Source organism: Salvelinus alpinus, chromosome 9 (assembly GCF_045679555.1).
Source record: "Salvelinus alpinus chromosome 9, SLU_Salpinus.1, whole genome shotgun sequence".
Classification (NCBI taxonomy): Eukaryota; Metazoa; Chordata; class Actinopteri; order Salmoniformes; family Salmonidae; genus Salvelinus; species Salvelinus alpinus.
Window position 1 is genome coordinate 83,639,135 of NC_092094.1, and position 72,089 is coordinate 83,711,223.

The 72,089-nt window shown below is 42.0% G+C and overlaps 2 protein-coding genes across 4 annotated transcripts; one reads left to right on the forward strand and one right to left on the reverse strand.

Moving 5' to 3' along the window:
- Window positions 1–7,595: 7,595 nt before the first annotated feature.
- Window positions 7,596–15,960, reverse strand: exd1 (exonuclease 3'-5' domain containing 1). 2 transcript variants are annotated; one of them, XM_071327506.1, is made up of 11 exons: window positions 15,680–15,960; window positions 11,194–11,262; window positions 11,041–11,071; window positions 10,785–10,864; window positions 10,581–10,648; window positions 10,290–10,376; window positions 10,066–10,170; window positions 9,900–9,980; window positions 9,621–9,764; window positions 9,262–9,402; window positions 7,596–9,029 (listed from the first exon to the last, which is right to left on the reverse strand). In XM_071327506.1, the coding sequence occupies exons 1-11, from the start codon at window positions 15,807–15,809 to the stop codon at window positions 8,319–8,321; spliced, it is 1,647 nt and encodes a 548-aa protein (XP_071183607.1). In that variant the 5' UTR covers window positions 15,810–15,960; the 3' UTR covers window positions 7,596–8,318. The 2 variants fall into 2 exon arrangements, with proteins under 2 accessions (XP_071183607.1, XP_071183606.1); XM_071327505.1 differs by having other exon boundaries at window positions 9,262–9,453.
- Window positions 15,961–32,955: 16,995 nt separating this feature from the next.
- On the forward strand, window positions 32,956–55,772 carry LOC139530803 (RAS guanyl-releasing protein 1-like). Of its 2 annotated transcripts, none has more exons than XM_071327508.1 (17): window positions 32,956–33,173; window positions 34,388–34,554; window positions 40,074–40,179; window positions 41,793–41,855; window positions 43,139–43,270; window positions 43,438–43,591; window positions 43,765–43,938; window positions 50,314–50,430; window positions 50,532–50,807; window positions 50,900–50,980; window positions 51,298–51,402; window positions 51,657–51,766; window positions 52,203–52,347; window positions 52,613–52,649; window positions 53,181–53,303; window positions 54,300–54,679; window positions 54,822–55,772. In XM_071327508.1, the coding sequence occupies exons 1-17, from the start codon at window positions 33,031–33,033 to the stop codon at window positions 54,960–54,962; spliced, it is 2,454 nt and encodes an 817-aa protein (XP_071183609.1). In that variant the 5' UTR covers window positions 32,956–33,030; the 3' UTR covers window positions 54,963–55,772. The 2 variants fall into 2 exon arrangements, with proteins under 2 accessions (XP_071183609.1, XP_071183608.1); XM_071327507.1 differs by having other exon boundaries at window positions 32,957–33,173; window positions 53,181–53,315.
- The last annotated feature ends 16,317 nt before the right edge of the window (window positions 55,773–72,089 follow it).

Here is a 72,089-nt window from a genome sequence, read left to right on the forward strand (position 1 = left end):
TTTGTTGCGTGTTTGTGCATCACAATGACAAGGAAAATATTATTTTACAGCAACTACAGAAGCTCAAGAAACTATCCCTAATCAATTACATTTGTTAAGTGTCAACTAACACCAATAAGGCTCTATCAAAATGACTGATTTAGTGTTTTCCGCTGAACCATTAGACCATATTAGGCTACTCTGTACAAATACTTTCATCCTGCCAATCTTTAATCGTAAAAGGATCATTTTCCATTCTTTCATTTCTCTCTAATGAAACAGTAGGTTGTAATGCTAGTGTTAAAACAGATGGCATTCCTTTCTGTATCACATTTGATTTCCCATTTAGAGCTTTTGTTAAGAATTCCTAACAAACAAGAGCATCTAAAATGTATTTGAATTAAACGTAATTGAATTGAATCATAAGTACATGTATGTTCATTAAGTTCAGCTGTATGTGATGTGACTGATAGAGCATAACTTATTGTCATGTCTTAGCACCAGACTGTCTAGGAACAAATTCATGCGGTGTGAAGAATACTGTATGGTGACATTTTTCATTACTGCTGAATGTCAGCAAGGCTTAAAGTGGCATTTACAATGTCCCACATGAGATCAATCAAATTTGCCCTTTTAATTGCCAAACTTAATCCACCACTAATCCAATAAAATTCCCAAAACAAGTAGAGAGAATGGTGAGTAGGTTTGGAGACAAAGCCTGGTGGAGGGACTGGAGGAGTTTGAGTTTGGTGTGCCTGGCATTGGCACCTCCCAGATAGTCTGCAGGTTGGCCCTGACAACATGGCATCATCCTGCCAAGCAGGCTGTCAGTGTGCCAGGAACAGAGCACAGCTGCCAGGCCAAACCAGCAGGCACTAATTCAGCCAGCCACAGGGAGCCTTCTTCCGCCCCAAGCCTTCCCTGTGGCTATAATCAACCCTCCCCCACAATCTCCCACCTTTTTTTTAATCAAAAACATTTGTGGCAGATGATGGTGCCAATATACAGATGACTAATTATCAGAAATTCTGGTGAATAAACACATTTTCTTCTGTTGACCAGCACCGCCCTTTCCTCAAAACCGCTAAGCCTATGAGACTCCCAAAGCCAGCAAGGCAAGAAACCTCACTGAGTAATGTGCCTTTGCATCTTCATTGATGTTTAGAAAAATTCTGCACGGGAACATTCTATTGTGTGCTGTCAGTGTCTGCTGTACAATTGGAGATACAGTAGATCTCTTATCTGTGGAACATAAAGTAGAGGTTCCATTCATTATCATGGATCTCTTTGACACATGTTCATATTTGTGAATAATTAATGTCCTATTTGTTTTGTCATTATCCCCCTGGTTTAGAACAAGGCTTTGAACCAAAGGGACTGCAATGAGGCCAGTTAGTCAGCAGTTGGTAAACTCAAGTCCAAAATGCATCGGAAACGTTCTGTTGACATCCCACTGTGTCCCTGGCCTCTACCCTGGGCTCAGGTTGGGATGGGAAGGCTACCACTTGTCCTCCAGTGCTGGGCGTAGAGTTTCCTGGTGCCATGCCATGGGGTCCATCATCAAGATCAAGTGAAATGCTCCAGCCCTACATAGCAGACAGGCTGACAGACGTGGTTGGTTCTTCTCACTAAGGCAAGAGCCACCTCTCCCCATGTACATACAGGTAACTGCCAAAATAAAGGAAACACCAGCATAAAGTGATAAAATGTCTTTATACCACACTGGGCCACCACAAGCCATCAGAACAGCTTCCGTGCGTCTTGGTATAGAATCTACAAGTGTCTGGAACTCTATTGGAGGGATGCGACACCATTCTTCCACGAGAAATACCATAATTTGTTGTTTTGTTGATGGTGGTAGAGAACGCTGGCTCAAGCACCGCTCCAGAATCTCCCATAAGTGTTCAATTGGGTTGGGGGGTTACTAAGCTATATGGAATTTTAAGAAGGTCATAACCAATCAATCAAATGTATTTATAAAGCCCTTCTTACATCAGCTGATGTCAAAGTGATGTACAGAAACCCAGCCTAAAACCCCAAACAGCAAGCAATGCAGGTGTAGAAGCACGGTGGCTAGGAAAAACTCCCTAGAAAGGCCGGATCCTAGGAAGAAATCTAGAGAGGAACCAGGCTATGAGGGGTGGCCAGTCCTCTTCTGGCTGTGCCAGGTGGGGATTATAACAGAACATGGCCATTGTCATACCAAGGATCATTTAGCTATTTCATTTAGAATTTTAAGACCCCTTGAAGTATCAAAAAAATATATAAAAACATATTGATGAAACATTTTTGGGGGGTCTTACTGCTATTAGCCCATACAAACACATTGAATAACAGAGTCCCAAAAACAAATAAAATTCAAGTTTTTTCTGAAGTGTCTCTCCTATATCTGAGAGAGATATGAAAGAACATGTATTTAAACCCATATTTTTGGCATTGAACAGTCTCCATATATGCCAGGGGTGGGCAATTCCAGTCCTCGAGGGCCTGATTGGTGTCACAGTTTTGCCCCAGCCCCAGCTAACACACCTGACTCCAATAATCACCTAATCATGATCGTCAGATCAGAATGCAATTTGATTAATCAGCTGTGTTTCCTAGGGATGGAGAAAAAGTGTGATACCAATCAGGCCCTCGAAGACTGGAGTTGCCAACCCCTGATATATACAGTACCAGCCAAAGGTTTGGACACACTTACTCATTCAAGGGTTTTTCTTTATTTTAACTATGTTCTACATTGTAGAATAATAGTGAAGACATCAAAACTATTAAATAACACATATCGAATCATGTAGTAACCAAAAAAGTGTTAAACATATCTAAATATATTTAATATTTTAGATTCTTCAAAGGCACACCTGTTAATTGAAATACATTCCAGGTGACTACCTCATGAAGCTGGTTGAGAGAATGCCAATTGTGCAAAGCTGTCATCAAGGCAAAGGGTAGCTACTTTGAAGAATCACAAATATAAAATATTTTGATTTGTTTAACACTTTTTTTGGTTACTACATGATTCCATACGTGTCATATCATAGTCTGATGTCTTCACTATTATTCTACAATGTAGAAAATAGTAAAAATAAAGAAAAAACCTAGAATGAGTAGGTAGGTCCAAACTTTTGACTGGTACTGTACTTCCATTCATATTTTCAACTGGTCCCGGGGGACAGGTGTGCCAGTTGAGTCTTGTGAGGCCTGTGGGCATCCTAGAGCAAATGTTTGTGAGAGTCTCACCTTTGCACAGAGGGGTCATTTTAGCGTGTAGTCCAAACGGTTCGGACGCTACAGACAGAAGTTGGCAGATCAGCTGTACCGACTTCAGACGAGTCTCCTGACACTTGTGGAGGTCGTAGAGCAAAACGGAGAACACCATCATGTTTGTAGGCCAAAGCGTTCAGACGCTATAGACGGTTTTGTGAGAAGACAGATTTGTAGTGATGTCTCATGGACTGAAACACCACTAGATCTGTTATCTTTCACTGGAGATGCAGAAGTGCGACATAGGCGGATATGGAAGATTGAGACACAACCGATGCAACAAAACATATCTCTAGCTTAAACTGACAGATTTCTATTGGGATTTTTTGTATTATACTAATTAGATTTTCATGGGGGCACAGACATCAACCTTAGGGGGTTAAAGGCCTGGGTGCGAAACAGTCCATTTGATGCCAGTTGTACAGATTGGCACAGGGGTATTTGAGTACTATTCCGCAGGCCTGCCCTCTGCCCGGCTACACACGGCTCATCTGCTCACTCAATCTGTTCCCACTGTCGATGATTCAGTCTGCTCTGGCTGAAGGTCACAATATGGCACGGGCTTCTGGTGAAAAGTCCGCCAAAGGCCCCAGACAGCTTAGTCTCCAGCCTGCTGCCTCCCTGTGTACAGGAGAGGGAGATCACTGCAGAGAAGCCTGTGCAGATATTACACATTCAAGGCCTTAGGCATGATGTACAATCAGCATTTAGTATAGGGCCTTTAAACTCAAAGGCCCTTACATCTGAAGGCTGATAATTAGGTTTGGTCACAGCTCTCCTCATGTCCTGGTGGAGCCTGACTAGTGACCACAGGGATACCTCAGCTAATCTTCAGTAGAGCATACTGAAATATTAATGCAGTGTTTTCATTTTTGCCCTACCTGAGTGGCCATCTGAGAAGATTGGCTGTTCTCACATTAACTATTCATTCCTCTGTTGAATATGACCAGTGCTGCACAATGGGAGCTAATTGTGTAACTCTAGAGAGAAAAGGGGAGCAGAAGAGAGGGACTATATATGTAGGATGAATGAAAGGGATCTTACGATAACGGAGTAGTGTATTATACAAGCAGATGGAAGGTGTGAAATACTGTAGAAGCTGATGATTGATGATGTGTTTTTCCCTGTGGACAAGGATAATAAAGTACAGATTATTAGTTCTATTGTTTCCACATTTGACCAGAAGTGGCAGCTAATGCGCAACCCGCCTACCTGCCTCAGTGCTCAGGTAAGACTGACTAATCAAAACTCCCCAACACTACAGGGCATTTAAATCACCCACCTCTGACTGACTCTGCTACTCAGGCAAAACCACAGACACCCAGGGGAGAGATGATGGCTACCAACAGCAAAGCTCTCGCTGACACCTTATGCCAGTCATCACATCTAACGGCAGAGAAGTGTTCACTTGTGGAGCCACAACCACCCAGGCCTGATGATCAAGACATGTCGGGGGGGGGGGGGGGGGGGATGTGAAGAGTGCACACACACAGGGGGAGATGATCAAGTCAATGACCCGGACACCGCTCTCTGCTCCTCTCTCCTTTCTGCTCAATCTGCTTAATGACCGGCAAGCTGTGGGCAAGATAAGCGCTTGCCCAGACAACTCAAGTGTGAATATTAATGATGGTTTTGGCCAAGATGTGCTGGAGCAAACCAACAAACTGAATGATAGTTGCAGACAGAAAAGGAGAGGATGGGACAATTCATCCCCCCCTCTATGGTTAATAATTCATGAAGTCCTATTAATTATGAACCAATCTGTAACCTAACAATAGTCAAGAGGGATGGTGATTGCCTAGGAACATTGACCCATTTTAAATACAACACCTCATTGTTTCTGGTATTGAGACCCCCCCCCCAGGACAGTGGTAATATGGTAGAAAGTAGTGGGTTACAGTTGTTTTGGGTCCTGTGACAAAGGGGATACAAGCCCCGGCAATGAATAATGCTGTTGAGTGTGTCGTGTCATGATGCCTCTGTGACCAGAGGCATTCATCCAAGTCGGTGAATACAATAGTAAATGTCTGTAGTGGATGTGTTCTTAGGGAAATATTGTATACCAATAATAGTCCTACAAGTGTAGATAGAATAGTGAGATGGAGGAGCAGACATTGATCCTGTTGAATATATAATCAGTTCCCATGTAATTAAGATGAGTGGTTTTGAAGGTTGGGTATTAAGTTTATAGTACGGATAAAGCATCCAGTAAATGAATGAAGGAGTTTGTATTAATTGTATTGTTGTTTATTTAACTGTGGAAGGAATTGTGTCGGATGCACATGTTGACACCATGAGCAAACAGTAGAGCTCCACGTTCCTCCGGAGAAGAGCCACAACATGGAAACAGTTTCTAGTAACCAATGAACACAGCTGGAATTTCTGAAGATTGTGTTTATGTCTGTGTCCTACCTTTCCGACACTAAAAATAACCATGCACCTCCTGCTGCGATGTTCAAGGTGTAGTCGACTGTCCTTCTGGTAGGAAGCCATGAATATCGTGTGACTAGCGCCCTGTTCCTTCCTCTCAGGCCTGAGAAACAGGAAGTGGAGCTCATAATGCATTATTGTGACAGACAGGAAATGCAGTGTCCTCTAAAATAAGGGTCCCTCTCTACCCGTCAATGACCGGTCCCAGCTGTCTACAGCCCTGTGGTAGACCTCCCTCTTCCTGCACCCCTTTCTTCACGTCAGCAAAACACAGAGACAGCCTAGTGAACAACTAGAACCAGAGTGTTTAGTCAGACCCTGAAAATCGACATCCCCTTCATCATATATTAAAGAAAATGGATAAACAATGGGAACGTTGACTGTTTTATGACCAAAGGCAATGACAGACTGGTCCTGCGCAGTTTCAGTAACTGGAAGAGTATGGCACACAATGGACTGGGCCATGTGATTTCTGCCAACCATACACAGTACACTTCATATGTACTGACTGACACAGCCCAACAGTGAAGAGAACCTCGTGAAAACCTTAATGCAGGAGGGCTCTTACAGCCACTGGTCAATGTTTCAAGACTAAATTGATTGGAATTCTATTTTCAGTCACATTACTGGAAACAAGATGACTTTCAGTTTGAAATCTAAAAGAAGCTCAGAAGCGCTAAAGGCCTAGGAGATGAAGCATAGAAGCGCTAAAGGCCTAGGAGATGAAGCATAGAAGCGCTAAAGGCCTAGGAGATGAAGCATAGAAGCGCTAAAGGCCTAGGAGATGAAGCATAGAAGCGCTAAAGGCCTAGGAGATGAAGCATAGAAGCGCTAAAGGCCTAGGAGATGAAGCATAGAAGCGCTAAAGGCCTAGGAGATGAAGCATAGAAGCGCTAAAGGCCTAGGAGATGAAGCATAGAAGCGCTAAAGGCCTAGGAGATGAAGCATAGAAGCGCTAAAGGCCTAGGAGATGAAGCATAGAAGCGCTAAAGGCCTAGGAGATGAAGCATAGAAGCGCTAAAGGCCTAGGAGGCTAGGAGATTAAGTATAGAGTAATCCATGATCTCACCATATGTCTGGTGCAGAGGGACAAAAGAGAGCCATGAAAAAAAACTAGTTTTGATCAGTCATGGAATTTGCTGAAAACAAACTGGCTCCTATTTAAAAAGTCAACGCTGCCATTTTGGTGCAGGTTCAGCCAAGTAGCGCAAAACTACTGCGAGTCAGAACTACACGATATATCGGCAAAAATAATATCCCGACATGTAACTGTATCAATCCGCCCGCCATTCACTACTATCGATCCAGTCCCTAGCAGAAGCTGAGGAGGCGCCAGTTGCTAAGAGAGATGGGTCTTTGTGCTCTGCTCCCTCCTAGTTAATTAAAAGACTACTTTATCTGTTTCATGCCTTCAATGTGGGTACCTGGCATGAGCCCAAGCTGCTATACGTAGATAACCATGGCAATAAGACGTGATTAATGTGGGCACCATTTGTACCGCGCGCCCTGCTGCGGTTTAAACACATTGTTTTTGTCTTAATATCCTGTTGATCCCAAACTGCACCTCTGAAAATGAATTCAAAGTGGCTCTTTGTGGAACACGTGTGTAATATCCGCATTGCAGTATCCTAATTCAGGAAGCCCATAGATTAAGAAAGACATGGCTTTGTTTTCCTGTGTAAAACATGGCAGGTGTTGGGTACTTATGATCGTCAGCATCTGAACTTCTTGAGTGATTAGTGCTGCAGACAGGCAATATCAATTTCATGTCAACATCCTGCATTTATTCTGTGCCAGCTCTAATGGTTTTGCAGTCATCTGTAATCAAAGCAACCTTCCAGAAACAATGTTTTTCTTTCATTAACAGCATATCCATCAATGCTTTCCTGCGTTCCACCTCAATTAACAGCAACCATGAAGCCAAAATTAGTAAATTGATCATCCTAAGCTATATTGGGTACTTTATTCTGTGTTAGCGTTTGTTTTACACAGATTTTTCATGTCCTCAACATTTGGACTTGATGTGCTTCATTTGGCTGAACTATAATTCTGCTGGTGCTGCACAGATCATCCAGGTGCGGGCTGGTATGAATTGATACACTATGTTCTGTATTGTTATCAAAGGAATTAGTTGGACATTATCAGGCTGTAGCCTGGCAGAATATTCCCTGTACGCCAAGGACCTCATTACCAAGTGAAATGACTGCACTTAACACAGATTCAGAATGTACCATTACTCATGCAAATCAGGCCAGAAAGAGAGAAAGACAGAATCACAATAAATCAGAGTATTGAACTGGTGTTCATTTAACTTTGTAAAGGAACAAGTGCTGAACAGCAATTTAAGTCTATTTTAAGCTTCTATTTTTAAATTAACAAATGTACAGGTTAACCAGATATCATGGGACACAATTCTAAATATCACTCATCCAATTATGATTTGATATCGTACGTATTGTACATTTGAAATAGAAAAGCAGTTAACTACAACAATATAGTTTCACCCCCAAACATTGGTGCAATTTATATTGCAAACAGAATTGACAATTTACCGCCACCTAGTGGTCGTCATAGAATAAAAATGTACAAAAGTAATTTTGAACCAACCAATCCCAATTATAGGTGGTGATTGAGATGAATCCTAATCATCATCTCTTTCTAAATGAACTGAAGGAGAGACTGAGAGGAGAGGTCAGACCTTGGGGTTTCTGTATGAGGCCTCTCCCAGCACCAGGGATGTTTTCAGATGGCTGTACTGGGCTGGGTATTGGACCTGGGGGGACAGGCACCTCCACCCTCCCCACTGGGGCCTGGGTCTTCAGGGCTCCGGGGCTCTCCTTGGGGACCTGGGCTGCTGGTATCGGGAGAGCCAGGCCTCTTCCCAGGGAGGGGAACACAGGGAGAATGGGTGGCGTTGGGTCTTTCAACAGGGACCTCCCTCTGCCTGCCATTGTGTCCATCACTATCTCCAAGAGTCCTGTTGCTCCTGATGGAGCCACTGAGCTGACGACTCCAGACGGCTGTTTCCTGTAGCTCTGCTGGGCCTCTTGTGTCAGGGCACTGGTCATAGCGTCGGGGTCGGAGGCCCCCAGGGTACTGCTGGGACGGGGTTTCTCTGCTGGGCCCTGTCCTGGTGCTGGGACTACAGGCACCACTTCTGTGGGGACAGGAGGGTCTGGTTGTCTTTGGGTGGCTGTGTCCTGGCCCTGCCCATTCTGTGATGGGGGTAGGGGTCTGGGGTTGGAGCGCTCCAGCAGGCCCTGCTCAGTGACAGGGTAGCGGTCGACGGCCCACTTCTGGCGCTTCTGACGCGTGTGCTCCAACTCCCGCAGCTCCCTGGGCAGCTCCAGAACACTGCTCTGTAGACAGACACACAGCTGCCCATGAGCTTCTATATCATCTCAACACAACACAGACATTTATATCTCAGACAATTACAGCCATGGAGATCTATTCATTTTTACGTCACTAAATATTCTCTCAACATTGCCATATGTACAGTAATGAGTAAGTGGCTCTGGACGTTTGAGTATGTAAATACTTTATCTGGGTGGTTGTGTTGGGTCGTGTGTGTGAAGCTCAGTGGCTCACCGAGCCGATGTTCTGCATGTGGACAGGTTCCTCTCGGCTGCCGCTGAGGTAGGAGTCCACCAGGCCTGTGTAGTCAGCCATGAGGGCATCCAGCAGCACCAGTCTCAGAGGCTGCAGGTGGATCACCGACAGGGCCATGACCTTCAGCAGGGACAAAGGGCAGGGACGCACATACCACACCTCTTTATCCTCCTACAGGTTTAGTAGACACACCGATACAGGTTTAGTACAGACACATCTTGTAAACCTTTAACACACACAAATACAAGTCTTCCAACAGGTCTCTGTTCCACTGAGACAAAGACACACACACCACATCCATAATGCTGTGCTATGTTCCCTCCTTTAGGGTTCTGTACCTTGGTGAGCAGAGACTTGATGTTGAGAGAGGAGAGTTGTGACGAGGACATCTTCAAATGTAGGCTCACCACCTTCGGTAGGGTACTGACCCTGTCTGGCAGGAAGCCACCGGTCGCTGTGTAGAAGCACAGGATATCTGCCACCTATGGAGAAATAACATGACTACATTGCTGTGATAAGGCAGGTAGGACAACACCTGGTATGATGCCTACAGGTAAGTAAGAATCCATTCATAGAACAACAACAACATCTAGGCTGCACACTCTATAGTATAGTACCTGCGTGTCAAAGACGTTGGTGAGATTTACTCCAAACTGAGCCATCAGACATCCGGCGAGGCTCCGGCAGTCATGAGTGACCTGAACAACAAATATATACAGACAGAAATTGCATGAGGTGGAAGTGAAATGGGATATGTCCGACTCTCCCATCTAAATTACTCACCTTTAATATGTGGTTATTTTCTAGGATCATGGACAGGCCGTTCTTAAAGGCCCGGGCTCCAAGCAACAGGATGTCAAAGAGGTACACCTTGTTCTTAGTGGCAATCTACAAAGGAGATTGGACATAGTTCAGTTGTTCAAATTTCCAACGATGAAAAGTAATAGATTATGTGAAATAGAACACACATATGTAAAAGCCTAGGTAGGATCTGTCTCTTTCCTCACCTGCAGCCAACAGAGTCTCTCGTGCTGGAACGTCCCGACTCCGTCAGCTCCTATCCCGATCACCTGCTGCTTCCGGATGTGCATCATCTAGGTGGAGAGCATGACCAAGCAAGGTGCTAGAGTTCAATCCGTACGCCCACAGGACAGGACACACACCTCTTTAGGCTCCCACTAGATTCATTTTCCTCAGAAATGTTATCCACATCTGTATGCCAATAGGCTATGTAATGTGAAGCTTACACCCAGGGGCTAGGTGATATGAAACAGTGATTGTGAGGGTTAGGTACTCACAGCAGGACCAAACTTCTCATGGAACTCATCAATGACCACAAAGTTGACATGGCTCTCATCATCGTCATCTGAGGATGGCGGATATCTATTTGTAGTACTACATAGATCATATAAACCAACTAAAGAAAAAAGCTAATGATGCAAATCTATGGCTTCTACTAGCTAAACGTGTACAATATAGTATTTAACCTGAGGTCAACTCACTCAGTATGAGACCCTTCCTGTAAGGCTGGAACTCTGCCACTGTCAGGTGACCTTCAGGTCTGTGGTCACTGGTGTTATCTCTGAGCCACAGAGCAGACGACAGTCTTTTGGTATTATTGCATGCAATACTAATGACACCTTCATTTATCCGTGAGCAAAGTCAACTATTGTAAAATATGACAGATGCATACAAAGAATAATTCCATAGTTAGATAATCTTTCATCCATTCACTAATGACGTCAATATCGGACATACCGGTCAGTCTTTGTTACATTTGGGAATTCCACTGAAAGATAGAAGGGTAACTAACAGTTATTCATAGCAGAAGACCAGAGACGATTAGATTCAACTTGAAAAACTAGCTAATAATAATGACAGAAATAAAAGTGCACGATTCAGGCTGCCTACCATTCAGAATTTCATGTCCAAAGAATAGTTTCACTCCAGGGAATTTCCTTCCATTCTTGACATCCACAACTGAAAAAGATTAAACCCATACATTGCAGACTACTAGCTTCATGCAACAGTCAAATACTAGCTAGCTACACTACTGTTCAAAAGTTTGGGGTCACTTAGAAATTTCCCCCAAGAATTGTCCGTTAAAATAACATCAAATTTATCAGAAATACAGTGTCGACATTGTTAATGTTGTAAATGACTATTGTAGCTGGAAAGGGCTGATTTTTAATGGAATATCTACATAGAGTTGAAGTCGGAAGTTTACATACACTTAGGTTGGAGTCATTAAAACTCGTTTAACAACCACTCCACAAATTTCTTGTTAACAAACTATAGTTTTGGCAAGTCGGTTAGGACATCTACTTTGTGCATGACAAGTCATTTTTCCAACAATTGTTAACAGACAGATTATCTCACTGTATCACAATTCCAGTGGGTCAGAAGATTACATACACTAAGTTGACTGTGCTTTTAAACAGCTTGGAAAACTCCAGAAAATTATGTTGTGGCTTTAGAAGCTTCTGATAGGCTAATTGACATAATTTGAGTCAATTGGAGGTGTACCTGTGGATGCATTTCAAGGCCTACCTTCAAACTCAGTGCCTCTTTGCTTGACATCATGGGAAAATCAAATCAGCCAAAATTGTAGACCTCCACAAGTCTGGTTCATCCTTGGGATCAATTTCCAAACGCCTGAAGGTACCACGTTCATCTGTACAAACAACAGTATGCAAGTACAAACACCATGGGACCACGCAGCCGTCATACCGCTCAGGAAGGAGACGCGTTCTGTCTCCTAGAGGTGAACATACTTTGGTGCGAAAAGTGCAAATCAATCCCAGAACAGCAAAGGACCTTGTGAAGATGCATGAGGAAACAGGTACAAGGTATCTATATCCACAGTAAAACGAGTCCTATATCGACATAACCTGAAAGGCCGCTCAGCAAGGAAGAAGCCACTGCTCCAAAACCGCCATAAAAAAGCCAGTCTATGGTTTGCAACTGCACATGGGGACAAAGAACGCACTTTTGGAGAAATGTCCTCTGGTCTGATGAAGCAAAAATAGAACTGTTTGGCCATAATGACCACGTTATGTTTGGAGGAAAAGGGGGAGGCTTGCAAGCCAAACATCACCATCCCAACTGTGAAGCACGGGGTGGCAGCATCATGTTGTGGGGGTGCTTTGCTGCAGGAGGGACTGCTGCACTTCACAAAATAAATGGCATCATGAGGTAGGGAAATTATGTGGATATATTGAAGCAACATCTCAAGACATCAGTCAGGAAGTTAAAGCTTCGTTGCAAGTGGGTCTTCCAAATGGACAATGACCCCAAGCATAATCCCAAAGTTGTGGCAAAATGGCTTAAGGACAACAAAGTCAAGGTATTGGAGTGGCCATCACAAAGCCCTGACCTCAATCCTATAGAAAATTTGTGGGCAGAACTGAAAAAGCGTGTGAGAGCAAGGTGCCTACAACACTGACTCAGTTACACCAGCTCTGTCAGGAGGAATGGGCCAAAATTCACCAACTTATTGTGGGAAGCTTGTGGAAGGCTACCCGAAACATTTGACCCAAGTTAAACAATTTAAAGGCAATGCTACCAAATACTAATTGAGTGTATGTAAACTTCTGACCCACTGGGAATGTGATGAAATAAAAGCTGAAATAAATCACTATTATTCTGACATTTCACATTCTTAAAATAAAGTGGTGATCCTAATTGACCTAAAACAGGGAATTTTTACTAGGATTAAATGTTAGGAATTGTGAAAAACTGAGTTTAAATGTATTTGGCTATGGTGTATGTAAACTTCTGACTTAACTGTAGACGTACAGAGGCCCATTATCAGCAACCATCACTCCGGTGTTCCAATGGTACGATGTGTTAGCTAATCCAAGTTTATCATCTTAAAAGGCTAATTGATCATTAGAAAACCTTTTTTCAATTATGTTAGCACAGCTGAAAACTGTTGTTTTGATTAAAGCAGAAATAAAACAAAGAAAAATACATATCTCAGACTGGCCAATAAAAAGATTAAGATGAGGAAAACACTTGACAGAAGAACTCTGTCTAGAAGGCCAGCATCCCGGACTCACCTCTTCACTGTTGACGTTGAGACTGGTGTTTAGCGGGTACTATTTAATGAAGCTGCCAGTTGAAGACTTGAGGCATTAAAATTATTGCACAATACTGATGATGGATCAGCTCCTATATATATTATAGATGGTTATAGATGGTATATTATAGATGGTAATTATATTATCTTACCATCTATGGCTGCAAATATTAAGGCGGCTTATTCTAATGCATTTTTCTCTTTAAAAAATTATCGCACACATCAGGCTACACATTATCGCACACATCAGGCTACACATGTTCCCTCTCCCCTCCCGGAGAACCTGAGCCCTAGGACCATGCCTCAGGACTACCTGGCCTGACGATTCCTGGCTGTCCCCAGTCCACCTGCTCGTGCTGCTGATCCAGTTTCTGCTGTTCTGCCTGCGGCTATGGAACCCTGACCTGTTCACCGGACGTGCTAACTTGTTCCGGACCTAATGTTGTTTCGACCCTCTCTCCCACCTGCTGTCTCGACTTCAATGCTTGGCTACGAAAAGCCAACTGGCATTTTACTTCTGAGGTGCTGACCTGGTGCATCCTCTATAACTCGGTACCGGTACCCCCTGTATATAGCCTCGTTATTGACGACTTATTGTGTTGTTTCCACCCCCTTTCGTTTATTTAGAAAATATTTACTTAACATTTTCTTAAAACTGCATTGTAAGTAAGAATTTCACGGTAAGGTCTACACCTTTTGTATTAGGCGCATTTGACAAATAAAATTGGATTTGAACAATTGAACATTTGATTTGAACAAAATCTGATTCGATCGACTGGTCGATCTCCAAGCCATTCCTAGTCTTTCACCAAAAATTTATGTAAAAAATAATAATAATAATAATCCTTGCGTTCCCATTTCGTTTTTATTTGTTTCGCACTGTTGGTGGTAGGTGCACTTGATTCAGCAGCCCTAGCGCCGGGTAGGCAGTGTTCCCATTTTATGTATCTGAAGGTAAAACTATGCCTACCCGGCAGCCCCAGAGGGCAAATCAAGTGCACCTATAGGCCTACCGCTGGCTAATTAGATAACTGCAGACACAGTGATCTGAGCTCCCTCAAGCCGTAGACTGTAAAAAGAAACCTTGGAACGCACAGAAAAGTTGATAATGTGAGATTAACACTTATAACCATGACTAGTGAGAGACTCAATGAATACAGCAGAGCTGCTGTTTTATGAGTAAGTTCATGCTGTTATTCAGCACTGTCAACACTTTGTTCAACAGTTTTATAAGCAATAAAAAGCACATTCGCCCTACTTCCACTCATGCTACAACCAGCACTGCAATGAAGGAGTATAACAAAGTGTTTCGATCAGCGTTATTATTTGCATCTTGTCTTTTAACGTCAAGGAATATTTTACTTTCTCTGGTCATAGGAGTAACATGAATTGGTGCATGAGGCAGAAATAATGGAGTACGACAAGTTTCGCCATCAGCTGGAAGACTGTGTCCCCTTTTCTCAGCGGAGGGAGGGAGAGGATGGACTATGAGTCAGGTGAGAGGCAGCCTCACCACTGCTCCATCCCTCCCCTCAGACTGGCCATCAGAAGCAGGCACTCACTCAGCCATGCCTTGCAAGTAATACAACAAATTATGTATTACCTGTGTGATCATATACCTAACATTTTGAAACAATTTGAAAAAGGTCTGAAAAGAACATTGGGCAATTACGGCATAGCCAATTTTCTACAGAACCGTTTTTAATTGCTTAATGTTGCATAGGCTTACGTTTATTAAGTAATGTAAAAAAAATATTCTGAACAGTGGGTCTCGTTTTGCATTTTGACTCAGAAAATGATCGACTCCAAAAAGGTTGGTGACCACTGCTCTATAACCACTGTTATTATTACTTGACCCTGCTGGTCATCTATGAACGTGTAAACATCTTGAAGAACGGCCTGGTTCTCCATCAGGCACAGCCAGAAGAGGACTGGTCAGCCTTCGGAGCCTGGTCCTAGGTTCATGCCTTTCTAGGTTGTTTTTCCTAGCCACTGTGCTTCTAAATCTATGGGGGTTTTAGGCTGGGTTCTGTATAAGCACTTTGTGACAACTGCTGATGTAAAAATGGCTTAATAAATACATTTGATTGGAGATGCTTTTGGGAAACCGGGTCCAGGTCAGTCCCTAACACATGCGCACACCTTTCTGGAAAAACCGCCTCTGCTGGCTAACTAACGTTAGCTACCATAGCAAACTAGCTGAGCTGATTGTGATCAGATGCCGTGGAGATTCTTTGCAAAAAATATGGCCATGTAAAACTGAAAAATAGTTCAAATCAAGATATTGTAAGTCAGTGCATTCATTTTATATCTTACCGTCCTCCAAAATCACAGTTTTATTGGTGTTTATCCGCTGAACAATTCCAAGGAAAGTCGCAGTCTTGAGGGTCAATTTGATGCGTTTTCTCTTGAAGCTATCCATGAATTGAAAGTCGTCCATGGTCATCTTTCTAAACAACAATTGCTATGCTTGTTGTTCAATGTATCAAGCAAAGTTAAAGCTAATGACAGCTAATCAATCTCTGTCGATACTTTTTTTTTACCAACATGTGCCTTGACCAAAGCAGGTGCGAGGAATCAACTACGTGAACGTGATTGATTGACGGCCAGGGGGTGGAGCGTGTGAGGGGTCAGGCCATACAGAGATAGGTAGTTAGAGAAGGCAACATTGTAAATGCCCATATGGCGTCTGCGAGAGCAGATGTAGTTACCACAGCCATAGTTATAAACCCCGCCTATTTTTGTATTTTATTTAACCTTTATTTAACTAGGCAAGTCAGTTAAGAACAAATTATTATTTTACAATGATGGCCTACCCGTATTTTTACAATGCATTTTCTTAATATACGATTTAAACCTAACCTTAGCCACGCTGCTAACCTTATGCCTAACTTTAAATTAAGACCAAAAAGCGATTTTTTTCCTTCATTTTATAACCATAACATCACATTACGATTTAGCCAATTTTGAATTTGTGGCTGTGGTAACAAGTGGAAACCGTGAGCAAATGGGCAGCGCCATCTCCATTCTGAAGTAGTCCATTTCTTCTGCTACTTCTTGAGTTGGTAAACAAACTGAAAGGTTCCAAACTGCCACCTATAGTGTGTTGTTTGAACAGGTATGATGCCATGGCTGGCGATTTACTGCCACTTTCAGTTATGGAACGTTTTCTCATGAGTATAAATCATTGGCTGATCCCTCCTGATGACCTGGATGGAATTATGTGATCCTTCCTTAACCCATAGGAAGTCCCACCTAGTTGACTACTTAAAAATGGTGAAAGACCTCAATGGAGCTGCTCATGCTTAAACAGGCTTTTGGGCCCTAGAGTGCTCTATCTCTGTGGTCATGCATCATCAGGCAACCTTCTTCTTCTATATAATGGCGGGCCACAAACAAACATTTAAGGTGCATGCCACCACTTATTGTGGCAGCTCGACCTTGCGTGATGCTTGACAATAAATACTCCTTTCAATATTGATTGTTGTCAATAACCATGCTTCCATCTACAGTTTTTATGTGAGTAGAGTCATAAAAATACCTTCATAGAAAATGGCTCAAGTAAAATACTACTTGAGTAAAAGTATAACATGATTTTGGTTTTAAATATACTTAAGTATCAAAAGTTAAATGGAATTGCTAAAATATACTTAAGTATCAAAAGTAAAAGTATAAATAATTTCAAATATATTAAGCAAACCAGACTGCACAATTTTATTTGTTATTTTTTTATTGACGGATAGCCAGAGGCACACTCCAACACATCATTTACAAACTAAGGAATTTGTGTTTAGTGAATCCGCCAAATCAGAGGCAGTAGAGATGACCAGGGATGTTCTCTTGATAAGTGCGTTAATTGGAAAACATTTCTTTAAAAATTCAAGGAATGCTTTTGGGTTTCAGGGAAAATGTATGAAGTAAAAAGTACATTACTTTCTTTAGGAATGTAGTAAAGTAAAAGTTGGCAAAAACATAAATAGTAAAGTACAGATACCCCCAGAAACTACTTAAGTAGTACTTTAAAGTATTTTTACTTAAGTACTTTACACCATTGTGTGTAGGTAAAATTAATTCATGCTTGAAATTTTGCCAGGAATGACTTTATGTGCAAATATCGATATAATCACCATCATATCGAAGTAAATTTGTGTGGTTCTCTCACTACGCCTCAGGAAACCATGCAGTTTATTAGACTACAGATTAAATATATTATGATGAACTTCACAGGGTGGTGAAAGTGCACGTGATGAGCTTGATTCTGCTTTCCAATAAATATCGAGGGTCTCATTCTGGTGACATGAGGATTGATGCTTGACTGCCGTTTGACAAATACAAATATTCTCGCTCTTATCCATAATAATCTCATCATGTAGACTAGCCAACCAGGCACAGCCTACCTGCACTGTTTATGTGCAGGTGCCAAGACCAGAGTAGGGACATTTGCTAAAGTACAATTTGTGTACACTGTCATAACGCACAGATTTTTATCTGCAACAAGTTCAGTTGGTGGAAACATACCACTGGTGGGAAAATATGCATATTTTCTTAATGCGGATTCGAGAATATTTGCATGAAAATCTGTCACCAATTGAATGGAAACCTAGCTAGTGTCACTCAGAGCCACCGGAAAACGTGTGGCATTTGCCCCAGTACTTTTCACACCACTTTCAAAGCAGCAGCACCGACCGGGACAGTTACTTCTCAGCACGTCATTGAATGCCATTGAATTGCATCACTCATCTCATATGTATATGCTGTATTCTATTCTCCTGTATCTTACTCTATGCCGCTCTGACATTGCTCGTCCATATATTTATATATTCTGAATTCCATTCCTTACTTAGATTTGTGTGTATTGTTGTGAAATTGTTAGATATTACTGCACTGTTGGAGCTAGAAACACAAGTATTTAGCTACACCCGCAATAACATCTGGAAAACACGTGTATGTGACCAATAACATTTGATTTGATTTTGAAGACTACACCATTGAAGATTACACACAGAACAGTTGTGCTATTTGTATTTGAGCAATATGATTGGCAGTTCATTCAAGCACTACTACACTCCTGAGAGTCACAACTTCTCGAGCAGTACAGAAGTTCATACCCAGAAGGCACAGACGTCAATTCAACATCTATTTCATGTTGGTTCAATGTAATTTAATTGAAATGACGTGGAAACAACATTGATTCAACCAGTGTGTGCCCAGTGGGTAGCTACGTTCACACAGTACACAGGAGCTGTCCTGAGCAAAAAGAAGCGCCCATCAATCTACTCGCTGAGCTTATTTATTTTAGGGAAAGTGACTTACAAAAGTAAACCTTCAATAGTGAACATATTAGCAATTTCTGACTACTGTTGATAGTCTGCAAAAATAAAGATACAAAAAAATAAATTTTTGCATTCGTCTTGGCTAGTCTATGAGACCAGGATGATCCACCCTCACCAATCACCCTCCTTTAGTTTTTTGCCTTAAGTAACCTTCTGTCTTATGTAATCGTACCAAACGTAACATATCATGCTAATTTGATTGTTCCGGATTTACATTTACTATGTTACGTCTAGTCTATGAGACCAGGCTGTGTAGCCAGGTCAATATCTCTTTTGGAACGCAATTGTCTTAGAGGGGCAGCGTCCTATTATCAAAATGACATTAGAAACAAAAACTACTGCAATTAATACAATGCAATTCTAAAGAATAGAGTAATGAAATAATATGAAACAGCTTTTTAATACATTGAGAATTTGAGACTATAAGGTCCTATATGCAAAAAGATGATTCTGAGATAATTGGCTTTAAAGTTCTGAACCCTGATTGGTTTGAATGGTGTCAACATTTTTATCTTGTATACTTTTGAACTTAGCAACATGAATTGGGGTATTTAGAGTACTATACACTGAGTGTACAAAACATTGGGAACACCTTCCTAATATTGAGTTGCACCCCTTTTGCAATCAGAACAGCCTCAATTCGTCAGGGCATGGAATCTACAAGGTGTCGAAAGCGTTCCACAGGGATGCTGGCCCATGTTGACTTCAATGCTTCCCACAGTTGTGTCAAGTTAGCTGGATGTCCTTTGGATGGTAGACCATTCTTGATGCACATGGGAAACTGCTGAGCGTGAAAAACCCAGCAGCGTTGCAGTTCTTGACACACTCAAACCGGTGCGCCTGCACCTATATGTACTATCATACACCGTTCAAAGGCACTTATATATTTTGTCTTGCTCATTCATCCTCTGAATGGCAAACACACACAATCCATGTCTCAATTGTCTCAAGGATTAACAATTATTCTTTAACCTGTGTCCTCCCCTTCATCTACGCTGATTGAAGTGGATTTAAGAAGTGACATCAATAAGGGAACATAGCTTTCACCTAGATTACATTTTAGACATTTTTACATTTTAGTCATTTAGCAGACGCTCTTATCCAGAGCGACTTACAGTAGAGAGCATACATTTTATTACATTTTACATACTGAGACAAGGATATCCCTACCGACCAAACCCTCCCTAACCCGGACGACGCTATGCCAATTGTGCGTCGCCCCACGGACCTCCCGGTTGCGGCCGGCTGCGACAGAGCCTGGGCGTGAACCCAGAGACTATGGTGGCGCAGCTAGCACTGCGATGCAGTGCCCTAGACCACTGCGCCACCCGGGAGATCTGGTGATTCTCCTGGTCAGTCTGTCATGGAAAGACCAGGTGTTCCTACAGTTTTGTACACTCAGGCTATGTCAATAACTCAATTTTAACAAAAATGGAAATAGAACCAGGAAAGCACCAGTCACTAGATTAATAAAAAAGTGTTCAGATGAAGCAGATGCTAAGCTACAGGACTGTTTTGCTAGCACAGACTGGAAAATGTTACAGTATTCCTCCAATGGCATTGAGGAGTACTCCACATCAGTCATTGGCCTCATTAATAAATGCATCGATGACGTCGTCCCCACAGTGACCGTACATACATACCCCAACCAGAAGCCATGGATTACAGGCAACATCCATACTGAGCTAAAAGCTAGAGCTGCCGCTTTCAAGGAGCGGGACTCTAACCCGGAAGCTTATAAGAAATCCTGCTATGCCCTCCGACGAACCATCAAACAGGCAAATCGTCAATACAGGACTAAGATCGAATCATACTACACTGACTCTGACGCTCGTCGGATGTGGCAGGACTTGCAAACCATTACAGACTACAAAGGGAAGCACAGCCTAGAGCTGCCCAGTGACATGAGCCTACCAGATGAGCTAAACTACTTCTATGCTCGCTTCGAGGCAAATAACACTGAACCATGCATGAGAACACCAGCTGTTCTGGAAGACTGTGTGAACACGCTCTCCGCAGCCGATGTGAGTAAGACCTTTAAACAGGTCAACATTCACAAGGCCGCAGGGCCAGACGGGTTACCAGGACGTGTACTGCGAGCATGCGTTGACCAACTGGCAAGTGTCTTCACTGACATTTTCAACCTCTCTCTGCCCTTGTCTGTAATACCAACATGTTTTAAGCAGACCACCATAGTGCCTGTGCAAGGTAACCTGCCTAAACGACTACGGACCCCTGGCACTCACGTCTCTAGCCATGAAGTGCTTCAAAGGCTGGTCATGGCTCACATCAACACCATTATCCCAGAAACCCTAGACCCACTCCAATTTGCATACCGCCCCAACAGATCCACAGATGATGCAATCTCTATTGCACTCCACACTGCCCTTTCCCACCTGGACAAAAGGATCACCTATGTGAGAATGCTATTCATTGACTACAGCTCAGCGTTCAACATGATAGTGCCCTCAAAGCTCCCCAATAAGCTAAGGACCCTGGCACTAAACACCTCCCTCTGCAACTGAATCCTGGCCTTCCTGACGGGCCGCCCCCAGGTGGTAAAGGTAGGTAACAACACATCCGCCACGCTGATCCTCAACACAGGGGCCCCTGAGGGGTGCGTGCTCAGTCCCCTCCTGTACTCCCTGTTCACTCATGACTGCACGGTCAAGCACGACTCCAACACCATCATTAAGTTTGCCGATGACAACAGTGGTAGGCCTAATCACCGACAATGACGAGACAGCCTGTAGGGAGGAGGTCAGAGACCTGGCCGTGTGGTGCCAGGACAACAACCTCTCCCTCAACGTGATCAAGACAAAAGAGATGATTGTGGACTACAGGAAAAAGAGGACCAAGCACGCCCTCATTCTCATTGACGGGGCTGCAGTGGAGCAGGTTGAGAGCTTGAAGTTCCTTGGTGTCCACATCACCAACAAACTATCATGGTCCAAGCACACCAAGACAGTCTTGAAGAGGGCATGACAAAACCTATTCCCCCTCAGGAGACTGAAAAGATTTGGCATTGGTCCTCAGATCCTGAAAAGGTTCTATAGCTGCACCATTGAGAGCATCCAGACTGGTTGCATCACTGCCTGGTATGGCAACTGCTCGGCCTCCGACCGCAAGGCACTACAGAGGGTAGTGCGAACAGCCCAGCACATCACTGGGGCCAAGCTTCCTGCCATCCAGGACCTCTATACCAGGCGGTGTCAGAGGAAGGCCCTAAAAATTGTCTAAGACCCCAGTCACCCTAGTCATAGGCTGTTCTCTCTGCTACCGCATGGCAAGCGGTACCGGAGCACCAAGTCAAGGTCCAAGAGGCTTTTAAACAGCTTCTACCCCCAAGCCATAAGACTCCTGAACACCTAATCAAATGGCTACCCAGACTATTTGCATTGCCCCCCCCCCCCCTCTTTTACAGCGCTGCTACTCTCTGTTGTTATCATCTATGCATAGTCACTTTAGTAACTCTACCTACATGTACATAATACCTCAACTAACTGGTATTCGGCACATGTGATCAAGAAAATTTGATTAGATTTGATTTGAACCTTATAGTTCCAAGCTCTCTACATATCATAATAACGAAATATAGCCTATTAATAGCTGCATATAGAGAGAAAGCATGCCAACCTATAGGCCCTGCACAATGGCGGATTTAGGTATAGGCGACATGGGCAGCCGCCCAGGGCGGCATCTTGCCAGGGGCCGCACGGGGCGCCCACACAAAAAAATGTGGAATGGTGACACTTGCGCGATCGGTTATCTATCGCTCATTTGCACGTCACGTCAAGGATATCATGTCCGCGTGTGGGACTGGGTCAATTAACATTGTCGGAGTGGGTGTCCTGATTCTAGTTTGTGAGCTAGTTTGTGACCTGGGAAGGTGTCCCACTCAGAGGTATGAGATGGGGAGGGGTGCGGGGGTAGGTTGACCTCAGGTCTTCCCTGAGTAAGGGGGAGCGGTGGAATCTTTCAAATAGCGCACCTCTAACTTTGTACAGTACTAATGCAATTAGTAAAATCAGTCACACTACGAAATGCTACCAAATAAACCACAAGTCATTCATAATACTGTGAATATATAGTTTCACAGACATATTGTTGCATTTTTTTCAGGTTTGTGCGAAATCATTAAGAATAATATAAAACCAGTCTGCACACCACCAAGGTGAATTGGTTTAGTCTTGACTCTTGGTTGACAGTGTTGGAGGATGGGTGATGTATTGATGCTCGAGTGCCAAATCAACACAAATGGATAACTAAAGGTCTAAGCCATCAAGTGCCCAGTTTAGGAAAAAGCGGAGAAACGTGCAAAAGATAGTTTGCAGCTATGTCATCTCTTTATGAGTATAATATTATGCATGTAATGAAATAGGCTAGTATAACACTTATATTTGTTAGCCTATGTTGCTATGTTGCTTGCTATGCTATTACGTACATCGAATAGCCCCCGCGATATACAACTTTTCAGGGAAGTTAGGAACCAATATACACAGGCAGTTAGGAAAGCAAAGACTAGCTTTTTCAAACAGAAATTTGCATCCTGCAGCACAAACTCCAAAATGTTCTGGGACACTGTAAAGTCCATGGAGAATAAGAGCACCTCCTCCCAGCTGCCCACTGCACTGAGGCTAGGAAACACTGTCGCCACCGATAAAGCCACGATAATTGAGAATTTCAATAAGCATTTTTCTACGGCTGGCCACGCTTTCCACCTGGCCACTCCTACCCTGGTCAACAGCCCTGTACCCCCCACAGCAACTTGCACAAGCCTCCCCATTTCTCCTTCACCCAAATCCAGATAGCTGATGTTCTGAAAGTGCTGCAAAATCTGGACCCCTACAAATCAGCCGGGCTAGACAATCGGGACCCTCTATTTCTAAAATGATCAGCCGAAATTGTTGCAACCCCTATTATTAGCCTGTTCAACCTCTTTCGTATTGTCTGAGATCCCCAAAGATTGGAAAGCTGCCGCGGTCATCCCCTCTTCAAAGGGGGAGACACTCTAGACCCAAACTGCTACAGACCTATATGTATCCTACCCTGCCTTTCTAAGGCCTTCGAAAGCCAACTTAACAAACAGATCACCGACCATTTCGAATCCCACCGTACCTTCTCCGCTATGCAATCTGGTTTCCGAGCTGGTCATGGGTGCACCTCAGCCATGCTCAAGGTCCTAAACGATATCATAACCTCCATCGATAAGAGACAATACTGAGCAGCTGTATTCATGGACCTGGCCAAGACTTTCGACTGTCAATCACCACATTCTTAACGGCATACTCAACAGCCTTGGTTTCTCAAATGACGGCCTCGCCTGGTTCACCAACTACTTCTCAGACAGAGTTCAGTATGTCAAATCGGAGGGCCTGTTGTCCGGACCTCTGGCAGTCTCTATGGGGGTACCACAGGGTTCAATTCTCGGGCCGACTCTTTTCTCTCTATACATCAATGATGTTGCTCTTGCTGCTGGTGATTCTCTGATCCACCTCTATGCAAACAACACCATTCTGTATACCTCTGGCCCTTCTTTGGACACTGTGTTAACTAACTTCCAGACGAGCTTCAACGCCATACAACTCTCCTTCCGTGGCCTCCAACTGCTTGTAAATGCAAGTAAAACCAAATGCATGCTCTTCAACCGATCGCTACCAGCACCTGCCCACCCGTCCAGCACCACTACTCTGGACGGTTCTGACTTTGAATATGTGGACATCTACAAATACCTAGGTGTCTGGTTAGACTGTAAACTCTCCTTCCAGACTCACATTAAGCATCTCCAAAATCGGTTTCCTATTTCGCAACAAAGCATCCTTCACTCATGCTGCCAAACAAATCAAATCAAATCAAATTTTATTTGTCACATACACATGGTTAGCAGATGTTAATGCGAGTGTAGCGAAATGCTTGGCTTCTAGTTCCGACAATGCAGTAATAACCAACAAGTAATCTAACCTAACAATTCCACAACTACTACCTTATACACACAAGGGTAAAGGGATAAAGAATACGTACATAAAGATATATGAATGAGTGATGGTACAGAACGGCATAGGCAAGATGCAGTAGATGGTATAGAGTACAGTATATACATATGAGATGAGTAATGTAGGGTATATAAACATAAAGTGGCATAGTTTAAAGTGGCTAGTGATACATGTATTACATAAAGATGGCAAGATGCAGTAGATGATATAGAGTACAGTATATACATATACATATGAGATGAGTAATGTAGGGTACGTAAACATTATATAAAGTGGCATTGTTTAAAGTGGCTAGTGATACATTTTTACATAATTTCCATAAATTCCCATTATTAAAGTGGCTGGAGTTGAGTCAGTATGTTGGCAGCGGCCACTAAATGTTAGTGGTGGCTGTTTAACAGTCTGATTGCCTTGAGATAGAAGCTGTTTTTCAGTCTCTCGGTCCCTGCTTTGATGCACCAGTACTGACCTCGCCTTCTGGATGATAGTGGGGTGAACAGGCAGTGGCTCGGGTGGTTGTTGTCCTTGATGATCTTTATGGCCTTCCTGTGACATCGGGGGGTGTAGGTGTCCTGGAGGGCAGGTAGTTTGCCCCCGGTGATGCGTTGAGCAGACCTCACTACCCTCTGGAGAGCCTTACGGTTGTGGGCGGAGCAGTTGCCGTACCAGGTGGTGATACAGCCCAACAGGATGCTCTCGATTGTGCATCTGTAGAAGTTTGTGAGTGCTTTTGGTGACAAGCCGAATTTCTTCAGCCTCCTGAGGTTGAAGAGGCTGCTGCGCCTTCTTCACAACGCTGTCTGTGTGGGTGGACCAATTCAGTTTGTCCGTGATGTGTACACCGAGGAACTTAAAACTTTCCACCTTCTCCACTACTGTCCCGTCGATGTGGATAGGGGGATGCTCCCTCTGCTGTTTCCTGAAGTCCACAATAATCTCCTTTGTTTTGTTGACGTTGAGTGTGAGGTTATTTTCCTGACACCACACTCCGAGGGCCCTCACCTCCTCCCTGTAGGCCGTCTCGTCGTTGTTGGTAATCAAGCCTACCACTGTAGTGTCGTCCGCAAACTTGATGATTGAGTTGGAGGCGTGCATGGCCACGCAGTCGTGGGTGAACAGAGAGTACAGGAGAGGGCTCAGAACGCACCCTTGTGGGGCCCCAGTGTTGAGGATCAGCGGGGTGGAGATGTTGTTACCTACCCTCACCACCTGGGGGCGGCCCGTCAGGAAGTCCAGGACCCAGTTGTACAGGGCGGGGTCGAGACCCAGGGTCTCGAGCTTGATGATGAGTTTGGAGGGTACTATGGTGTTAAATGCTGAGCTGTAGTCGATGAACAGCATTCTCACATAGGTATTCCTCTTGTCCAGATGGGTTTAGGGCAGTGTGCAGTGTGGTTGCGATTGCGTCGTCTGTGGACCTATTGGGTCGGTAAGCAAATTGGAGTGGGTCTAGGGTGTCAGGTAGGGTGGAGGTGATATGGTCCTTGACTAGTCTCTCAAAGCACTTCATGATGACGGAAATGAGTGCTACGGGGCGGTAGTCGTTTAGCTCAGTTACCTTAGCTTTCTTGGGAACAGGAACAATGATGGCCCTCTTGAATCATGTGGGAACAGCAGACTGGGATAAGGATTAATTGAATATGTCCTTAAACACACCAGCCAGCTGGTCTGCGCATGCTCTGAGGACGCGGCTGGGAATGCCGTCTGGGCCTGCAGCCTTGCGAGGGTTAACACGTTTAAATGTTTTACTCACCTCGGCTGCAGTGAAGGAGAGCCCGCAGGTTTTGGTAGCGGGCCGTGTCAGTGGCACTGTATTGTCCTCAAAGCGAGCAAAAAAGTTATTTAGTCTGTCTGGGAGCAAGACATCCTGGTCCGCGACGGGGCTGGTTTTCTTTTTGTAATCCGTGATTGACTGTAGACCCTGCCACATACCTCTTGTGTCTGAGCTGTTGAATTGCGACTCTACTTTGTCTCTATACTGGCACTTAGCTTGTTTGATTGCCTTGCGGAGGGAATAGCTACACTGTTTGTATTCGATCATGTTTCCGGTCACCTTGCCCTGGTTAAAAGCAGTGGTTCGCACTTTCAGTTTCACGTGAATGCTGCCATCAATCCACGGTTTCTGGTTTGGGAATGTTTTAATCGTTGCTGTGGGTACGACATCGTCAATGCACTTTCTAATGAACTCGCTCACCGAATCAGCGTATTCGTCAATGTTGTTGTTGGACGCAATGCGGAACATATCCCAATCCACGTGATCAAAGCAGTCTTGAAGCGTGGAATCAGATTGGTCGGACCAGCGTTGAACAGACCTGAGTGCGGGAGCTTGCTGTTTTAGTTTCTGTTTGTAGGCTGGAAGCAACAAAATGGAGTCGTGGTGAGCTTTTCCGAAAGGAGGGCGGGGGAGGGCCTTATATGCGTCGCGGAAGTTAGTATAACAATGATCCAAGGTTTTACCAGCCCTGGTAGCACAATTGATATGCTGATAGAATTTAGGGAGTTTTGTTTTCAGATTAGCCTTGTTAAAATCCCCAGCTACGATGAATGCAGCCTCAGGGTGTGTGGTTTCCAGTTTACATAGAGTCAGATAAAGTTCGTTCAGGGCCATCAATGTGTCTGCTTGGGGGGGAATATATACGGCTGTGATTATAATCGAAGAGAATTCCCTTGGTAGATAATGCGGTCGACATTTGATTGTGAGGAATTCTAAATCAGGTGAACAGAATGACTTGAGTTCCTGTATGTTGTTATGATCACACCACGTCTCGTTAATCATAAGGCTAAACACCCCCGCCCCTCTTCTTACCAGAAAGATGTTTGTTTCTGTCGGCGCGATGCGTGAAGAAACCAGCTGGCTGCACCGACTACGTTAGCGTCTCTCGAGTGAGCCATGTTTCCGTGAAGCAAAGAACGTTACAGTCTCTGATGTCTCTCTGGAATGTTACCCTTGCTCGGATTTCATCAACCTTGTTGTCAAGAGACTGGACATTGGCGAGTAGTATGCTAGGGAGTGGAGCGCGATGTGCCCGTCTCCGAAGCCTGACCAGAAGACCGCTTCGTTTGCCCCTTTTACGGCGTCGTTGTTTAGGGTCGCCAGCTGGGATCAGATCCAAAACACAGGATCCGCTTCGGGAGAGTCACCAGGTCATATTCCTGGTTGTAATGATGGTGAGTTGACGTTGCTCTTATATACATACCCTTGTAAAACTGACTATCCTACCAATATCTTGACTTCGGCGATGTCATTTACAAAATAGCCTCCAACACTCTACTCAGCAAATTGGATGCAGTCTATCACAGTGCCATCCGTTTTGTCACCAAAGCCCATATACTGTACTACCCACCACTGCGACCTGTATGCTCTCGTTGGCTGGCCCTCGTTTCATATTTGTCGCCAAACCCACTGGCTCCAGGTCATCTATAAGTCTTTGCTAGGTAAAGCCCCGCCTTATCTTAGCTCACCATAGCAGCACCCACCCGTAGCACGCGCTCCAGCAGGTATATTTCACTGGTCACCCCCAAAGCCAACACCTCCTTTGGCCGCCATTCCTTCCAGTTCTCTGCTGCCAATGACTGGAACGAATTGCAAAAATCACTGAAGCTGGAGACTCATATCTCCCTCTCTAACTTTAAGCACCAGCTGTCAGAGCAGCTCACAGATCACTGCACCTGTACATAGCCCATCTGTAAACAGCCCATCCAACTACCTCATCCCCATACTGTTATTTTTTTTCTTCTCCTTTGCAGCCCAGTATCTCTACTTGCACGTTAATCTTCTGCACATCTATCACTCCAGTGTTTCATTGCTGAGTTGTAATTATTTTGCCACTATGGCCTATTTATTGCCTTACCTCCCTTATCTTACCTCATTTGCACACACTGTATATAGACTTTTTTACCATTGAGTTATTGACTGTATTGTTTATTCCATGTGTAACTCCGTGTTGTTGTTTGTGTCGCACTGCTTTGCTTTATCTTGGCCAGGTCGCAGTTGTAAATGAGAACTTGTTCTCAACTAGCCTACCTGGTGAAATAAAAAATAAATAAATAATAATTACACAGAGTGACAATATACCATTTTCTGTCCAACTAGCTTACATAACATTGGATATAATTTCACACAGTTTAATCATGATAATGTGTGTAGCCTGCAGCAAAACGATTACAACCTAACTAGCACATTATTGATTTGGTTAACTTTCATTGAGGTGATATCATAAGGGTTTCTGTGATTGTACTGTCTAGGTCCTGAACTCCGTAAGGGGAATTTCCAATGCTGTAGGCTAACTTAGAAGACTTCTATATTATGCTGATATTTTGTATCTTTTGTGATATATTGAGTCTTTTGGGGTGTATTATGCCTAGAATTAGCTAAGGCGGTTGTATGGTTCATTTGGTTCCTATTCTGAAAGTTTGATAAATTGTGCATAATGACATTTAATTGTGCAATAAATGTATTTAGGGTGTCAGACTCATATACTGTATTTTAATGCAAATTCAGGGGCACTTCTGAAATATTTTGGAGCACCCTCTGGCACTGGCCAGGATGAGGAGCCATCTACCTCAGCCACACAGGCCTCTTCAGAAATTATCTCGGAGCCTGGTCGGGCCAGTGAGATTTTTTTTACGTTGGACCCTGTCAGCCTACAAATAGGACCCATAGTTTTACCTGACCAGCCCATGAGATCAGGAAAACTCCAGGTGCCAGAAAAGACACCACATTTTGCCACACCACATTTGAACGTCTGGTGTCACCTCTGGTGTCACAACATGGCATGCACAACTAGAAGACTGTACATTTAGAAGTGAGATTTCACAGTACAGTGTATGCAAAATTGCTGCAGACAGACATAGAAGTTCCTCAAAATTTGAGGAACTTCAGTTATTCTTGGGGTGGCAGGTAGCCTAGTGTTTAGAGTGTTGGGCCAGTAACCAAAAGTTTGCTGGATCGAATCTCTGAGCTGACGAGATAAAAATCTGTCGTTCTGCCCCTGAACAAGGCAGTTAACCCACTGTTCCCCGGTAGGCCGTCATTATAAATAAGAATTTGTTCTTAACTGACTTGCCTAGTTAAATATATATATATTTTTAATCTAGTAAGAGTTATCTGGTAAGCTTTCACAGCCTTATAAAATGAAATGATACTCCTCCTATTTTCCTAAATGGATTGAGTCTTGAATAGTATATTGTGGTTGTTCCATTTTATATTTGTTTTCAGAGTAATGGTTTTGTAAGTTTTAGACAGTGGATAGCTGAAAATTGTAAGTTTTAGACAGTGGATAGCTGAAAAAGTGCACTGTGGCATTGTGGTTTGCATAGAGTTGCTTTGGGTTGTTTTCATAATGTTTTTTCAATTTCATAAAGCCATGTCCACAGAAGGAAGTTACTGTGTTGCAACAGTAGTACAGATTCCCTAACAATGTATCACAAACTAAAAAACATGCTCCGGAACTTTGGCGACTAGTAAGTATTTTTTTTTAACTCCCGCTTCGGGCTGGATGTGACGATGTGTAGTTCATACACACATAATCTAAGAACAGTAATAATGCTCAATCTCAATTAGCCACGAAATCTCTAGTTTGAAAGCGACTGTTTTCTGGAAGGTGAGCGGCGCCATTTTCCCGATTTTTTTCCCCACGTGGGCCAGCCCCCTAGCAATTCGAGCTTCAGCCCCTCGCTGTTTGAGTGACAGCTAGCACGATGCGCACACAAAGTAAAACAAAAGAGAGAGAGAGCAATGATGCGTAGGACATATGTGACGTAGAGTACCACATGGGCACCACTTTTGGCTCGTGAGCGCTACTTTCAGAACTACTGGTTAAAAAGTATACGAAAGTACCAGAGAATCGCTTTAAAGCACAGTCAAATCGAATCTACTTCAAACATCACAAAGCATTATGGGGTGTGGGGTTAGACTGCACAGAGGGAACTATTGTAGCTGTAAAGAGTTATTCACTTTCATAACCATTCAGTGTGATGACTTCACCTCACATAAAATAGAACAGTTAACTCAGAAGATAGGAAAGTATCACATTCTCATGGGTGTTTTGTGTGTTTATTGAATCTTGATCTAGAGAAGACATCAGATGTTGAGAACATGCACTTAGGTTTGATTAAGCTATCTGCTGAGTGCTGATATGTTAAATATTAATTGTATAGATGGAATATACTCAGTACTATTTAGAATCTATGACAAACATGCTACCTCAAAGTAAAAATATTAGTGGGTTATTGAACTCTCATACATTTTCCTAGGAAGTTTCTGCTATGTAAATGTTTGTCTGTCCTGGTAAATATTTAAGTGAATGTTGACTTCAACCACATGGGGGCAGTCTTAAGGCATTTTGGGCCTTAGTTCAATCACTCAATTAGATACTGTAGCCCTGTGAGAAAAGTAATCCATTGTTAAAAGTCAGAGAGCATATGGTTGAATGATGTTCTGTCATTAACAAATAAGTGATTTCAATGAAGTGCAAGCAGCAGTGTTAGCAATTATACTAGATATCAACCCTTAGTCCATCTTGCCTCAGGCAGAAAGGGAAGTACAGTATTTCCATCCATATCAGGTAGAACCCTTATCACTCAGTTAAGGGTAGAAGGGGTAAAGAAGTATCTGAGTGAGGGGAGTAGGACAGGAGAGTGCAGACAGATAACAGGAGTTTCAGGAGTTTTTTTTATCAGTCTATAACGACACAATACTATGACTAGTGCTTGTGTCAACATCAGGACCTGATGGTGTCATGTTTGACAGCTTCTCAACAAACTACTCAATCAATGTCTCCATGAAGATAAAAATAAACTTATTGGATAACTATATATTAAAACAAGTATTGATCCTAACTAACCTCTTAGCAGTTAGTTATTTTTTTTGCTTATCTTTATCAGGGATGCCAATAATTATGAATGGACCTGACTGTATGTATTTAAATGTATAGTTCACCCAAATTACAAAATTACACATTGGTTTCCTTACCCTGTAAGCAGTCTATTGGCAATATTTGACAGCAATCCATGCTTTGGTTTAGTTTACCTGGTACTGTTTTCAAATGCTAACGTTATAAAATGTAGGTACAAATCCCATCCAAGTCCTGGTACCGATATTGTCAAAATCATTCTAAAACGTTAGCATTTGGAAACAGTACCCGGGAAATAAAACCAAACCATGGATTGCTGTCATCCCACTGGGCAAAACCCGGGTTAAATCAACATTGTTTTCCAATGTCATTTCAACAAAACAAAAAAAGTGATGTTGAATCAATGTGGAAACCTGATTTGGATTTGCAAAAAGTCGTCAACATAAGGGAATTTCGTATTTTTTTTACCCAACTTTTAACCAAAACCAAATGACATGGTGACATTTTCTGTTGATTTCATGTTGAATTCCCATTAGTTGATAACTCAACCAAATGTAAATCAAAACATTGAAATTGTGTCTGTGCCCAGTGGGATACCTTGTCCATAGACTGCTTACAGTGTAAGGAAACCAATGTGTAATTTGGGTTAACTATCCCTTTAAGTCAGAGAGTGAGTGACATGTTGTCTACTCCATGGGAACATTTCTAACATACAGTTTATCTATCTCCCTGTCTGGACATGTGTGATTAGTCCCAACACAGCAGGCTTACAGAAACATCCTCATAGGGGGCCAATGTCTAGTAGAGAGCTATGACTAAAAGGAAGGCCCCACCTTTCCTGTGCTGCAGGCACGGCAATGCAGCAATATATGAAGTTGTGGTGGCTAATTCCAGGGAGCCTGAAACTACTAGTCATGGGATGATGGACATAAAAGTTAGGGATACTGTGAATAAACCTGCCAACTCTGATTAACAAACTGACACAAACCTATTGCTGGAATCCATGTAGTTATTGCACACTTAACTTAATTGTGATAAAAGTGGTTTAATTTTTTTAAAATTCTAAATAATCAATGTAAGAACAGATATTGCACACATCCTATGGCACACTTAACTTAATTGTGATGAAAGTTATATAAGATTTTAAATAATCAATGTAAAAACAGATATCTCATATCTAATTGGACATAGGCTTAATGTAAAAACAATTTAATCATGACTCATGCTTTAATGAAGACAAATCACTAAACAATGGCAATAGGTTCATAAAGAAATGGGTTAGGCGGCCTACTCATTCTACTAATTTGAGCTCTTGCGCATAAATTACTGAGGAGTGAGTCGCATCACCAAAACAACTTTTGTTCAAGTGCGTTTACGCCCACACAGACACAGCACGATGCATCTTAATTTGTGCCATCCTCATTGACAAGTCAAAACAATGGTGAGCTCCCCACCGGCGCGCGGCCGCACACTGAACGAAGCACGCAATGAAAATGCTCTCATCGAAACGGACACAGATGGATAGTCTCGTTCAACCACTTGTTGCCCAGTATCTCGCTATGGGATGCCAATCGAAAGAAAATGGGCAAAATGAAAATGTGGGATCAAATGGAAAGGAAAAAGAACATCCGTAAGTTATTTTATAACGAACTCCCGTATTTGTGAATGAACTGAATATGTTTATGAAGCGCGTTACGCAGACATTTGAAATAGCCTACAGCAAATATCGTTTTGTCAATTTGAAACATACGCAATTATAAAACCTTCATTGACACCGAATAAACATTATGATCTTGTTGATTTAGAATGTAAATCAAACTTTTGGTGGTTCTTAGTCATACAATAACTTTGAGTGCAACAATTCCGTACCCTGCGATTTATAAAAGCATCGACCAGGACGCACAACTGTTGCACTCTCAAAACATATTCTCTATAGCCTGTCTTCTCTCTTTCGAATTTCATTCCATAGTTAGCCTATAGATTGGAAAGTGTATAGAACAAGTGGCATGCATGGCATCCTCTCTGTTTATCAGCCAACTGTTTATTTAGTGGTTCCTATAATAGAAGTCGGCAATCAACAATGATTTCCCCAAAAGGAAGGAAATGAGAACAATGAAAAATAGCAAAGCTACCTTAACTCTTAGACACCAGGTATGAAACACTTTGGAGAATAGTATAATGACCTGGAAAGTGTTGTGTTATATTTGCCTGTGTGATTTCTTTAGGATTAACATGTAGCATTTTCATTGTGTTGTCTACTTCAATATTGTATGCACTGCATGCTATAAATGACCACACACACACACACACACACACACACACACACACACACACACACACACACACACACACACACACACACACACACACAGTCTTGTACAGCTAACCTTGTGGAGACATACATTTCAGTCCCATTCAAAATCCTATTTTCCCTAACCCCTAACCCTAATCCTAACCCGTACTCTTACCCTAACCCTAACCCAAAAACCTAAACTTTATCCTAAACTTAGCTCCTAACCCTAACCCTACAACTAACCCTAACTCCTAACCTTAATATTTAACTTAATTTTAACCCTAACACTAATTCTAACCTTAACCCTAAACCCCCTAGAAATAGCATTTGACCTTGTGGGGACTAACAAAATGTCCCCAGTTGGTCAATTTTTACTTTGTTTACTATTCTTGTAGGGACTTCTGGTCCCCACAAGAATAGTTAAACACGTCCACACACACACACACACACACACACACACACACACACACACACACACACACACACACACACAGCTGTGCTCTCTACACCTCCCTCCACCTCATGCCCTCTCTCCTCCACTGCCCCTCCAGACGGCCCTCTCTCTCTAAGGTCTGTCCGCATGTGCCTGCTCGGCCTCAGCGGTTCAACAGGCCCAATCTGGCCCAGATGACCCAGGGCAAGGTCATGATGTCTCTGGGACACTATACCAAGGGGGCCAGCTGGGAAGAGCTGATCCAGGCCTGTATCCAGTCCTTCGGTGAGTCACTGTGTTCTGGGCTGCTCTTGTGTTTCTGCCAGTAATACTATTGGTAACTGAATGATAATACTGACTTTATATGATTTCACAATACTGAATATGCGCTGCATATTTTCTTTTTTTGTATGAAAAAAGTATCGTTTTTTTGTTGCATGCAAATGAGAAGCATGTCGTATTTGAGTTCGTTGTTCGAGCTGTATTAAATGGTTGTGCAGGTCAAGATCATTGTCATTAGTTATGTTGTCAGTTTTTTGCATCCGCTTCATTTCCCTTTTTAAGTGACGTTGAACGCTGAACCTCAGTTTTTTTTAAATCAGTAGGGTGAATGTTTCTCTCGGACTCTAGCTGTTTGATGTTAAGAGACCCTGTCTCCATGATACTGTTACCATTTACAAGGTATCTCGAATTAGCCAAAGGGCTAGGTTGACACAAACAGACCGCATTTAAAGACTTTTCCCTTCTATGAACTAGCCTCTATTTGTTGTCTAACAATATGGTTGTCAGTCTTTGCATTTGAGATGAGACACGGATTTATTTGTATTTATTTAAGTTTATTTGGCAGGGACAATGCACAACAAAACATACGTCTCAGAGCACTGAGATATGATGCGTCGCACCAGATTTAGTTTTATTAGAATATTACGATCACTTTCACAAAAATGTTAAGTATATATTTTCACCTACACACAGGGGAGGAATCAGAAAGACCAGACTACTAGAATTCTTTGCATTTTGGTAAAAACAAATCACCTGCCCAATGGGGTAACCTCAGAGCAGGCTCAACTTGCGCGACTGCTCATGTCACTTGCCCAGGGCAATGGACTATTCCATTTTTCTAAGACTATATTTAAGTGATAATGCGCGATAAACCAGTGTTTGGAGGATATATTGGCACTGGTGTTGTTAGGCTCAAGACGAAGTCGATATATCCTCAAAACACCGGCTTCGAAGGGCATTATCACTTTTATACAACGGGTTACCAACATATTCAAATAATGATTGACATATTTTCATTAGACACGACCCAGTCGTTCAGTCTTTTTGTTCTGTATCTATGGACGCGATCCAGTCGTTTGTTCTAAATGTTCCATTGCCATACTGGCTGGCAACGTTCTTATCCCTTGCTTGCTAGCTAGCCAACTACGGCTAACTTACAGTCACGTCAAAAAGTGCAGCCAGAATGAGTAGCTGCCTTTGCATTTGTTTAAGCTGTTTTCTAGTGACATTTATTTGTATACATTCATAACAATGAGCTAATGATGCAATTTCACCTGGCATAGAAAATGTGCTCACTTGTCAGGACACTTGTTCAGAGGAGCTAGCCAACAACACAGCTAACACAATCACTTCAAACTGAAGCTGGAAAGACTGAAAATTAGCTGTGTTTTGTTTGACCTTTTTTCAATTGACCTTTTTTTGTATACAGAGCCTTGACCTTTTCCAAAGTTTGTTACGTTACAGCCTTATTCTAAAATTGATTAATTCGTTTTTTTCCTTCATCAATCTACACACACAATACCCCATAATGACAAAGCAAAAACAGGTTTTTAGAATTTTTTGCAAATGTATAAATAAATAAAAAAACTGAAATATGACATTTACATAAGTGTTCAGACCCTTTACTCAGTACTTTGGTGAAGCATCTTTGCCATTGATTACAGCATCAAGTCTTCTTGGGTATGAATATACAAGCTTGGCACACCTGTATTTGGGAAGTTTCTCCCATTCTTCTCTGCAGATCCTCTCAAGCTATGTCAGATTCGATGGGGAGCGTTGCTGTACAGCTATTTTCAGGTCTCTCCAGAGATGTTAGATTGGGTTCAAGTACGGGCTCTGGCTGGGCCACTGAAGGACATTCAGAAACCACTCCTGAGTTGTCTTGGCTGTGTGCTTAGTGTCGTTGTCCTGTTGGAAGGTGAACATTTACCCCAGTCTGAGGTCCTGAGTGCTCTGGAGCATGTTTTCATCAAGGATCTCTCTGTACTCTGTACAGCAGGGTATTGAATTTCAATTTTGAAACAATGTTGCAAATGTCGAAGAGACAGACAGGAAGGTTTTTACAAATCTCCGCTGTTGAAAACAAAATGTTAGTCTAAAAGAAAAGTGAGATAATGTCTAGATGCATTTTATAGTGGAGATTAAGTTTATAAGTTGCCTTGCTGGGCTGATGAGACAGTGTATTGCGGAGTCAGATGGAACAGAGTAAATAGGCATTTTAACGTCATAGATTTAGCCGTTGGTAACTTATGGAATAGACACCGGCTGGATTGCGGTTTTTACCCAATCAGCATTCAGGATTAGACCCACCCATTGTATAACATTGTATGTGGATCTACTGCAACTATGCCTGCTCTGAATATGATACAGTATAACAAAATCATTCACAAACTGTGAAGTATTGATTCTGTAGACGTGGAATGTGATTTAAGGATATCACATTAGTAATACATTGACTTTGTCCATTTACATGTATTTATATATTCTGTATATTAGCTGCAATATGGAAGCTGTCAAAACCCTATCAAGATATCCTGTTAAATGAGAATAATGTGCCCTACTAAGTTGTCTGGAGTGCTCTCAAAGTTATCGTGATTATCTATTGGAAGAGGCAAGCATTCTGATTGCTGTTGCTTGGAGACACAAATGGAGTGAAGAGTGAGTGATGAGGAGGTGGTACAGTGGACTGAATACAGAGAGTGACATCCCTTACTTACAGTTATCTGTCAAGGAAAAGAATGGCAGAATAATAGCTGGCTGTTCATTTAGGATATATAAAAAATATATGTTAATCAAGTGGGTGCTCTTCTAAAGCTCCCTTTACAATGTCTTTTTAGGAGAATTCATCCATATGGTTTACTAACAATATGTGTTGAATGACTGAAATTGTCATTGAATTTCCAAATCAGACTTCACAGGTCATTGAGAGAAATTCTGATCCTTTCAAGGAAATCTAGTCTACAGTAAGGAGATAAACATGCAAGTGTTTTGAATCCAAGTTAATACGAGGGTACAAAATGGAGGTACCTACTGTAGTACAGAGAGGTCAAACAGGGCAGAGCGTTCCCCAGCGGCTGCTGTCTCACATCAGAGGCTGACCCCCCAGGTTCTGGGGCTCCTGGGGCTCCGGCACCTTTTCAAATGTGAGAGCACACGTAAGAGTCATTTGAAAGATTGGGCTAGCAGCTGCCAGGCAAAGGTCAGCTACCCAAAAGGCCCTTCTCAGATGCTGACCACTCTTTGAAATGCAGAGCACCAAGGGGTGGGGATCAATAATGTTTGACATCATCATTCACCCCCAAGTCCACGCCCCACAGTTCCACTCACCCACAGTGCCCGAAGTCTCTACACTAGCATAATGTTAATGGACAGCAATAAGCATTGCAGAGATTTGAAAGCCTCAATCGTGGAACCCATTTTGAATTAAATACATTTTCCATGTAAATCATGTATGATGCAGGCACACAACCTGTGAATCTCACAAAGAGATATCCACTGCAGAGTCAGAGTATCCACTGCAGGCTCGGATGTACTGTAGACGCTAATGTGAAAAACCTTTGTGCCTATGGTGGTCAACATATGTTTAAACACTTACGGAGCATCATGGCTGTTTGTGGATATTAAATAAATTTCCTGTACTCCATTGTTCTACATGTACTGTAGGCCTACAGCATGTTGAGCCAACATTATAAGGCACATGCAGTAGAGAGTGTGCAACTAATAATGACATGGAAATCTCTGGGGCCTCTTAGACTGTTCCTTACCGATTCTTTCATGTGTACAGTAGAGATAAGCATTGGGCTGACTGAGGCAAAACAAAATGATCATCCATCCCATTAGCCCAGTTACTTTATCTCTGTCAAAACAAGGAAAGACTCCTTTCACCATGGCTTTGCTGATGAATGCCTATGATAATAAAAACCCTCAAAGCAACGCTCCCTGAATTTTGCCTTGTTTGTCATCACATCCCTCGTCCTATCCCAGTGCAGCCTGCTGCTGCTTTCCTAACTTTCCACAGTGAGTAAGACAGAGGGGATTTCCTCAGCAATTAGCCCCGTCTGGTTTAGTAGGGAGCTGTTGTAAAATGATGAAGTAATTGTTTACCTGGTAGTGAATCAAAAGCTCTTCCTTGTTATTTTAGATGATTTTAGAGCATAACTTGCTTATATGATTGCAGCAATAAAAAAAACATTACGTTTGTATAAGTAGAGGAAGGATAGAGTTGAGTTGTTTTGCATCACAGTCCTTCAACATATGCTGACAGTATAAAGCGTCAAACCTATTACAACAGTTTCTCCTCAGAACAGTCTAATCATGTATATGATTTTCTAGATATTTATTTTCACTCATGACAGTTTTTCATACAGTAAGATTATGTCTGTGTGTCATTGCTGGGAAGACAACTTTTCATTGACATTGATCATTGGGGCGTTGTAGCCCTTGTTGGGACCGGTAAATAGAACACTGCCGTACCAGTGATGCAGGATATGAGAGAAGGATTAGCTGCCTGCTGAAGTTGGCCCAGTGAGATAGTCGTTTCTAATCTGTGTTATCTATGTTGCCATCGTGTCTGAGGTATTTCAAGTCGATATGGGATATGTGGGGACCCATGGAAACTGGCATCCTTGTGTGGCATTAAGACAATGCCAGCTGCTTAGGTTCAAAAGTTAAACACCATTTTAATGGATTCGTCAAGGTGCTGTCTTAGCTACGATTTCCAGAAAATCACTGGCAGATTGTTTACCTGCAATTGTCATTTGCTATCCAATAGACAAAACATGATAGTGAACCACTTGCTTATAAACAACATGTTACAGAGGACCAACAAAATATCCACTTTTCTCAAGTCAGATGATTTGTAAGAGAAAGGCTAATGTAGTTAGAAATGGAATCTGCAATTGCTACTGTGTGGATACAGCTAACAATCTATTCCTTGAGATGTTTTCCACAATGTCATATCCTTTTATCTCCAGTGCCTCTAGGGACAAAGCTGTTTGAGTAGATGACAGAGATGGTGGCTGAAGGTTGCTGTGATGTCATAAGTTTTGTCAGAGATATAGGGAGGCGGTCACAAAGACAGGAAGTGAGATACGACAGAGAAAAGTAGACCACAGAAAATTCACAATACCACCACAGGAAAAGACATTCAGAGATGGTGTATACACTTAGATTTGCAGTTGACACAACTGGCATGTTATTGTGTTCATGGTTGCGTAGCACACATTAAAATGAAAACAAATAAGGTATGCTCTTTTGAGGTTGATTTGTATCATCATTTGACTGCAGACTTGTGGCTGAATGTAATCAGGAAGTTTTAATGGTTAAATCCCATTATTTTGTTGACATTCTGTAACATGACTGCTAGATTTGGTTATCAGAGAGCTACGGTAGCATTGGACATTGATGTGCAGAAATTAATTTATTGTCCATATGAAATCTCAACCATCTATAGTACATTATTGGCATTGTGATAGGCAACAGCATGTCTGTTGACGTGCTCCATGTGTCGTGCTCTCTTTCAGACGCGGAGGGCTGTGTATGTGGGAGCAGCCACCTGATGAACATCACCCTGACCATGCACCGACTCCTCATGTCCTCCAGTGACCTCCTGGAGAAACTCATCTCCCTATATCCTTTACCAAGCAGACCCAATGCTCTACGGCTGTTCCACTACAGCAAAAACTATTATCGAGTTGGCACCAGGACCTGACCAATCTGTTGTGTCAAACATGGGATCTTTACCGCCTGTGTAGCGCTGTTTTGTGATCTGGTTGTCAGTAGCAACGGCCAATTAAGATCCAACTTGGCTGACAAGGTGCCATGCCATCGACTCCTCTCTCCTACCAGCAATGTGACTATCAATATGTGTGCACCTCAATTCTGTATTGCTGTACTATAGAGCCTCTAAATGTCTTTGTTAGCTCCAGTACACATCACCATGTTCTGTTTCCAATCCAGTGTCTTCCAGGTACCTTACAGTCCTTTTTCTATTACCATCTTAGCTACACAAAAAGCACGATTCATCCCAATTTAATTCCCCCTCTTCAGGTCTGGTGTAAAAAGGCCACAGTAGTTGCCTATTTTCTGTTCTGAATGAGCAGTCTGTAATCTAGGGCTCCATTCAACAAAGAGCTCTGACGTCACAAAGCCCAGAGGAGCGGCAGTACTGGCACAGTGAGGAGGGTACTAAGGCTAGGGGCTTCAGGTGTTAATTACCTCTTCCCAGACTGAAGCCCTCTTCAGTTCTATTTAAACACAGCCTCTCAGCTGCCCAAGGAGGCTCGCTCACCAAAACCCACGTCACACCTCAAGATGCACTATGCGTCCTGCCCTCTGTTTTCAACCCCTAAGCTCGTTCTGAGCTGAAGACCCAGAAGCATCAAATATGGTTAAGAGTGGCTTAGGAACAAGTGAAAGCACTGGAGCATTAATGCCATTTATCGTAAAAACAATCTGGCTTTGCGATAGTGTGGGTGGCTCTTCATCTCCCATGACGCAATTAGCCTTTTTATGTGCATCACTTCAAGCTGATTTCTGCCAACAGAGTGCAGCGAGGCTCACAGTGTCAGGCTATTTTTTTTACCCCTGTTTTATATAATAAGAAGAATGGAGATGTTCTGAGTTAGGTACTCTGTACCTACCGAGCATATGGCACAGAAGCTTAGGTAATAAACTGTTCTCACACTCACAGCCATTGAGATGTAAAAAGTAACATTATGTCGGCTGTGTTTTTACCTGGTTGAGAGAACATGTTTTTACTCACTAAAAGGGTCCTCTGCCAGCACATCTTCTACAGGAATAGTGATTGTCTGTTGTGCATGTTTTAACAAACACTTTTATCCAAAGCAACCAAGGAATCCAACCCATAGCCCTGTAAACAACATGCTTCAACCAACTGAGCCATTGGAACCACACAACACCAGAATGATTCACTTGCTGATGCTCCTAACCAGTTCTCTTTTTTGTGGTCGCCTCCTCCCACACCACCAAATGTCACATCTGTTCGCCTTTTAGTTTTCCTATTGATGAGTTTCCTGCGCTAAATACATTAAACACCAGTTAGTAATTGTTTACTTAGATGAATAGACATTTGAATAGACACTTTGTCCTGCACAGTCATCCAGATCATTTATTCCCTGATAAATCCCACATACAGTTCCTGGTCTCTTCCTGGACTCTAAACAATGTGCACATTTTACTATACCAGTGAATCATAATGTATCCTTAACTTGAGGTGTTACATTTAAAAGCGCCCTGGAGAATAAGCAGTCCACAGAGTGTAAGAGGATCTGTTACTTCATTAGGTAAGTGTGTGTTGCCCCTGCAGTCGTCCTAATCATGCCACTACCACTGGGGTCCACTAAGGCCTCCACACAATAACTCACTGTTCAATCATTCTTATGAAAGGACATTAAAGGGCTTATACACATAACACCTAATAATACAATATTCTATAACTGGGTTGATGGTTTAGGTCATGCTATTAGTGCATTTGCAAGAGCCTATAGTGTTGATTTCATGTTAGACAATAAACAACTAGGGTTTAGTGTTTGATGTATACTCCCAGTCGGTCTTAGATAGAATGTCCCGCCTTGGGGGAAAACAACCTGTAGTTACCTAGGTTACCCCATTGGTTCCCTGCAAAAACTGGACTTTTTTCAAATGCAATTTCCTTGTTGTCTGCTTGTTTTAGTCAATTATAAAACTGCATTTGAGAAAAGTACTTTTCAACATTTCCTGTTTCTGTGCATTCTCACTACTTAGAAAAACGCAATGTTGTAGGGCTTTCCTCATGCCCCTTTTTATGCGGCGCTGGCAACCATGTGAGTGAGTGAGTTGCTACTGTAACAGTATAACTTTAGACCGTCCCCTCGCCCCAACACGGGCGCGAACCAGGGACCCCTCTGCACACATCAACAACTGACACCCACGAAGCGTCGTTACCCATCGCTCCACAAAAGCCGCGGCCCTTGCAGAGCAAGGGGAAACCCTACTTCAGGTCTCAGAACAAGTGACGTAACCGATTGAAATGCTATTAGCGCGTACCCGCTAACTAGCTAGCCATTTCACATCCGTTACACTACCGACCAGAACGTTAAGCTAGCCAAGACCAACAACACAAACAAACACACTATATAGCTACAAGTAGTGAGTGGAGTTACAAACGGACTATACTGAACAAGTTAAATGTCTTACCTGTGATCAAATGTTTTTCACACACATAGCTACATATACCCTACTTGGACACCAGGTCCCCACAATTTCTCCCTCCCACACCGCATAGCCTGAAGCCACATGGCTCTTCTCATGGGCTCTATTTCCCTATGTGGGAGCATTCTAAACCGTAGGTCAAGATTTTTGACCTGGTTACATGTACATTGTACAACACAGCAGCTTTTCGGCATATTTTGTTATTTATGTATGACACAAAATCTACAACAAAGGTGGCTCTTTTACAATGGTGGTCAATGAGAAATAATGTTTGTTTTCCACAATTTGTGGGCGGGGTCGAGGGGAATTCCTTGTTATGATGTGAATATTGACTCGGGGTACAGTATTTAATTGTCTTATTGTCCATATATTTCAGGTATTGGATCCAGGAGTTCTGGACGATGTTCCGGTTACACAGCAGCCTGTCAGACTCCATGGAGCAGTTCCAAGATCTGGTCAGGGATCAGGGCCAGGAAAGGCTGTGCCCTCTCTTGCAGACTAAATGGATGTAAGTATTCCCGGTGTATTACTGAACAGAATTCATGTCTCTCTTGGGGAAAGCATCTAGAATTACCTGAAAATGGCTTTACATGGTTTCATGGTAATGGTTTCAAATGATGCCTGTGTAACACCTGTGTGTTTCCGGTCTGTGTTGTTCACCATGTTGTGTCCCAGAAATGATAGACACTGGTCTCAGAAGCCCAGTCAGAGGATCAAGGCTAACAGCAGTAAGAAGAGGAAAGTGTCTCTGCTGTTTGATCACCTGGAGCCCATTGAGCTGGCTGAGCACCTCACCTACCTGGAGTTCAAGTCCTTCTGTAGAATATCAGTGAGTAGAGTCCCAATCCGCCTATATGTGATCTCTATAAACACTATGACATTATGAAGATTGTCATAGCACATGCGCTCTACAGTAGGTATTTCAATGCATTCAAATGTGTTCTGCAAAACCTCTGTTCTTTTAGCAAAATGAGTCAGCATATGCTTTATTCTTTTTTCCAGTTTGCGGACTACCAGAACTATATCCGCAGCTGCTGCATGAAGGACAACCCCATGATGGAACGTTCCATTACATTGTGCAATGGTATCTCCCAGTGGGTGCAGCTCATGGTTCTGAGTCGGCCTACAGCTCAGCTGAGAGCAGAGGTCTTCACCAAATTCATCCATGTGGCTCAGGTATGGCCCTAACTATTCCTCCTCCAGAACCATTGTAGACTAACTCCACAGTATATGTCTAGACAATAACAAAATGTCCACATACAAGGTGTTTAGCCCCCATGTTTTGTACCCTCATGAATTGTGTTTGTTCAATGTCTGTATCTGGTACCTTTTTCTTGTATTAAACTAATGCATGTCTACCATATCGTACAGTGAGACCTTCAGTACCTACTACTGTACTGCAGAAGCACCATCATTTGTTGTTACATAATGCATATTAAAAGAGGGCTACTAATGACTCTCAAGAGCTCCATGATGGGCTTTTAGTGCATCAAAGATGCTGGCTAACAGTGAACGTGTGCTCTGAATATTAACAAAGTACAGGCCTTCAGCACTAATGGATTTATCAGTGCTAAGTGCTAATACTGAGGATCTATCAGATGCTATGGGTTCCCTCCAAAAATGGAAAGGTACTGGGATTAGATGCGTTTCCTATAGAATTATACTGGCTATTATCTGAGCGGTTGATGCCTCTTTTTCTCCCTATGATCAAGTCCTGTCTGGCGAAAACGCTTCCTCATACTTTACGTCTTGCCGCTATTACTTTACTGAAAAAGAAAGATAAAGATCACACGTTGTGCTCCTCCCATAGACTAGTCACTTTTAAATGTTAATTGTCAATTGATTGCTAAAATATTAACTCTGCGCCTAGAGTCGGTGCCCAATCCCATCCACACAGACCAAACTGGTTTTGTGTAGGGTCGTCTGTCTTGTGATAATTGACGTCTATATTTTGTAACTACATTCCAGTTATTGAAAAAGGTTACTAATAACTTGAAAAGAATGGACTTCCTTCCTATTTATCTTACGGCCAGCGTTAATGTCATCCAAATATCAATATTACCAAAATGTCTTTGTTTCAGAATCTTCCAATTTCACCCCCTCTGTATTTTTTCAAAAACATGCAAAGCCTATTTTCCTCATTTATTTGGAATAACGAATCACCCAGAATTTGTCTGCAGGTCCTGTATATTCCATATAAGGCGGGTGGTCTGAATTTACCAAACCTAAAAACGTACTATTGGGCAGCCCAACTCACCCAAGTTAAGCAATGGTTTTCTCCCACATTAAGTTCTTGGGCAAGGGTAGAATCCTATGACATTTTACCATATGAGCTGAAATACCTTAACTATTTTGGCCTGCAAAATAAGGTTACAAATAACCCAGTCATTTTTAATAGTATACAATAATACACGTATGGAAAGCACCTCATAAATTACTGGGTTACAATGCATCCCTCTCCCCTTTTGCTCCCATATGGAGACATCCCTGCTTTTAATTATGAGACATTTAGAACCTGGCACAACAAGGGTTTAAGGGAAATGTACCACCTCTTCCAGGATGGTACTACTATGAGAGACATTATGTATTCCATCTGACCATTTGTTTCAATGTTTTCAAGTCTGACATATGGTTCAATTGAGACAAGGTTCTCTTGTGGAATCCAAATCATCTAAACGTGATGTCTTACTGAATAATAGTAAAACAAATTGTCAACTGTATTTCTAAAGTTTGTATTGTTAGATCATATGCTAGTAGACACAGATGTTACTAGATTAGGAACTATGACAACTACCGTCAGAGGAAGGCCCTACAAATTGCCTAAGACTCCAGCCACCCTAGTCATAGACTGTTCTCTCTGGTACCGCATGGCAGACGATACCGGAGCGCCAAGTCGAGGTTCAAAAGGCTTCTTAACAGCTTCTTCCCCCAAGCCATAAGACTCCTGAACAGCTAATCAAAGGGCTACCGAGACCCCTCTTTTACGATGCTGCTACTCTGTTTATAATCTATGCATAGTCACATTAACTCTACCTACATGTACATATTACCTCAATTACCTCGACTAAAAGGTGTCCCTGCACATTGACTCTGTATTGGTACCTCCTGTATATAGCCTCGCTTGTTATTTTACTGCTGCTCTTTAATTATTTGTAACTTTTATTTTCTATTTTTCACTCATCAATTTTTTCCTTAACTTCTTAAAGCATTGTTGGTTAAGGGCTTGTAAGTAAGCATTTCACTGTAAGGTCTACACTACTTGTATTCGGCGCATGTGACAAATACGATTTGATTTGAAATGGGAACAAGATTGACAGTTTGAAATAAGCAGAGAGATATGTTCTATATGTTTGAAAGCACACACATTTTCCTACAACCTTAGACACAAACTCTGTTTCACAGAATTAACTATACACCAGAAAAACTTCACGAAATGAATGCTGAAATGTCTTTTCTTTGTTGGCACTGTAAGAGGCAAAAGGGTCATTTTTAATCACATGTTTTGGACATGCAATCTTATTTCAATGTTTTGGGAATCAGTAAACATAATTTCAGAAAGTTTTTACAGATGTCTATCTCTCACGCCTGGCTTGTGTCTGTTTGGAACTAGTGAACTTGATCCATGGAACAATAATCATAAAAAAATATGGATCCTTCTGTGCTTGCGCCAATGTTTTTATAACATTACGCTGGAAATCAGATAGTCCCCCTACTTTAACACACTGGCTAAATGAAATATCTGGCTACATCCCTTTGAACAATATCTTCTATAATATCAAAGGCAGACCACATCATTTACAAAACATCTGGCATTCCCACATCCAATTCATGGCAATAAGAGCAAATAAATAATGAGTGACATGTTTATTATTATAATTTATTGTTTGATGGTTTTTTGTCTGATTGTATGCATTGCTGTACCTTTTGGTACTGTATATGCAAGTACACGTGTGTATTTAATTAATTGTATTATGTGTTGTGTTGAAATTGTATTTACACATGCTAAAATATACACATATATACATACATACATATACACACACACAGTTGAAGTCGGAAGTTTACATACACCTTAGCCAAATACATTTAAACTTAGTTTCACAATTCCTGACATTTAATCCTAGTAAAAATTCCCTGTTTTAGGTCAGTTAGGATCACCACTTTATTTTAAGAATGTGAAATGTCAGAATAATAGTAGAGAGAATTACTTTTCAGATTTTATTTATTTCATCACATTACCAGTGGGTCAGAAGTTTACATACACTGAATTAGTATTTGGTAGCATTGCCTTTAAATTGTTTAACTTGGGTCAAACGTTTTGGGTAGCCTTCCATAAGCTTCCCACAGTAAGTTGGGTGAATTTTGGCCCATTCCTCCTGACAGAGCTGGTGTAACTGAGTCAGATTTGTAGGCCTCCTTGCTCGCACACGCTTTATCAGTTCTGCCCACACATTTTGTTTAGGATTGAGGACAAGGCTTTGTGATGGCCACTCCAATACCTTGACTTTGTTGTCTTTAAGCCATTTTGCCACAACTTTGGAAGTTTGCTTGGGGTCATTGTCCATTTGGAAGACCCATTTGCAACCAAGCTTTAACTTCCTGACTGATGTCTTGAGATGTTGCTTCAATATATCTGTAATGCGTCTGTGTGTAGCTGGTGTAGAGGAGTCAGGCGCAGGACAGCAGATAAGAGTAATGTATGCAATTTACTCAACAAATATACAATACACGTCAATAAATCCAAGGCCACACATAACGGACCGCAATACAAGAAACAATCACTCAAACAAACAAACATGGGGGAACAGAGGGTTAAATAATGAACAAGTAATTGGGGGATTGAAATCAGGTGTGTAAGACAAAACAAATGGAAAATGAAAAGTGGATCGGCGATGGCTAAAAGGCCGGTGACGTCGAACGCCACCCGAACAAGGAGAGGGACCGACTTCGGCGGAAGTTGTGACAATATCCACATAATTTTCTTACCTCATTATGCCATCTATTTTGTGAAGTGCGCTAGTTCCTCCTGCAAGCAAAGAGGCACTGAGTTTGAAGGTAGGCCTTGACATACATCCACAGGTACACCTCCAATTGAGTCAAATTATGTCAATTAGCCTATCAGAAGCTTCTAAAGACATGACATAATTTTCTGGAATTTTCCAAGCTGTTTAAAGGTACAGTCAACTTAGTATATGTAAACTTCTGACCCACTGGAATTGTGATACAGTGAATTATAAGTGAAATAATCTGTCTGTAAACAATTGTTGGAAAAATTACTTATGTCATGCAAAGTAGATGTCCTAACCGAGGCAAGACATTTGTGGAGTGGTTAAATGCTTTTTAATGACTCCAACCTAAGTGTATGTAAACTTCCGACTTCAACTGATATATATATATATATATATACACAGTGGGGCAAAAAAGTATTTAGTCAGCCACCAATTGTGCAAGTTCTCCCACTTAAAAAGATGAGAGAGGCCTGTAATTTTCATCATAGGTACACCTCAACTATGACAGACAAAATGAGAAAAGAAAATCCAGAAAATCACACTGTAGGATTTTTAATGAATTTATTTGCAAATTATGGTGGAAAATAAGTATTTGGTCAATAACAAAAGTTTCTCAATACTTTGTTATATACCCTTTGTTGGCAATGACAGAGGTCAAACGTTTTCTGTAAGTCTTCACAAGGTTTTCACACACTGTTGCTGGTATTTTGGCCCATTCCTCCATGCAGATCTCCTCTAGAGCAGTGATGTTTTGGGGCTGTTGCTGGGCAACACGGACTTTCAACTCCCTCCAAAGATTTTCTATGGGGTTGAGATCTGGAGACTGGCTAGGCCACTCCAGGACCTTGAAATGCTTCTTACGAAGCCACTCCTTCGTTGCCCGGGCGGTGTGTTTGGGATCATTGTCATGCTGAAAGACCCAGCCACGTTTCATCTTCAATGCCCTTGCTGATGGAAGGAGGTTTTCACTCAAAATCTCACGATACATGGCCCCATTCATTCTTTCCTTTACACGGATCAGTCGTCCTGGTCCCTTTGCAGAAAAACAGCCCCAAAGCATGATGTTTCCACCCCCATGCTTCACAGTAGGTATGGTGTTCTTTGGATGCAACTCAGCATTCTTTGTCCTCCAAACACGACGAGTTGAATTTTTACCAAAAAGTTATATTTTGGTTTCATCTGACCATATGACATTCTCCCAATCTTCTTCTGGATCATCCAAATGCTCTCTAGCAAACTTCAGACGGGCCTGGACATGTACTGGCTTAAGCAGGGGGACACGTCTGGCACTGCAGGATTTGAGTCCCTGGCGGCGTAGTGTGTTACTGGTGGTAGGCTTTGTTACTTTGGTCCCAGCTCTCTGCAGGTCATTCACTAGGTCCCCCCGTGTGGTTCTGGGATTTTTGCTCACCGTTCTTGTGATCATTTTGACCCCACGGGGTGAGATCTTGCGTGGAGTCCCAGATCGAGGGAGATTATCAGTGGTCTTGTATGTCTTCCATTTCCTAATAATTGCTCCCACAGTTGATTTCTTCAAACCAAGCTGCTTACCTATTGCAGATTCAGTCTTCCCAGCCTGGTGCAGGTCTACAATTTTGTTTCTGGTGTCCTTTGACAGCTCTTTGGTCTTGGCCATAGTGGAGTTTGGAGTGTGACTGTTTGAGGTTGTGGACAGGTGTCTTTTATACTGATAACAAGTTCAAACAGGTGCCATTAATACAGGTAACGAGTGGAGGACAGAGGAGCCTCTTAAAGAAGAAGTTACAGGTCTGTGAGAGCCAGAAATCTTGCTTGTTTGATAGTAGTTGAGGTGTACCTATGATGAAAATTACAGGCCTCTCTCATCTTTTTAAGTGGGAGAACTTGCACAATTGGCAGCTGACTAAATACTTTTTTGCCCCACTGTATATATATATATATAAGTATTCCATGGGAAAAATAACTAGTGGCTCTACTTGATCAAATGCCTCTTCATCACTTCATTCACATGCAAAGCTGTGTTCTGAAGAGTAATGAGGAGCTGAGAGAGTTGGATGGAGAGGCAGAAGTCTGGAGAATCTCTCTGGGTTACATTAATGCACTAGTCAGCTGCCGCTCCTCTAACTCCTCGCAATGAATTCCACGCCAATGGGTTCCAGTGTCCCACAGCAAGGCCATAGGATCAATTAGGGAACTGAGAAAAGTTGGTGAAACATTTACTGGGGTGGCAGGTAGCCTAGTGATTAGAGCATTGGGCCAATAACTGAAAGGTTGCAAGATCGAATCCCTGAGCTGACAACGTAAAAAAAAATCTGTTCTGCCCCTGAACAAGGCAGTTAACCCACTGTTCCTAGGCCGTCATTGTAAATAAGAATTTGTTCTTAACTGACTTGCCTAGTTAAATAAAGGTTAAAAGAAAACTAGATTTGTACAACTATATTATCTAAGATTGTAAGCAACAGTATTATGAGTGCCTAATGCAACCAACATTGGAGTGCTGCTTGTGGAGAGTGCTGTGGGTTGACACTGATTAAGGTTCAATTAGAATGTTTGTGTTTCCCAGAGCCTCCATTTTATGCACAACTTCAACACACTAATGGCAGTGGTGGGGGGCCTGTGCCACAGCTCCATCTCCAGACTTAAAGAGACCAGTTTGCATGTGTCCCACGAGGTCACCAAGGTACATTTATCTATAACATGATCTATATTGATCAGTATGTCTAAAATACAATACAAGGTAATAATCTACAATATATTTTCCACTATCTCTTCTCTCCACAGGTGCTGAATGAGATGACAGACCTCCTGTCCTCCTGTAGGAACTATGACAACTACCGTCAGGTGTACAGCAGGTGTGCAGGCTTTAAGATCCCCATCCTGGGGGTCCACCTCAAGGACCTGATCTCAGTCAACGAGGCCATGTCAGACTACTTGGAGGACAACAAGGTGAATGTTCAGAAGCTCCAGGCTCTGTATAACCACATCAACGAGCTGATCCAGCTACAGCAGATCACTCCACAGCTCGACGCCAACAAAGACCTGGTCCACCTTCTCACGGTTAGTACACACCTAAGTACACAGTAATTCACACTACTGTGTCCGTTGGTAAATGACCCTGGTCTCTGACCCTGTTCTCCTCTACTGCTCAGCTGTCCCTAGACCTCTACTACACAGATGATGAGATATATGAGCTCTCTTACACCAGGGAGCCCAAGAACAGCAAAGCACCCGTGAGTAAAAAGGGGACATGAAAAACACTGTGGGAAATAAAACTGTTTGCATAATGATTGAAATAGAAAATACTCCTAGCCATAGCAAGTTCACTGTGTTATGGCTAGGGGTGTTTTCAATTTCAAACATATTTAATAATACTGACAAAAACCCAGTTAGCTCCAGTGAATCATGTCTGATGTTGCATATCCCATTAACAAACCTATTGAAAGAGAATGAGCACTGGAGCTCTTTTTTAATTGGCCCATTTAACAGCCGCACAGTCTATTCTACATCTGCTGACAATGTTCTGATCATCCGTTTTGTTTTACATCAGCCAGCCACCCCATCTAGACCTCCAGTGGTTGTGGAGTGGGCATCAGGAGTGGCCCCAAAACCTGACCCCAAAACCATCAGCAAACATGTGCAAAGAATGGTGGATGTGAGTTGACAATACCAAGGGAAGGAATATGGACATAAGCATTGTATTCTGTTTCATAAAAGCAGTAAATCATGTTTTAAATATTGTTATGCCATGACTTATGTTATTTCCATTAATGTATACTACATACATTATTTCTCTGGAAGTTGTAGTTTTAATATTCTACCAGATCAAACTGAACAGAGCTCTTTCCAGTTTATCTATTGTGCTTCGTGTATCTCATTACTATGTCTTGTGTCTCTTGTCCTCAACAGTCCGTGTTTAAAAACTATGACCATGATGAGAATGGCTACATCTCTCAAGGAGACTTTGAGAAAATCGCTGCTAGCTTTCCATTCTCCTTCTGTGTCATGGACAAAGAGAAGTATGTATATGGTTCCGTTGTGGCTGCATGGGCTCTCCTTAGGCACATTTGACAGTTCACACTAACAGCATGGGCTCATTTTTAACTGCAGAGAAAGGAAACTAAAGTGGAATCTGGGCCTGTAGCTACAGGAAACAGAAATATCAACATAACTATCAGCTAGCCATACGTCTCAGCCATGTCTCCTCATAGTCAACTCTCACTGTGGTCAACTGAGGTTAAATCACAAACTTCTTAACCAGTTAGCTGGTGGAGTGAAACTGTTGAAGTGAAATAAGGAAACCATAACCTGCTAGTTTTGGTTCCTCTTATTTCAATGTGAAATATAGAAGTATGAAATGAGGCCAAATATAGTACATACAGTACATTGCAAACATAACATTTCTTATGAGACAGTTTGTTTACATGAGATATGCTTTGTGTTGTCCTGCGCCAGGGAAGGCCTCATCAGTAGAGAGGAGATCACAGCCTATTTCATGCGCGCTAGTGTCATCTGTTCCAAACTGGGTCTTGGCTTTGTCCACAACTTTCAGGAGACCACCTACATGAAGCCCACCTTCTGTGACAATTGCTCCGGATTCGTAAGTCAAGACAGTACATTACAGCACTATGTCCTGATCGGTCTTTAGCTTAGCTGTAGGTCTCATTAGTATGGGCAGGAGTTTTTCCTGAAGTTGTCACCTGATCAGGAAAAACTCTGGGGCTTAGTTATAGCATACTCATCAACAATAACAATGCTGTTACGGCTTTAAATGACTATTTAAACATGCACATTCCTCCTTCTTAAATATGCATTACTTGTGTTATCTCCAAACAACCTTTTCAAATTCCTCTTTTCCATAACAGTTGTGGGGCGTCATAAAACAAGGCTACAGATGCAGAGGTGATTATTTATTTTTTATTGTTGCTGCGTCTAGACTGGAATATTCCATAATGTTTGCATAAATGTTATTCTGCACGTAGCTTACAGTTCAGTACTTTGTTGATAGGATACAATGTTATCAGAGGTTGCTGATAATGGGGAGACTGCGAGGAGCAGGTAATGTGTAGCTATCTTGAGAAGAAGGTGCATTGTGTGGTTTCTATCATGCAGACTGCTAGCTGAACCCTGCAGCACATGAAAGTCGCAACCACAAAACAACTTTTTACTCTCTTCCCCTTAACAGTCAGAAACAAGCTGTTTGCATGGCAACATGCATGCAAAGGTCTGAAAACTGTTCTGTTCCACAGGCACCATTAGGCAACCGAGGGGAACGGAAGTTACATTATCTAGTAGGGTGCTATTGACAACAAAACAAAAATATGCATTCTCTGTGCAACCCAACATGACCATACAAGAATCTATTTAAAAAAAACTCCTTTCCACCTCTGCCTGCTCTAACACGTTGTCTGCATTCTCTTGGCCTGTTCACAGACTGTGGGATGAACTGCCATAGGCTGTGTAAGGACCAGGTGGCGTTTGAGTGTAAGAAGAATGCCAAAGGCAGCAGCACCTCTGAAGGTCCACTAACACCAGGCTCCACACCCGGCACTACAGGTGGGCCGGAAGGTGAGGAGGGACATACACACATACATACACTCATAGTAAATATGCCTGGGCCGTGATCCCACTCTCTAAGGGTGTCTCAGGTGGAGTTGGGATATGCAAACACATTTCCAATTGACACTGTATTCATGTGTGAAATAGCACAAATATAAGCAAAATATATATTTTTTAATCACACATACTAAATTCTTTACCAAAATAGTGAACCACATGTAGTGTAGCAGTAACCAACCAGAGTTGTGATTGCTAGTTATGCTAGAAATCTAAGGCAGCAGAAGGTCGCCATCTGCTGGTCTAGAAGTAATATATCACTCTAGGTCTAGAAGTAATATTTTTTTTATTTTACCTTTATTTAACTAGGCAAGTCAGTTAAGAAAAAAATCTTATTTTCAATGACGGCCTAGGAACAGTGGGTTAACTGCCTTGTTCAGGGGCAGAACGACAGATTTTTACCTTGTCAGCTCGGGGATTCAATCTTGCAACCTTTCGGTTACTAGTCCAACACTCTAACCTCTAGGCTATCCTGCTGTTCCATATATCCCTCTACTTGTACTTACTACCGATATGCAAAGTAAAACCTGTCTTGGATAGTCCTAAACTATACCATTCCATGTGGTAACCATTATTGACAGGAGTCACATATATTGCAAATACACAGGAAATATAAAGTCCCAAATCATTATTTGAAAGGTATGTCTTTGCAGGTGAGAGAGCAGGTTTAATCTAGTTTATGGAAAAGTAGCACAGCATCTGGGTAGTTTCCCTATGTAGGTGGACTGTCATACTGCTCTCTAAAGTCAAGGACCTGCGTCACTTACTGTAACACTGGATGTGCTTTCTGTGGTCAGACAAACACTCAGTTGACTTTTCCTTAACCTTATGAGATTGACTGTTTGCAAACATATCACTTCAAAACCAGAGAACTGATTGAAATGGGTTGAACAGATCAGAGTTGACTGACTATATTTATGGTGTTGTTTGTGCTAGGCTCAGAAGAGGGGCCTTTCCCCTACCCCTCAGAGGAATGTAGGGACTGGAGCCCTGACTCTGCAGCCCCCTCCCATCTGAGGCTCCCCCCTAAGCTGTCCATGCCTGTGGGGGTCCACTGTAGCACCCAGACAGAGGGCCCTCCTGCCCCTGCCTCCCCTCCAGAGCCCAGTCGGCTACAGCCAGTACAGCCCTCTCTCCTGGCCCCTGTTCCCTCCTCTCTCTTGGCCCCCATACCCCCCTCTCTCACCCCATGCCCCAGTCCGGTGCCCCAACGCAAACAACGGGCCTATGCCAAGTGGGAGAACAGAACCTCTACAGTGCTAAAGCCCAGGGAGCCGGATGAAGATATAAAACCCAACTATGATGCTCTGGAAACGGTGAGATTCAGACACAACTACCTCTGGGTTACTGATATGTGTTCAATTGTGTACATTGAATGTACTACATTCTAATTTCTAGAGTTTTGAACGCAAGGTTAAACATTCCAAGAAATAAACAATGATGGTGAATGATTCTCAGGAGAACCAGAAGCTTCAGAAGAACAACGAGACGCTGCGTAAGAAGCTGAGGGAGACGCAGCGCGAGGTAGAGATCCTGCAGACACTTCTGAAGAGGCACGCCCTACACCCTGTGGTGGAGGACTCCTCCTCCTCCTCCTAGCCAGGAACGCCCTTCAGCAGGTCAAACACACCCACTCTATGACATCACAGGTGATGCTCAGCCCTCTTTCTCCAGAGCCACTGACAGTACTGTTTGTCTTAAAGGACCACAGCACCACACAATCAAGAAGATACACAGAGGGACCTAAAAGTCCCTGTGAGGAGACACTGTTACTCACATTGTTTTATGCCATGGGTACCTCACAGTACAGTACAGTACATACAGCCACTCTAATTACCAGTTGCAGCCAATATGGGGTTATGAGGCATAGCCAATGAAAGTACCGTCCTGAATAGGACACAGCCAGTCAAAGCACAGTACCAGCCATTATGGAACATAGCCAATCAGTGTGACATTGGGTTTGGGACTCTGACAATTAGAATATCACACAGTATGGCAAAGGCCAGGATACTGTACTGTGTAGTTATTATCCTGTCTTAAGTAATAACAAGGTTGCATATTGTAAATCCATGTGATTTCAATGTCACTGTCAATATTTATTGTTAAAACACTACAATACAGGTAGATATAGATACATCATTGTTTTAGTCTTTATGTATGTAGGTGCAAGAAGACATTTTATAAAAAGACTACATTCAACCACAGTGTTCTTATGTATATTTTATCAGCTCAGTGCGGTCCATAGTAGCAATTAACATAATTTTAGATGTTTCACCAATGACATACCATGTAAATAACCTAAACATATGATATATTGTGGTGCCATCGTACCAGTAGTTTCTCTCAAGATGTCCTCTCTCAGTATTGCTGTCATAATGAATGTTATAATAAAGACATTTTCTCTATTAATCATGTTCGGTGAGATTTGTAACTCGGTGGGTGTCAATTTTTTCTTCATTTGTATGGAACCTTCACAGTATGGAACTGACAGTAGCTGTGAAATAAGTTCCACTAGGGGTCACTAAACCCTCTAGAATATCAGCATAGCCTACCACTCTGCCTGCTTTCATAATGATTTGATGGTTTTTGCTAAGTTCTATTTTGTTTTCGTCAACTTTGCTAAAATAGAAAGTACCACTCATAGTAACTATACTATTTGCTGTATAAATGCCAATCTCTATTCAACCTCATCAGAATAGCTGTGAACCAGTGCCATTACCTCCTCAGTTGGTGGTTAATGGGAAGTTTAACAGGAAAAGAAGAAAGTCCTTCCATAATGTTAGGGAACATGAGCAGGGTAGCTTGGGCAGGGGTTTCTGCTCTTAAAGGGACAGACTCCCTCGCCTTCAGAGGTTTGGTACGGAAAATGTATGCACTCACTACTATAAGTCGCTCTGGATAAGTGTCTAAATGACAAAATTGTAAATGTAAATATATGGCTCCACCTTTACAGTCAACAGGTGAGATTGTGACCACCTATATGGCATTAATAATAATAAGTAAATAATAATAAGCGAAAGAAAGAACTTTCGCAAGAGGATAGAGCAGTGTACATTTGGTGCCTATCTTTTGTGTCCCTTGTAGGTCAATAGCCTGCTGCTCATAATTAGTGCTGTGTTCGCATTCATATTTGACCTGAGGTCTCTGTAGGTAATTAGAGGTGCAGTCTTCTGTGGTGAAGAGTAGAGACACACATATCTCAGACCAAATCATCTGGCTTAACTGAGGACAGACAATACTGCAGTACAGCATGTATTGTGTCTCTTATTAAAGGTCCTACAGATGTCGGATCTTAATTTGACTCCTTTCATCGCAGGAGGACTGAATATTTAGAATCGCCTACAGGGAGCAGCTGGAAGCGGTGTTTGTAGGCTATACAATGACTTAAAGCTGCAATATGTCACTTTTTGGGCGACCCCCGAAATTCACATAGAAATATGAGTTATAGATCGATAATTCTCATTGAAAGCAAGTCTAAGAGGCGGTAGATCTTTTCTATGTGCGCCATTTCTGTACTTCCCGTTCTTAAGTTTAGTTTGAGTCTTACTTTCGGTTTTGTACACCAGCTTCAAACAGCTGAAAATACAATATTTTTGGTTGTGGAAAAGATATTTCACCGTGGTTTAGATAGCAAGTATAGTGTAGATAATCATTGTGCTTGTTTTTCACATAAACTGAAATTAGGCGAACTATTCGAATTTTAGCAACCAGGAAATGGCGGAGTGGTTTCTGCATAGTGTACCTTTAAGAATGCTGGTCCATTGGGTGTCAGTTCGAGTAGCCAATAGAGTACCACAGTATGAGTCATAATACCCATAAAACCTAGCGGTCAAACAAGGAAATGGTTCCAATCGTTTTTCCATCATTCATTTCCCATAGTGTTTTTTATTTTATTTTTTAGAAACACTTAAAATAAGGGCTGTATTTTGTGTAGGCTTACCCTGGTGTGACGTTTGGATAACTGTAAATCTCTCTAAGACAAGGTGACTTTTATCAATATATTTGCCTGTATTTCCAGCCCAAAAATGAAATGCTAATTAGCTGCTAATGTGGCTATCATAAAGAACTACAAATGCGATGATCTGGACAAGACTGCCAAATCAAGGCAAAGGTAAGAATCTCTGGATTAATGTTAGCTAAATGTAGTCATGAATGAATTGGCAAAATGTCTTTAATGAACAATTCTGTGACCTGTCTTGGGAAAGTTTTAAATTGACACAGTACCTGTTAGCAAAGGTGTCAGCTACAGATGACGTGCAGGGATTTGTAGCCTTTGATGCTAATTAGCATTTTCGAATCCGAGACTAAATATAGACGTGTATATTGATAAGTCACCTTGTCTTAGAGAGATTGTGGTTATATTAACATCACGCCAGGGTAAGCCTACATGAAACACAGACCTTATTTTAAGTGTTTCTAAAATCCCCTATGGGAAAAAATGGTGGGAAAACCATTGAAACCAGTTCTGTTTGACCGCTAGGTTTTATGGGTATTATGACACCTCCACTTTGGGGCTCTATGTAGGCTACGTGCAGGCTACGGTGCAGCTCATGTGAATTCTTATAAATTGTAGGTACATTTACATATTTCTAGGGGGTAGATGTATTTGTCGTTAGGATTTTTTTAAATCAATTGTTTTATTATATTTTCAAGGCAACAAATAGGCTGAATAAATTAGCAGCTACCTCTGTGCTTGTGTAGTCCAGTGGTTATAGCTGCTGACCCCATCACACATGCCAGAGTTGTCATGTGTTTGAATCCATTCCACTGCCCTTTGAATTTTTGGAGGAACTCGTACTTTGTAGTTACTCTCTGTGGGCTGTATTTGTACTCTTACTCAAGTAATTTCTGAAGGTAGGAACTTACTTTCTTTTTTACATTTCACCAAATCCCTTAGTTACATAGATATTAGATACATACAGTACCAGTCAAAAGTTTGGACACCTACTCATTCAAGGGATTTTATTTATTTTTGCTATTTTCTACATTGTAGAATAATAGTGAAGACATAAAAACTCTAAAATAACACCTATGGAATCATGTAGTAACCAAAAGTATACTATGCGTTTTAAAATATATTTTTTGAATCTTCAAAGTAGCCATCCTTTGCCTTGATGACAGCTTTGCATACTCTTAGCATTTTCTCAACCAGCTTCATGAGGTAGTCACCTGGAATGCAATTCAATTAACAGGTGTGCCTTGTTAATTTGTGGAATTTATTTCCTACTTAATGCGTTTGAGCTTATCAGTTATGTTGTGACAAGGTAGCGGTGGTATACAGAACGTAGCCCTATTTGGTAAAACACCAAATCCATATTATGGCAAGAACAGCTCAAATAAGCAAAGAGAAACAACAGTCCATCAATACTTTAAGACATGAAGGTCAGTCAATGTGGAACGTTTCGAGACCTTTGGAAGTTTCTTAAAGTGCAGTCGCAAAAACCATCAAGCGCTGGCTCTCATGAGGACCGCCACATGAAAGGAGGACCCAGAGTTAACTCTGCTGCAGAGGATAAGTTCACTAGAGTTAGCTGTGCCTCAGATTGCAGCCCAAATAAATGCTTCAGAGTTCAAGTAACAGACACATCTCAACATCAACTGTTCAGAGGAGACTGAGTGAATTTTATTTAACTAGGTAAATCAGTAAAGAACAAATTCTTATTTACAATGACTGCCTACTCTGGCCAAACTCGGACAACGCTGGGCCAATTGTGCGCAGCCCTATGGGACTCCCAATCACAGCTAAACGTGAATCAGGCCTTCATGGTCAAATTGCTGCAAAGAAACCACTACTAAAAGACACCAATAAGAAGAGACTTCCGGGTGGCGCAGTGGTCTACGGCACTGCATCGCAGTGCTAGCTGTGCCACCAGAGACTCTGGGTTCGCGCCCAGGCTCTGTCGCAGCCGGCCGTGACCGGGAGGGCCGTGGGGCGACGCACAATTGGCCTAGCGTCATCCGGGTTAGGGAGGGTTTGGCTGGTAGGGATATCCTTGTCTCATCGCGCACTAGCGACTCCTGTGGCGGGCTGGGCGCAGTGCACGCTAACCAGGTCGCCAGGTGCACGGTGTTTCCTCCGACACTGGTGCGGCTGGCTTCCGGGTTGGATGCGCGCTGTGTTAAGAAGCAGTGCGGCTTGGTTGGGTTGTGTTTCGGAGGACGTATGGCTTTCGACCTTCGTCTCTCCCGAGCCCGTACGGGAGTTGTAGCGATGAGACAAGATAGTAACTACTAACAATTGGATACCACAAAGGGGGTAAAAAAAAAGACTTGCTTTGGCCAAGAAACACGAGCAATGGATATTAGACCGGTGGAAATCTGTCCTTTGGTCTGATGAGTCCAAATTTGAGATTTTTGGTTCCAACTGCCGTGTCTTTGTGAGACGCAGAGTAGATGAACGGATGATGTGTGGTTCCCACATGTGTGGTTCCCAACGTGAAGCGTGGGGGTGCTTTGCTGGTTACACTCAGTGATTTATTTAGAAATCCAGACTATAATTTGTTTTAACAGGACAATGACCCAACACCTCCAGGCTGTGTATGGGCTATTTGACCAAGAAGTAGTGATGGAGTGCTGCATCAGAGAGAATGCCAACAGTGTGCAAAGCTGTCATCAAGGCAAAGGTTAACTACTTTAAAAAAATATATATATATATATTTTAGATTCTTCAAAAAAAAAATTGGTTACTACATGATTCCATATGTGTTTTATAGTTTAAGTCTTCATTATTGTTCTACAAAGTAGAAAATAGTAAAAATAAAGAGAAACCCTTGAATGAGATGGCGTGTCCAAACTTTTGACTGGTACTGCAGATATCAGTGGCGGTCGGTGCCGTTTAAGATGGGACTTTTTTTTTTTGTTCATGAGCATGGCCTTATTTATATTACAGCATATTGGATGACTGTCATTCATATTCCATTCACCCAGTATAATGTAACAGTGATAGGTTTAGGCTACTACAGGATACTCAAATGTTCCTTATCCCCATCATGAGGATGCTACAACCTAATTGCTACAATCCTGAGGCGACAGACAGTGACACATGGACAGATAGTGACACATTCAATACCGCCTTGCACACTCTTGCCAGCATCTAGCTGATCTAGAGTATAATCATTAGTCCAACAGTTGCAAACGAGAGTTTCTATTGGACAAATTCAGGTACAGTTGAAGTGGGAAGTTTACATGCACCATAGCCAAATACATTTAAACTTAGTTTCACAATTCCTGACATTTAATCCTAGTGAAAATTCCCTGTTTTAGGTCAGTTAGGATCACCACTTTATTTTAAGAATGTGAAATGTCAGAATAATAGTGATTTATTTCATATTTTGTTTCTTTCATCACATTCCCAGTGGGTCAGAAGTTTACATACACAGTTTTTGGTAGCATTGCCTTAAAATTGTTTAACTTGGGTCAAAAGTTTTGGGTAGCCTTTCACAAGCTTCCCACAATACGTTGGGTGAATTTTGGCCTATTCCTCCTTTATAGAGCTGGTGTAACTGAGTCAGTTTTGTAGGCACCTTGCTCTCACACGCTTTTTCAGTTCTGCCCACAAATGTTCTATTGGATTGAGGTCAGGGTTTGTGATGGCCACTCCAATACCTTGACTTTGTTGTCCTTAAGCCATTTTGCCACAACTTTGGAAGTATGCTTGGGGTCATTGTCCCTTTGGAAGACCCATTTGCAACCAAGCTTTAACTTCCTGACTGATGTCTTGAGATGTTGCTTCAATATATCCACATAATTTTCCTACCTCATGATGCCATCTATTTTGTGAAGTGTACCAGTCCCTCCTGCAGCAAAGCACCCCCACAACATGATGCTGCCACCCCGTGCTTCACGGTTGGGATGGTGTTCTTCGGCTTGCAAGCATTCCCCTTTTTCCTCCAAACATAACAATGGTCGATACGGCCAAACAGTTCTATTTTTGTTTCATCAGACCTGAGGACATTTCTCCAAAAATTCTTTGTCCCCATGTGCAGTTGCAAACGGTAGTCTGGCTTTTTTTATGGCAGTTTTTGAGCAGTGGCTTCTTCCTTGCTGAGCGGCCTTTCAGGTTGTTGATATTGGACTCGTTTTACTGTGGATATAGATACTGTTGTACCTGTTTCCTCCAGCATCTTCACAAGGTCCTTTGCTGTTGTTCTGGGATTGATTTGCACATTTTGCACCACAGTACGTTCATCTCTAGGAGACAGAACGCGTCTCCTTCCTGAGCGGTATGACGGCTGCGTGGTCCCATGGTGTCTATACTTTCATACTATTGTTTGTACAGATGAACGTGGTACCTTCAGGCATTTGGAAATTGCTCCCAAGGATGAACCAGACTTGTGGAGGTCTACAGGTTTTTTTTTCTGAGGTCTTGGCTGATTTATTTTGATTTTCCCCATGATGTCAAGCAAAGAGGCACTGCGTTTGAAGGTAGGCCTTGAAGTACATCCACAGGTACACCTCCAATTGACTCAAATTCTGTCAATTAGCCTATCAGAAGCTTCTAAAGCCATGACATCATCTTCTGGAATTTTCCAAGCTGTTTAAAGGCACAGTCAACTTTGTATGTCAACTTCTGACCCACTGGAATTGATAGTGAAATAAATCTGTCTGTAAACAATTGTTGGAAAAATTACTTGTCATCCACAAAGTAGTTGTCCTAACCGACTTGCAAAAACTATAGTTTGTTAACAAGAAATTTGTGGAGTGGTTGAAAAACTAGTTTTAATGACTCCAACCTAAGTGTATGTAAACTTCCGACTTCAACTGTATGTTTATCTCCGTTTTTCGTTCCTTTTGCTTCAGTTTTAAAAACGTTAACAGAATCGGCGGAATGAATACACCCCCGATCATGCGTAAACAGTTCACTTTCATATCAGCCACATTGTATTCATTCTTGCATCTTTGCGCCCTCCTCTCACCTTTTGTTCATAACTGTTCAACTATTGTCTTTCGCTCTTTGCTGCGTCAACTACACCACGTTATGCACTGCAGTGCTAACAGCTGTAGCTTATGCTTTCAGTCCTAGATTAATTCTCTGATTCTTTTATTGGGTGGACAACATGTCAGTTCATGCTGCAAGAGCTCTGATAGGTTGGAGGACGTCCTCTGGAAGTTGTCACAATTACTTTGTATGTCTGGAAGGTGGTGAGAACCATGTGCCTCCTAGGTTTTGTATTGAAGTCAATGTACTCAGAGGACGGAAGCTAGCTGTCCTCCAGCTACACCATGGTGTTACCCTACAGTTGTTGAGGCTACTGTAGAACTTCATTGCAAAAAAGTATGTTTTAAATCAATTATTTGGTTGAGTGAATATTTAATATAGTTTAATCTAAAGGATGACTTTCTAAAAACATTTTTTTTTTAAGAATTCAATGAGGATGGTCCTCCCCTGAGGAGCGCCCACTGACAGGTGAAAACAATCCAAATTGTGATTGAAATTATTTTTACATGCTTTGATAATGTTATTTTATGTCTGTATGAACAATTCACAACCCCTTGACCAATTAAATATATTTTGAAATAGGGCTATTTGACCGTGAAGGAGTGCTACAATATTGCTACAGATGACCTGGCCTCCACAATCCCCCGACCTCAACCAAATTGAGATGGTTTGGGATGAGTTGGACTGCAGAGTGAAGGAATAGCAGCCAACAAGTGCTCAGCATGTGGGAACTCCAGGTGAAGCTGGTTGAGAATGCCAAGATTGTGCAAAGCTGTCATCAATGCAAAGGGTGGCTATTGAAGAATCTCAAATATTTTGATTACACTTTTTTGGGTTACTACATGATTCCATGTGTGTTATTTCATAGTTGAGGTCTTTACAAGTATTCTACAATGAAGAAAATAGAAACCCTTGAATGAGTAGGTGTTCTAAATATTTTGACCGGTGTTAGGATTTATGTTTATGCATAATAGCCTGTTAGCATATTGGTTGAAGAGGAATATTGTTTTGTTACACACATACACAAACTATACAGAGGGGGGTGTGTGTGTAGGTGTAAGGACTGACCAACACAGGCCATAAAAGTTGTGGACAGTCTGGAGAGGGGAGGGGTGCATCTCTCTAGACCAACCAGGAGTTTAGAATACTGGACAATACCATATTAGGAACTGTTTTAGTGTAGAATCGACAGACCCAAGACGGAGCTAATCTACCCAGCAACCAGATGTGGACAAAGGAACGCGCCAAGGGGCTTGGACAAAGGGCCAGCAAAGGGGGCAAAGTCTAAACCAAGCCCAGCCTCTACTGTGATAGGCTAACAGACGCGTTGAAACTACGTCATCACGGTATAAGAACAGCTGTTTACGTACTTCTTGCCAGTTCCCTGTTCATCCTGCGCGGTGATACAGCGAACCCGTATATACGAAAATTGCATTTGCCATTCATTGTTTGCGGTAATTAAACATAATTAAAGAAAGTTAGCAGACCTTGCTTTTTATTTATCCTGACACCGGATGTGATACACGCAGCGTTCACACCGGTAGTGTATGATCTCTGCTTGTTGGCTAACTAGCCACCTTGTCACTGGCATAAAGAGTGAACAGATGATGAATCAGATATGTATGGCAATAGCTAACTAGCTATCACGTTAGGTTGCCACTAGATAAGCTGGTTAAGCTAGCTAGCTTTAGCTGCAGTGTTAACCATGTAGCTACTGTTAGCTAACATTAGCAAGATGATCAACTGGTCAGTCCAGCGCAGCATCCTCCCACTCTCTGTGTGTGTCTAAATGTTGCTGTTTTTATGACAAGGCCTATAAGCACATGTCATACAGTGTATCATCTCAGTAAGCTTTTTGTGCCATGTACTAGAAATAAAAACCGATGTGTGTATCTTTTATTTACAGCTTGTAGCGTCACAACCGAGGGGGGGAGAACAATGGGCCAGCCAAGAAAATAAGATACCCTTCGAAATGGAAAGGAGAGGTTGGAGGATAAATCCTACCTTAGAAGGAAAAAGATGATTGGGTTAGTTGACCATGGCAATTGATATCAAATGAAAATGTATGTCACATGTGCCAAATACAACAGGTGTAGACCTTCCTGTAAAATGCTTACTTACAAGCCCCTAACCAACAATGCAGTTACGAAAATATTTACTACATAAACTAAAGTTAAAGTTACGCAATAAAATAACGAGGCTATATACGGGGTACCGGTACCGAGTCAATGTGAGGGGGTACAGTCGAGCTAATATGTACATGTACTGTAGGTAGGGGTAAAGTGACTATGCCTAGATAATAAACATTGAGTAGCAGCATATATCTGCACTGTTTGATGATTTATAACTTACATGATTCTTACCTGAATACCTACCTTGATGTTATATTCCATGCTGAAATGTGTCTGATATGCACACTTACCTGATCCTCCTTGATATTTCATTCTCTTGTGTAAAATTAAACATAACAGTTGGTGTCCATCTTTTAAGTATGCATTCACCATCACGTGATGTTCTTGGAATTATTTCAATGTCTCGAGTACCATTTACCTGTTTATGAAATTGAGAACATTGATAGATATTAAGTCAACTTTGAATAAGACCGTAATTGAAACTATCCAGCCTACGGACTTCGTTTGACGTCAGTCTTTATTGGAGTGTATTTATTACGGAAAACATTTACTGTATAAGAAGCAATCAGAGCAAACGGAGCGAAACAAGGAGGGACCTACCTGAAGTTGTCCAATAGAAACTCTTGTTTGCGTTTTCCGTTTGGAGTAGACGGTTTCAGACGATTTGCAACAGAATCGGCGTAATGATTACACGCCTGTACTGGATGACTTCTGCAGGATGGTGCTGGCAGGCTTAAATAATAAATGAATGTCAAATTAATTGGACTAAGTTGTTCTTTTTGTTTGCTGTCGCAGTTATATACAGATCTCTGACTAAGGTAACACCCACATCATCTTTTAGGGATTGGTTTAATTATGTGACTAATAATGGTTGCAATTAAGATCAGCTGTGTGGGTGAATTTAGCGCTAGGCCCCTTGTTATTTGATTATATTTCAATAGGCTACATGTTGTAGGCTACCCGTTAGCCTATCCATTGTCACATAGTGAAAGGTGTGAAAACCGATAATAGGCTACTGTTTGTGTTTTCCGGTATATCAGCTGATTTGTGTCATCAGTTGATTGACAGATGTAGAACGATAAACTTTCCGTCAGTGTGTATCCTCGCCCACATTTTATAATTAGGCTATGTATAATTTGCAGAGGTGGGTAGAGTACTGAAAATCTGTATTCAAGTAAAAGTACTGTAATTTACTCAAGTAAATGTTAAAGTAGCCCTCTTTAGAAACTACTCAAGTAAGCATAAAAAATAGATGCTCATGTCTCCAACCTAACATTGGGAGTTGTTGTCCCAAAGGCAGGAAGGCAGGTGTCAAGTTTAGGTCTGCATATTAAGCCCATAGAAACGCATTGGGCTTATTCTGGACAGATTTTGCAGAGAATGAGCCCTCTCACTTTGCATCTTCCTCTCATCTTTAGTCCTGCTTGTAACCAAAGTCTTTAAAGATATGTTCGCTCTCTGGTTGGTATTGTCATCGGAACAACTTTGTCCTTTTTTAGCATACTAAGGGTGATTTATCTATTTGACAAGCATTCCGTACAATATAAATAAAGTATTTCCTCGTTTACCATGGCAAATCTACTGTGGCAATTTACTTGACAGTTTGTATGAACAGAAACTAATGTTGGTGTAGCCTACTGTTATTATTTTATTTGTTTCCTATTATTGTTATCCAAACGTGTCTGGTATGGTCATTTCTGATCAAGATAAGGGTAAAATATCCCTGCACTCTCCATATTTAAAATGTTCAACTAAATCAGGGGGAGTAAGTTATTTGTGCCAGAAGGGCGTGGGCTGGAATTGAACCCACACCGACACAGTAGGTCTACATGTGCAACCTGAAGGTAGCGGCCCTAACCTCTAGACCACCCCAGGCCACAACTGACTTCAATTTTGACAGTTCATTCGTAACCTTAGGATAAACTTCACACTTTTATGTCGTAGCCTAGTGGACACCATTATTTTGTGTTATTAAGCTATATAAAACGATGGTTGTTGATGCGTATGGCTCCATTTCAGATACGTTTGAATGTTGCGGTAATAGGACCTAGGCCTAATGTTTGAGCGAGCGAGAGATAATATTATTTTGATAGCAGGCCTGATCCCAATGACTTGACTGCCTCCACATGGAGAGAAAGAGAACTGTACATGTTCAAGGAATCACAAGGCTCATTTTAATTTCCTGATGCAGCAGGAAAATTCTCCCTGACAAAAGAGTGAGCAAGTTAGGTTCCGACATCTGTACCATGTACTGTATACTGTTACTGAACAGGAAAATAAGAACATATCTCCAATCAGTTCATAGCAAATAGGAGGTATATTTCTCTGAGATGACTTTGAACATCTTCATTCACTCCATATTAAAGAGGATGTGTTCTATCCCCCCAGTCTCAGTGTCACTGTGCCCCAGTGGAAGCCTAACATAGCCCATGCAAACACATGCAGAGGAGTTCCAATCATGACTACAGCTGCTCTGAGCAGAGCACTCTGAGACTGTGGCTTAATGTTGCTGACAGTTTATTTACTTCTATTTGGATGTGACACCTAGCTCAGGGAAAGTCACAGCCAGTCTCCCAGCCAGCCTCCTCACAGGATTATTTCCAATAACATGGTTGAGTGAGAAAAAGAGGGACAGAGTGAACAGACAGTTCATTAAACTCAGGGGACAGCGTGTCTGGAAATGGGAGGTTTTTAATTAATGCAATCTGGACTTCGGGGTAGACTTAAGATAGTAAACGTAAACCTGGAACACTCTGATTGGTATGATATGTTACATTTCGTCTGGTATGTATTAATTTGTGAATGTCCATCATCCAATTCATATGATATGTTGCCAATTGCAATTCGTACAATATGTTACAAATGTGCCGACATGATATGTTAGGAATTCCATTTGTTGTGGCTAAAGTTAGCTAGGTGGCTAACGCTAACGTTAGCTAGGTTAGAGGTTAAGGTTAGGGTTAGGAGTTAGGCTAAAGAGTTAGGGGAAGGGTTAGATAACATGCTAAGTATTTGCAAAGTAGCTAAAAAGTAGCAAGTAGTTGCTAATTAGCTAAACACGCAACCTTTGGGTTGCTAGACATTTGCGTTATACACCTACCCATTCACCCCAACCAACCACCCTACTTTAGTTTTTCCCTTGAGTAACCTTCTAAGGAATCTATAATTACATTGAAATGTTGGAACCCAAAGACAGCCATATCCAGGCTGAATCACATCCGGCTATGATTTGGAGTCCCATATGGCGGCGCACAATTGGCCCAGCGTCGGTTTGGCTGGGGTAGGACGTCATTGTAAATAATAATTTGTTCTTAACTGACTTGCCTAGTTAAATATAGGTTTAAAAAAAATAACAACAGAATCTGCAAAAAAAAGAAAATGGGTAGTTGATTATTCTGGTGTCATCCATCTCCTTCAGACTGAAAATTAACTATAAATCATAATTAATACACATTAAGATCCATCCATCCATGAGATGGTATAGACAAAAAGCAGAGAAGGATGAGAGTTGGAACTATATGTTGAGGCATGGCAGACAGGTGAGGAGACAGAGATCATTTATTGCCCTGGCATCAGTGGAGTACAGAGGATTGATCCATGGGAGATCTCAAGTTAACTGGATCAGCTCAGTTGAATGAACAGACGCTCAAATTAATTAGGACAAGATGTAGGAATATCCCATTATGGTCCCTATAGAGGGCTTGCAGTTGCATCACAAATCACCTAGCAACCGCACCAGGCGCCATGTTGGAAGATCAGTCAGTCTGGTGGAAATCCTTCAATCATCCACATGGCTGGCTGCATTTTGCTATCATGGGAAACTTCGGAAAGATTGCCCATTATTTTGTTTTTCTAAGGTCCCAGAAAACTGAGGCAGTGGGAGAACCTATTTTCAATTAAGTAAATATATTTTGAAAATGATAGCTACAGCAACTTTGTGTGCAGGCTAATTCAAATGAGCTGCTAATGTAATTTTCGCTAGCTAGCTTTACAAACTCTATAGCTAGCCAAGTGAATTAAATATCACCATCTAGCTAACTTAGGTAGCTAACTAGCTAATATTATCTTAATGTTTTTATTGTTGTAAATTGAAATGCATTTGTTGCTAGGTAGCTAGCTAGCTAACAGCCATGGAAGAGGGTGAAATGATTAACGTTAGCTAGAAGTTCCAACTGTCAGAGAAGGGAGAATAGGCTACTGTGGATAGGGCCTTTGGAACTGGATATTTTTTTAAATGTCCTCCCACAGTCTCTAGTGAGAAAAATGACTATGAGGACAGAGATATATAGCAATATATTATTCAGGGCTGTCTAATAATGCAGCCTGTTTCTTTGTGATGTTTTCTTTCCTCGGATACATAGAGCCGTGAAACCCTGTCTGCAGATAAGGAGTTCCCAATGAATGTCCCAAGAGAATAAGGGTAAATCCTTGTATACCATGGATTATATGTGTACTGTACCTATGTTAGCAAATTTTATAAACAAAAATAATTTTAAAAAGTCACACACAATGTATAAACCTATTACAACTGGAGCAGGCTAACCCTGCTGGGTGTGCAGTCTTCTGTTCCAGCCCAGCACTAACATACCTGATTCACATCAAACCTAATTAGTTGATAATCAAGTGTACTATTGCTGGGCTGGAACAGAAGTCTGCTCCCCCAGTAGATCAGGGATCAGTGGAACGAGGTTGGTCACCTCTGGTATTGACTTTTTTTGTTCAGCTGAAATTATGATTTAGTGATAATAGCCTACTTGTTGCTAATATGTCTAACCTGTACATATAAGTTAGCTTACTTGTACACTTTGAAATTATATACAATAAAGTGTTGATTCTTTGAAGTAAAGTAAACTTAAAACTATTATTCAAGATGAACTAGTGTCATTGTTGATTAATCACAGCTCACAATCCTGCAATAAAGAGGGTAAGGGAATGTGTAATTTGTCTGTATTGTATTCTCAAATTAATATTACATTACCTACCTTTTTGTTCAGTTGTAAGCTATCCAATTAGTTTTATTTGATTGTCATGTGAACCTATTTTGCAGCGGATAATGGCACGCAACGCCAATGCGGCCATAGGCCTACAGTACCTACAGTATGATTACATTAGCCTTATGGGCATTTGCAATGCACCCCTTGACATTGTGCATCTGAAGCAGAGAATAGCTTAACTCACACATTGTTTACATATCGTTGAGCTACACTATGTATACAAAAGTATGTGGACACCCCTTCAAATTAGAGGATTCGACTATTTCCGCAACACTTGTTAATGACAGGTGTATAAAATTGAGCACACAGCCATGCAATCTCCATAGACAAACAATGGCAGTAGAATGGCCTTACTGAAGAGCTCAGTGACTTTCAACGTGGCACCCTCAAATCAAATTAAATCAAATGTATTTATATAGCCCTTCTTACATCAGCTGATATATCAAAGTGCTGTACAGAAACCCAGCCTAAAACCCCAAACAGCAAGCAATGCAGGTGTAGAAGCACGGTGGCTAGGAAAAACTCCCTAGAAAGGCCAAAACCTAGGAAGAAACCTAGAGAGGATCCAGGCTATGAGGGGTGGCCAGTCCTCTTCTGGCTGTGCCGGGTGGAGATTATAACAACATGGCCAAGATGTTCAAATGTTCATAAATGACCAGCATGGTCAAATAATAGTAATCACAGTGAACAGGTCAGGGTTCCATAGCCGCAGGCAGAACAGTTGAAACTGGAGCAGCAGCACGGCCAGGTGGACTGGGGACAAGAAGGAGTCATCACGCCAGGTAGTCCTGAGGCATGGTCCTAGGGCTCAGGTCCTCCGAGAGAGAGAAAGAAAGAAAGAATTAGAGAGAGCATACTTAAATTCACACAGGACACCGGATAAGACAGGAGAAATACTCTAGATATAAAAGACTGACCCTAGCCCCCTGACACATAAACTACTGCAGCATAAATACTGGAGGCTGAGACAGGAGAGGTCAGGAGACACTGTGGCCCCGTCCGATGATACCCCAGGACAGGGCCAAACAGGCAGGATATAACCCCACCCACTTTGCCAAGTGGATGCAAAGGATGGATCAAAGGATGCCACCTTTCCAACAAGTCAGTTCGTCAAATTTCCGCCGTGCTGGAGCTGCCCCGGTCAACTGTAAGCGCTGTTATCGTGAAGTGGAAACGCATAGGAACAACAACGGTTCAGCCGCAAAGTGGTAGGCTACAAAAGCTCACAGAACCGGATCGCCGAGTGCTGAAGCACTTAGCATGTAAAAATCATCTGTCCTCGGTTGTATCACTCACTATAATGTTCCAAACTGCCTCTGGAAGCAACATCAGAACAAAAACTATGTCAGGAGCTTCATGAAATGGGTTTCCATGGCCAACCAGCCGCACACAAGCCTAAGATCACCATGTGCAATGCCAAGCGTCGGCTGGAGCGGTGTAAAGTTCACCACCATTGGACTCTGGAGCAGTGGAAATGTGTTCTCTGGAGTGATGAATCACGCTTCACCATCTGCCAGTCCGACAGACTAATCTGGGTTGGAGGATGCCAGGAAAACGCAACCTGCCCCAATGCATAGTGCCAACTGTAAAGGGGGGACACAAATTGTACAATAAAGGGAGACATAAATTGTACAATAGGTTATGCTCCAGGCTATATGGACCTATTGTACAATTTATCTCTCCCCTTTTCATAGTCATGGCTAGAAGGGATCCATCTTTTGTCAGATTAACGTCATTTGACATTTTCGTAGCAGATTATGTCAATTAACATGCAGGCTATGAGAATTAACATAGCAGGTCAGGAGAATTAGGTTAAGGTAAGGAAAGGGTTAGGGCTAGCTAAAATGCAAAAAAAGTGACTTTTGAAGTTAATTTGACAAAAACTGGATTATATCTAGGCATGACCCTTTTCATAGGCCTAGATTACATGGTTTCATTCAAGACAATGTCGTTTTTAATGATCTGTTGTCAGTGTCAGCAGAGTAGGCCTAGGCTATCATTGTATTAAAAAAGATTCTGATAATGTCTCCAGTCATATAAAGTGTAGTAGAAGTATATACAATGTTTATCAAATGCCACATTTTTCCCGTGCAATGGAAGTTAACATCTCTCCTACAGGCCGATGCCACTACGCGCTCAGTAATATGCTAAATTATGACTATCCAATCTACTCATCACATTAGGAATAGTAGGCTTACATTAGTCTGCAAATGCGAACTTTAAAGGTGAAAAATTGCTTGCAAAAAACTTAACTCATGCGACACATGCTATTAGCTAGACTACTAGCTATCTAGCTAGCTAGCTAATTTTGGCTAACTAAATGTTGTTGTTAACACCTGGTTAGCATAACAGCTTGACTTAAGAAATGATTGTAGCAGACCCTGTACTGACAGCTGTCTGGGTTCAGTTCTTGACAGGCAAAAAGGTTTCTTTGCTTTTCTGACAGTACTTGAGTTCCTTGGTGTCACCAATGGTGTTTCATGATGGTTGCCACAATGTCCTTAGGATATACCGTACTCAAACTGCTCTGATTTAGGGAAGTACATTCCCTAAATTATTCAAATTAGTTCATTAAGTTCTAATGATGGCCAAAGGAACCCTGTGTAGTAGCAGAGAGTTGAAGCATGTGGAAATACATTTTTCTTTTTTCTGGAGGGGTTTG

What these genes read in the sequence shown, in the direction of transcription:
- LOC139530803 (XM_071327507.1), top strand. Translation starts at nt 33,031, where the DNA reads ATGAAAATGCTCTCATCGAAACGGACACAGATGGATAGTCTCGTTCAA. An exon ending in TGTCCCACGAGGTCACCAAG is followed by an intron (nt 50,431 to 50,531) that starts GTACATTTATCT and finishes TTCTCTCCACAG; the next exon opens with GTGCTGAATGAGATGACAGA. An exon ending in ACTATGATGCTCTGGAAACG is followed by an intron (nt 54,680 to 54,821) that starts GTGAGATTCAGA and finishes AATGATTCTCAG; the next exon opens with GAGAACCAGAAGCTTCAGAA.
- exd1 (XM_071327505.1), bottom strand. Translation starts at nt 15,809, where the DNA reads ATGACCATGGACGACTTTCAATTCATGGATAGCTTCAAGAGAAAACGC. An exon ending in TGGACATGAAATTCTGAATG is followed by an intron (nt 11,072 to 11,193) that starts GTAGGCAGCCTG and finishes TCTATCTTTCAG; the next exon opens with TGGAATTCCCAAATGTAACA. An exon ending in ATGAGAAGTTTGGTCCTGCT is followed by an intron (nt 10,377 to 10,580) that starts GTGAGTACCTAA and finishes CTCTCCACCTAG; the next exon opens with ATGATGCACATCCGGAAGCA.